Here is a 72,089-nt window from a genome sequence, read left to right as displayed (position 1 = left end):
CATTTAACCCAGCCATCCCATTACTGGGGATATACCCAAAGGATTATAAGTCATGCTGCTATAAAGACACATGCACATGTATGTTCATTGCGGCACTATTCAAATAGCAAAGACTTGGAATCAACCCAAATGTCCATCAGTGACAGACAGGATTAAGAAAATGTGGCATATATACACCGTGGAATACTATGCAGCCATAAAAAATGATGAGTTCATGTCCTTTGTGGGGGCATGGATGCAGCTGGAAACCATCATTTTCAGCAAACTATTGCAAGAATAGAAAACCAAACACCGCATGTTCTCATTCATAGGTGGGAATTGAACAATGAGGTCACTTGGACTCTGGAAGGGGAACATCACACACCAGGGCCTATTATCGGGAGGAGGGAGGGGGGAAGGATGGCACTGGGAGTTATACCTGATGTAAATGACGAGTTGATGGGTGTTGACGAGTTGATGGGTGCAGCACACCAACATGGCACAAGTATACATATGTAACAAATCTGCATGTTGTGCACATGTACCTTAGAACTTAAAGTATAATTTTAAAAAATAAATAAATAGAAAATAGAAAATAAAATAAGGAAAGAAAGAAAGAAAGAAAAACAAAAACAAAAAAAAAGTATCATTATGACATTAAAAAAAAAGAGAGAGAGAGAATCAAAATACTTACTGGTTCTTCAAAGAGCCTCAAGGTCAAGCAGAAGAGAGAGTGGGTAGTTCTTACTGTGACTCTAATTGAAATCCTAATGTAGGGTTCACTAGTTTTGTGTCATCTCTTGCATTTGTCACTTTGATCAACTAGTGGTCCTTTTCTAATTGTCTGGACTTCCCTACCTTCAATCACACCACTTGCTTCTATAGAGAAGTGAAAAAGAATCCTATGAGAACTCTGACCTTACCATGCCTCGGTTTTATCATTTGTAGAATGGGGCTCTCATCTTCACTGGGATATTGGAGCAATAAGATAAATTACATGGAAAGCAAATTGCCCAGTTCCTAGCACATAGCCAACACCCAAAACATTCAGCTGAATCCACAGTCATTTCTATGTCTTTCTCTGACTATATGATTTCCTTTAAACTATAAAAATTTGACTAGAAATCTAGCCAAAAGAGAAAAATCTACAATCATATTAAACACTTTATTTTCATTATATTTCTGCCTGGCCTCTTAAACATAAACTTATGCTTCTATAAATAACAAAGCTTAGCCCTGCATGAGTTTCTATCAAATATTTTTCATTATAAAGATAAATGAGCTTGGAAATCAGGATAATGTAGAAGTGATCAATTTTTTTCTCATTTAGATTTGAGTCTGTGAATTTTACAGGACTTGAGGAAATATTTTTCATTTTTCTCTAAATTGTCTATCAATATTCATTAAAACTCAACTGCTGATGATATGGAATACCTACCAGGAGAGGTGAGTTGAATTCCTTAGGGAAGGGAAGGCTTGATCCTTTATGAGACTATAAATCCAAATAAACATCATAAATAATGCTAAATGTAACATTCAAGAAGTAATGGCAATTACTTGAATTCAGGTCAGATAGACATGTCCAAGATTTAAAAAGTAAATTTACCCAACTTGGTATATTTGGTGACATTTTCACAAAAAGAACATTCTTACTCTCTTCTTTAAAAATAACAAAATACATAACATCAATCTCAATGTGAGTGATTCAAAGGAATTTGTGGGGTAAATAATCAAGATTTTCTTTTCTTAGAACATTTGAATTAGTATTAATCACATGTTGTTCAACCAGAAATTTATTCTTTCTCTTCAATTTGTTTTCAAGTTTAAAAAAGGCAATAAAATTCACAAAAGGAAAGGAACAAAGCAATTGCAAAATATAATATAATAATCATAAAATTATATTTGGGAAAATTGTACCTCATCAAAAGAAATCAAAGGCACATTCAAAAACGTATCAAAATATACAATTGCCTGGAGTCAAAACTAAAAACCCAAAACAATAAATCAAGCTTTAGTTTGTCCAAGTTCAAAACTCTTTCCTAATATTTCTCCCCATAACTCAATTTGAAAACCTAGAACAACTTAGTCTGTCAAGTAAAATATGACTGAGCAACATCACTGAATCTGCCCAACCATCCAATAGGAGGGGCAAAGCAAGAAGATTGTTCTTATTTATTAACTGTGATGTAACTGTAGACCACAGTCATAGTCAAGAATTTGTACCCACCACTTACCACCACACAACACATGCAAAGCAGGTGCCTTTCTATTCATTAAAATCAGATTGGGAGGGATCATTTTTATTTTATGTTATTATGTACCTAAGAAACCAGACACGATAGGAGAAAGATATGCCAAAAAGGAGAACAAACTGTAGGGTACCACAGAGTCAAATGTTTTGCAACCAGAGGGAACTATATAGTACCACATTTCCAAATGGATTTTTTTTTTTTAACATGGCTTTCTCCACATAAAGGCAAGTTTTTCTTACATTTTCTACAAACTCCAAGGAGGAGTTAAGCCCAGCACAGAAATAAAAATCCATAAATCCTGAGCTTTCTGCATTTCTGAGAGCTCAAAAACACATTTTATATGAAAGAAAAAATTTATTCTGACCCCATGGCACTGTTCTTGCACATGCCTCCGTAACTCTTTTACATGTTTCATAGGCAAGAGCCACCTGGCCAAAATCTTATCAATAATGAGCCCATCACATGGCTCAAGAATAAGTAATCACATGCAGTCTGCTTTTTTTGTAAGTTCTGCAATGTCAACCTGAGGTTGACTATTTCAAAATAATAAATAAAAACAAGGAGATTAAGAGAATTATTATCAACCAAAGCAAGTATAACCATCCTCAAAACATGTAAGTATAAGCTATCTACTGCTTTCAACCAATGAGAGCAGACATGAATGTGTGCCTTCGGTCTCGTGTCTAACAGTAATCATTCACTAACTTGCACTGGTCATGGGTTTGACATTTAGGAAAGCCAGTGGGAAAATGATTTAAGCAGCATTGACAAATGGCTAAATCCTACCAGACAAATGCAAAGTTTTACAAAAATTATGTAATATAAGTATGACCTGATATATGCCTTCCTTTATCTGAGGCAATATAGAAATGAGAGTGATGTTGCTAATCTTATTTGACAAATATATTTTTACCCTGTCCTCATTAAGTAAAATTCCTCTTCCAAGATCTTTCTCCTTCTCCTTTCCTTTCATCTTGTTTACCTTTCCTTCTCTTCTTAGTGTTGTGAGCCAAAAAAGATTGGAAGATGATGTGGAGGTCTTGGAGAAATGAGAGAAATGAATTGTGACTTCTTTTTCCATGCCTTGAATTTTACTGTTAGATATATTATCTATTAGTCAGCTTGGATGGTGTTCAAATAGTGTTTTAAAATGTGAAAAGAAAAGATTATTCTATTTTATCATGTAAAAATTAAAAACTACCTTTGAAAATTATTGCCTATCACAGTGGCTGTTTCTAATTTCAGAAAAGTATACAAATCTGATGGCCTGAAGATTATTATTGTTATTTGTATCTCTAGTAATTAGCACAGTGACTAAGCCATGGCAAACATCTACAATACATGAGTGAGTGAATGAATAAGTGAATAAAGAATGAATGAACATCCTAGAGACAGAATTATCAAAACAAATAAGACTTGTTAGAGTCCCTGGGTCCTTCTGGTTTAAAATGAATGCCATTGTGAATAGTGCCGCAATAAACATACGTGTGCATGTGTCTTTATAGCAGCATGATTTATAATCCTTTGCATATATACCCAGTAATGGGATGGCTGGGTCATATGGTACATCTAGTTCTAGATCCTTGAGGAATCACCATACTGTTTTCCATAATGGTCACAATAGCAAAGACTTGGAATCAACCCAAATGTCCATCAGTGACAGACTGGATTAAGAAAATGTGGCACATATACACCATGGAATACTATGCAGCCATAAAAAAGGACGAGTTTGTGTCCTTTGTAGGGACATGGATGCAGCTAGAAACCATCATTCTTAGCAAACTATCACAAGAACAGAAAACCAAACACCGCATGTTCTCACTCATAGGTGGGAACTGAACAATGAGATCACTTGGACTCGGGAAGGGGAACATCACACACTGGGGCCTATCATGGGGAGGGGGGAGGGGGGGGAGGGATTGCATTGGGAGTTATACCTGATGTAAATGACGAGTTGATGGGTGCTGACGAGTTGATGGGTGCAGCACACCAACATGGCACAAGTATACATATGTAACAAACCTGCACGTTATGCACATGTACCCTAGAACTCAAAGTATAATTAAAATATATATATATATATAAATAAAAATAAATAAAATGAATGCCAAACACCTGCATCCCACATATGGTTCTCTGTATGTTCTTACCACACCCATCCTCACCTTAATGACTTGATTTTCCTGAAAGGAATGGTTTTAGCTAAACACCAGGTGACATATAGTACCTAAATAAAGTTCTGGAAGTGATTTTTGTGGTGCTAGAAGTTTCTACACATTGAGGAACCTTCCACAACCAATTTTTAGGGGAAAAATTCAAACAAGGATTGGTAAAGTCTGCTTCCTGGAATGCCATGTAGTCACCCATCTTAATCTAGTGCTGGCTTAAGGAATTAGCTAGGTTGGCTTTATTTTTTTCCCCAGAAAAGGGGAAGAAAGAGGTGCATTGAGAACAGAACATCTCTTATGACCTGGATGAGGAAATAATGGAGCAGTCAGAAGGTAACCCCCTTTCCAGTGGGAATACACTGCAGTTACACAGTTGCAAATAATTACAGCATGTTGATAGTCTCTTAAGTCATACAAAATTTAAGAGAATAAAAATGATGAAAGAGAAAGATAAATTAATATATGACTTTGTAGAAACAATATTAGTCTTGTTCTGACATGTTGAAATCTATCTACATCAGAAAAAAAAATGGGCTTTAGACTTTTATAAATCACATTTTTTATTTGACATTCATCTATTCAAACACTGCATTTCCTAGGAATTGGTTAGCATGTAAAATTCTAATTAACTTCCTTAAAAACTTGCCATATTTGTCCAAGATGTGAAATCTGCTGTTTGGCAAAAGTGGAGTATAGAAATATTAGTAGTCTGTCTAATGTTTACTTTGGAAATTAACTCCTCAAAGCAATGACTTTCTTATAGTAAAGTGATTAATTTGAAATAATAGAGTGGTAAGGCATTGTTTGGTCAAATGGCTAACACAGAGTGTTGTGGTTAGTTGTTTAATCTGAAGGGCTTCTTTACCTATCCTTCAACCCTCCCTTTCTTCTTTGTCTACTGTAAGGAAGAGGGGAAAACAGAAAGAATTGCAATATTCTAGATAACTTTTTAACAATAAAAATAATAAAGTTTGAAGTAGATAGTAGTTCTACATTTTGAAAATTTCTCTATTATATGAGTTACTGAAAGAGATAAAGATCTACCTTATGTTACAGAAGTCAAAAGTATCAAATACTCCCTTCTGCCTATATGTCCCTTACCCCCAATTTGGCCTGGATTCAGTCAATTAAATATTTTCACTTAGGATTTGAATTTTGCTTTATGGTTTTGGGATTTTATTTACTTTTTTTCCAAATTGATTTATGTTTTGATTTGACTTGTATTTACTTATTGTGTACAGCATACACAATGTTTGGAAATACATATACAATATGTTTGGAAATACATATACAATATGTTTGGAAATACAAACATATGTAGCTTAACAACAAGGATACTTACTGAGACATGCCTCATTGATGCTTTCATCATGGTGCAAACATCATACAACGTACTTACACCAACCTAGACAGTATAGCCTACTAGACACCTAGGCTACAAGTCTCTATATCACATTACTGTACTGAATGCTGTAGACAATTATAACACAATGGTAATTATTTGTGTACTTAAACATCAAAGATGCACAATAAAAATATTGTATAAAAGACAAAACCGGTACACCTATATATGGCACTTACCATGAAAGGAGTCTTGCAGAACTGAAAACTGCTCTGCCTGAGTCAGTGAGTGGTACATGAATGGGAAAGCCCAGGATATCACTGTACACTGCTGTAGATTTTATGAAAACTGTACATTTAGGCTACACTAAATTTATTTTCAAAAATAAAGTAAGCATGCTATAATGTTATTACAGCTACAACGTGACTGGACATGAACATTTTTCAACTCCATTATAATCTTATGGGACCCACCATCGTATATGCTGTCTGTCATGGACTGAAATGTAGTTATGCAATACATGATCATGTATATACATTGTGGAATGGTTAAATATAGGCAATTAACATAGGCATTACCTCATATAGTTATCATTTTTATGGTGAAAACACTTAACATCCACTCTGTTAGCATTTTTCAAGAATACGATGTCATTAACTACAGTCAACATGAATCTCTTACACTTATTCCTCCTAACTGTAAATATGCACTCTTTGACTAATATCTCTCAAGCCCCCTGCCCCCTAGCCACCCCAGTCTCAGATACCCATCCTTCTACTCTCTACTTCTATGAGATTAACTTTTATAAATTCCATGAGTGAGTCCATGCAGTATTTGTCTTTCTATGCCTGGCTTATTTCATTTAATATAATGCCCTTCAGATTCATCCATGTTGTTATAAATGGCAGGATTTTCTTCTTTTTATGGCTGAAGTATATTCCATTGTGTAAATATAGCCAGTTTTTAAAAAAATGTATATGGATACATAATAGTTGTACATATTTATGAGGTACATGTGATATTTTGAAAGAAGTGTACAATGTATAATGATCAAATCTGGGTAACTGAAATGCCCACCACCTCAAAATTTATTATTTCTTCGTGTTGGAAACATTGTAAATCTCTTCTAGCAAAATATGACATATATACACCATGGAATATTACTCAGCCATAAAAAGGAACAAAATAATGGCATTTTCAGCAACCTGGATGGAGTTGGAGACCATTATTTTAAGTGAAGTAACACCAGGAATGGAAAATAAAATATCTTACGTTCTCACTTACACATGGGAGCTGAGGTACGAGGAAGTGAGGGCATAAGAATGATATACTGGAGTTTGGGGACTCAGGTGAAAGGCTGTGAGGTGGGTGAGGAATAAAAGACTACATATTGGGTACAGTGTACACTACTCAGGTGATGGGTGCACCAAGATCTTGGAAATCACCACTAAATAACTTATCCATGTAACCCAAAACCACCTGTTCTCCCAAAACTATTGAAATAAAACATAACAATAAAAATAAATAAGTATCTTCTAGCTATGTTAAAGTGTATAATAAATTATTGTTAACTAGAGTTGCCCTAATGTGCTATTGAACACTATATCCTATTCCTTATAACTAACTATATTTTTGTACCTATCAATTAACACCCTCCATCTACCTTTTCCACTACCCTTCCAAGTCTCTGGTAACCGCCATTCTATTCACCACCCCCTTGTGATCAATTTTCTTTAGCTATCACAAATGAGTGAAAACATGTAATATTTGTCCTTCTGTTACTGGCTTATATCTCTTAACATAATTTCTTTAGTTGCATCCATGTTGCTGCAAATGACAGAATTTCATTCTTTTCATGCTTGAATAATATTCCACTGTGTATCCAGACCACGTTTTCATTATCCAATTATCTGTTGATGAACACTTAGGTTTATTCCATATCTTGGCTATTATGAATATTGCTGCAATAAACAAGAGAGTGCATATATCACTTCGATACACTGTCTTCCTTTCTTTTGGATATATATCCAGCAGTGGGGTTGCTAGATTATATGGTAGTTCCATTTTTTGAGAAACCTCCATACTGTTTTTCACAGGGACTAATTTACATTTCTACCAACAGTGTATGAGGGTTCCCCTTTTTCTGGATCCTTGTCAGCATTTGTTATATTGTATCCTTTTGCTAATAGCCATCCTAACTGGGGTAAAATGACATCTCATTGTGGTTAGATTTGCATTTCTCCAATAATTACTGCTGTTAAGTATTTTTTCATATAACAGTTTGCCATTTGTATTCCTTCTTTTGAGAAATATCCCGTTTTTTTCTAATGTTTAATTGAATTATTTGGTTTACTTTGCTATTGAGTTGTTTGAAATCCTTATATATTCTGTTTACTAATAATATGGTCAGATGAATAGTCTACAAATATTCTCTAATGACCAAACCTGATTATTCTACCATCTCTTTGATTCTGTGAGTCACACAATATCTTTCAAGTGAATTCATTTTCTGCTTAGCCAGTGCTAGTTTCTCTGGTTTGCAACAAAGGACCCAGATGCTTTATATAATGGTGCTCAGAGTGTGGTAAAGATCAAATGGTAAATACCACTCTTGGCAAATTCTGAGCCAAAGCAAAGCAATGCCTCTAAGGTTTTGAAGAGAAGTCATGCCATATTCAGAATGTAATTATTTCAGCAAGTAAATATAATCTTGAGAACATCTTCTGGCTTACCATTGGGCCCTAACAGAATGAGGTGCTAGGTGCTCAGGAGGTTAGAGCTTCCAAGAATAAATTGGATATATACAATATAATACAGACCAAGCTGCTATAACAAAGAAACTCAAAATTTAGTAGCTTATTTTCTGTTACATTTAATTATTCAGACGTCCAGAGGCATCTAGAAAACCACATCTAAGAGATAGCTCTGTTCTAGGAAGTTCTCTCTGTCTTGTTTATCTACCATCTCCTAAAGTGTAATCCTCATCTTTATGACCAAAGGTGCCTCAGCTCCATGTCTATATGCCTACCAGTGAAAAGTGACAAGGAGTGAAAGTTTAGGACAATTTACTTTGAGGAAAGTGATATAAAATATTATTTCTACTCACATTCCATCAGCGAAAATTTAGACACATTGGCCATCTTAGGTACAAAGGAGTCTGAAAATATATTTTCTCAATGAAGTTGTCATATACTCCAAAAAATGCTATTAATATGGAAAAAGGAAAGAACGGAATTCCCATGACAACTAGAAGTCTGCCACAAAGTTCTCTGAAAAACCCAGCCCTGAATCAGGCAAGTGCTATAGCATTTCATTATCAAATCAACATACTACATCAGAGAGATGTACATTTTAGGGGCAGGGCATTCATACACTCCACGTGCTTACCGCCACAACACTGTCATCCACTATTCAATTCATATTCAGCCCTTATGAGGTGAACCATATGACTGAGTAGGACAGTCCTAAGCCTGATTTCTAGACATCTGTGACAGTAGCTAAAAGCGGCTTGCTATGGAGACATAGCACCAGAAAAAAAACTGACTCTGAAGAAGACAGAATTTAGAGTAGCACGATTTGAGGAACAGATCATGGATTCTGGTTGGTAGCTAAAGATTTTATTGAATAGCCAAGGATATGAAAGGAGCAATATTGGAGGACTATTGACAAAATGTCTCTGGATGTGATATACGGGTGGGTTCTTTTGAAATAAACATTAAAATGTTTTAATGCTAGGTGAATGTTTACCGAAAAGACCCCTGAAAAGCAAGTGCTTAATAATCAGGGGAACAAGATGACTACTTTAGAGATTTCAGTTTGCCTCCTTCCCAAATATCTATTCAATAAATAATATGCTCATAAAAATGTGTTGGCAAGGATAGAGGCTACACATGAGCTCAATGTGGATTTTCCTTGCAGAGATTCTTGCTATCTTCAAGTAGCCTATTTTCCAGTATCAACAACCAACACTAGACTCCCAACACAGTTCTATACAGTGAGTGGGAATTTGAGTACCTGCTGATAAATGAGTGGATCTTTTCCATCATGAAAAGGTTAACATTTTGACATCTCTAAAACATATACCAATATCAGATTTATAGTTTTTTAACTCTGTGTTTATGCCAGCCCTAGCATCCATAGACCTACTCTATACCTCATGTACTATTGTGAAATCCCTATAACATTGTTTCTACCAAAGAACTTAATATATATGAAGGTGAAGGGGCTACTGTCCGTGGACATCACTATGTTTTTTATAAACCCCATCTTACAGAAGTACTTCTCTTAATGATGCAATTTCCTGTTGAAGGGAGATTTGGTTATGGTTGCAGCTTGGAAATAAGGCCTTGCCTTGGGTGGATCACTTGAGGCCAGGAGTGAGAGCAACCTGACCAACATGGCGAAACCTTGTCTCTACAAAAAATATAAACCTTAGCTGGGCAGGGTGGCAGATGATTGTAATCGCAGCTACTTGAGAGGTTGAGGCATGAGAAGAACTTGAATCTAGGACACAGGGGTTGCAGTGAGCAGATATTGCACCACTGCACTTCAGCCTGGGCAACAGAGCAACGCTCTGTCTCAAAAAGAAAAGGCCTTGCAAGCCAGGAATATGGGCACAAAACATGAGATACATGTTCTATACCAATGACCAATATATTTCTCTTAAAACAAGTATCTTGGAGTCTGAAACAAAGGGATGGATATTAGAGTGATGTTTCTCAACTTCAAACGACGCATTTGAAATATTTTGGTTTTCCATCTTTGAGACTCTAGGGTTTACTAGTGAAAAAAATGTTAATATTAGAAGAACAATACTTTCAACAGGAAGCACTACAAATTTCCACTGAATTTGAAGCTGAGAGTATCCTCTAACCATCTCTGGTGCTTATTGCCCTGAAGGAACTGGCAAAAACTGAGATAGATTGTGGTTTGAGGAGACAGCCCCTGACTATCAAGAGGAAGTCATACAGCCTTTCTTGGGTACCACCTTTGCTAAGGCCACTCTAGACTACTCACAATTACCCAAACTGGATGTTTACCTTCATGCCTCTGAGGTTTTGGAATTGCTAACCTTTCTGCTTCTAGTGCACTCCACTATCTCTCATCGTTCAAAGCCCAGATGATAAAATCACCCTCAGTGTAAAGTCTTCTCTGATACTGTCATAAGACAGAGCTATTTACCATACCCTCTGTATATTATATAATCTCACAGAGTAGTCTTAGCCTTTTTCAAGTCACATTGTAACTATGTGTTTACATGTCTATTGCCACTAACTGCATAAGTACATTATTGTATGTCATTATACCACAAACCCCTGATAACGGACATTAATTTTAAGAACCAAAAACCTACAGACTTTAAAGAACTGCACATTTCTGACAAAGGAAGTTAATTTTAACAAGTTATATTTTGTGCCTCCTTTGGCCAAGAATTGTAACACCACTGTAACGCTTGGCATAGGGAAAGTTCTGAATATATCTTGCTTAAATTAATTACTAAGCTTTTGCAAAATATATACAGAAAATTAAAATGTGAGAAATTTTGAGCTCATGAGTGATGTCAGGGTTAAGATATGTATTGGGAATCAATAACAAAGAGATGATTTTCTTGACCATCTTGGTCAGGGTTTTTGGCTTACATAGTTTCCAATAGACTCCTTGTGTTGTGTCGAGACCACCTCTCTTTCCTAGGTATTTAGCATCTCGGGAATCAGTTTTTTGTTGGAAACAAAATGGACATTCATAAGTGTTTGCATAATTAATTACTTACATAGTAATTTATATTAATTATTTGCTTCAATTATATAACCATTTGTACTAATTCATTAATGAAGAAATGTGCAAAACTCTGGATCCTATCATAGCATAGTCTCTGTCCCTTTGGTATACATTTGATAGTGTTTATATAAGCGTATACTTCATACAAACTTGGATAATGGAATTCTGCCTAAAATAATAGAAATACTAAATTCCTTTAGCAGAATGCAATTAACATTCACTCCTTTTAACTTTTTATAATCAAAAATGACTATCTTTACAATAGAGTACACAAGCCTCATTAAAAGATTTAAACAATCATTGATTGCATTTAATTAACATTCTTAACAGACTATACAAAAATACATTCATGTTCAAACCTAACATTGTATACATTTACTTCATTGTACACACAAAAATATGAGTAGCTATTTTCCTATGCAAGATTTTTCAAGGTGTACCTCTTCCTTGTGTTTCTATCTTCATTATTTTGGATTTTTTCATACTGGGAAAGCTCTTTTTCTTTATCCAATAAATTACTTTCAATGTGGAAATCATTAGTGCACTAGAATATGGAATTTAGAAATGGGAAAACATAGTCATAAACTAAACAGACTGTTTGACATGAGATTAATAACCAAAGCCCAGAAACCACTTGATTTTGTTCTTTATGAAGTTTCATATACTAATGTGAGCAGTATTTCTCATTTCTCATGGCTATGTAATATTTTGGGGCTTATATGACTAGTCACTTTTCAGCCTTTTAGCAAGAGATTTTCAGAAGTTCTGGTAAGAAAGGAGTTAATGGAGTAAAATTTTATTAAAAGATTTATGCTGACCAGGTGTTTGAGTTGCTTGAAAAGTCAACCATTTAACATACAACCTTCCTGTTGTAAATACTGTACCACCAGAAGACAGATTAAATAGTTTCATATAAAACTATGGTTTAAAAAAAATAGGGATAATGAAAAAACATTGTCCAACATTTTTTTGGTAAGTTGCCAAAAATGTGACCCTCAGCACACCAGTGTCTTTATACTAGCAGTTCACTTAAACTGTCTCATGCAGAGACAAAGGCAGAATTGGGGCTTTTAAAACATAAATATAAATATCAAATATCCATATCAGAAACAGATTAATGACTACTCTGATTATATATGTGATTATATATGTCATATGCAAAAACTCATTCAAAAGACTCTGAGATTATCATAGCCTATAACATCATATTTAGAGGAGATGTTCTGTTTCTCTGAGTTATGAGGTTAACCTGTTAACCCTGCCACCTTCACATTATATCACTGGAAATCCTGCCTATTTGGGAAAATTGTGGTTTTCAGGCTCACAGTCTTGGGCTTGCCTTATACAAACTAACCACTAAAAATGGGGATGGGAGGAGGCTTTTCATGAAATGAGCATTACAGAAACTAACCCCAGGGTTAAATGCTACAATCATTCACAGGTGGGATTTCCTGGGGTTTTGTAACTTTCCATGAAGGGATTTACATATGCCCAAAAGAAGCCACTGTTGAAAAAGGGTTTTTATTCTTTATGGTGGGGGGTGGGGGGTGTAGTTTTAACTAAGCAGTAAAGTAACTCTATCTGGTCATAGTTACCAAGCTGTTGTACTTTTTGTTTAATAGGTCAATAGACTGTTGTCATCTTAATTTGTGTCTGGGCCTATCACGCAATGACCATTGCCTCACAGAAGGTTTTAATCAAAGCAGCCAAACCAACAAAATGGGACGTCCTCGTCAGAATTACTCTCTCAACCTCATTTTGAACTGTTGCTTTTTCAGAGGCTTGGCAAATTTCATAAGCCATTTACCAAAACATTCACATTTAATGAGAGACAATTTTTACATAAGGAAAAAATAATCTTCTGTCACCTAGTCCTCTAAAATGTCAAATATCCATAGGTAAGTGAACAATGGTACTTACTACATTTTCAACCACTCTACAAAGTGAGTTTCAACACAGACTCTAAAATTGTGCTGCTTTCTAAAAAGTCTCTCTACTCACATCCCTATAACCTGAACACCAATCTTTTTTTTAAAAAGAAATTTCTTATATTTTTTTAACTTCCCATAAACATAAGAACCATAAATACTCTTTGATATTAAACATCCAAATATCTGTATGTATCTTTTTGCTTTCTCTGTGTTGCCTGGATTCCACAGACCAAACAACTTGTAGGTTACTACTAGAGCCTGCTACTGTAAAAGGAAACAGAAAAATAACACACTGTCATCAAGCATTACTAGATTCCCATCTGGCTTTCCTATGAATCACAAAGTTAAAGGTACACAGCCAGAGTACAGAAATATCCAGAGTATTCACAACAGCCCGTCAGTCAAGACAGGCACATATCTTAGGATATTTTAACTGGAGACCATCTTTTCTGCATTCACACATTTATGGCATCATCTCTTTTTTTGCCAATAGTTTGTTGAGGTCACGGGTTTGTTCTTTAAAAACTAAATGCAAAGTTTCATTTTAGATTGTTATTAGATTTAAAAGCCCAATTTGCAGGCATATTCTAAGTCTTACCCAGAGAGAGTGTACGTATACATATGTGTTCAAGTAAGTAGAGCAGTACAATGTGTAAGCACATTGTGTCACAATTAGGGATCAGGCCTCCCAAAGCCATCTCAGGGCACAAGCACATGTGCCTAGGAACTTAGGCCCCTGTCATGGTTGTCAAACCGTAACTCAGGCATGGCCTCCTCCAATCACTCTACTACTTCAACCATGGTAGCTGCAATGATGCAGAGTCTGATAGGAGACCCTCATAAATTACTTCCTTCCCCCAGTCTGGAAACATGGGCAAAAAGATCAAAGTACAAAGCAGATTTGGTGGTGAATGGCTACATTTCTGAACAGCCTTCGAAAGGAGTGTTCCAATTAGGGCAATAATACAAGCATTTGAATAGGTCTATACACCCAAATAGATTCAGTGCAACCTGAAAGTGTGTGTGTGTGTGTGTGTTTCTGTGTATCCATGCATGCATGTGTACATTTGTGAAGCAGTTTCACCTTTTCTCTTTTTCTTCCTCATCGAAATTGGTATGCAAATAAATTCTACAATGCATTTAGTGTTTCACTGAACAGTTAGAGTTTATTTCTCTCTCTAAAAGATTAAACTCAGTCAAAGTTTTTGGCAATTATAATTAGTAGAAAGACTTTGTGGAGTAAGACAATTTTAACCATGCCATATAACAGCCCATTTTAAAAATCATTCTATGGTAGTTCATATTTTATAACAGATTCTCCATTCTTGTATCTCACTCATGGATTTTTAAAACATTAATTCATTTAGTTACTAAACAAATCCTTATTGAGCACTTAATAGGACTTTGTTAAGTCATAGAAATAGAGTAGAGAAGAAAACAGGTATCATCCTTGCCCTTGTATACTTAGTTTTTGGAAAGGGCAATAGGCCTTCCCAGAACAGAACATTTAAAAAGTTGTCCCTATTTAGAAAATGATATCTGATATAATGAATAAAAGCTACTCAGCAAAAGGCCTGTATTGCTATTAACAATATTCTAAAATTTCTTCTTTTGTGGATTGAAATGTGCTTACCAAAAATTCATAGGTTGAAGTACTACTCCCTGCTTCTCAAAATGTAACCTTAACTGGAAATAAGGTATCAAGTTAAAATAAGGTCATTAAAGTACTGCCTGATCCAATTTGACTGGTGTCATGTTCATCAATGCTTCTAAAAGTCAAGAAATACCAAACATTGCCAGTAAACCATCAGAAATTGGGAGAGATTATGGAACAGATTCTCTCTATCAGCCCTCAGAAGAAAACAACCCTCCCAATACCTTGATCTCATATTTGTAGCCTCCAGAACTAACAAATTTATGTGTTGAAGATGCCCAGTTTGTGGTATTTTGTTACAACAACCCTGGCAAATTAATGCCTTCTAAAACCAAAGATGTCTCTTTCTTATTTAAAATATAATAAATCAGACAAAGAAGAAAATAACATGATGGTGGAAAGAATTCCAATGGGGGAAATTTTTAATTAGTAAGTTTTAAAAATGTATTTAACAACATAAATAAAAACACCTTCCCTTCCTTCTCAATTTAACCTGAATTCAAAGAGGTTACAAAAATGAAGATGTATAACCCTCAAATTAAAGGGCTTTCTTTTTATTTTCAATGTAAAATAAATTCCTACATACTACTAGGACATATGAAAGTGCAGCTCAACAGCATTATTATAATACACAAGAAATTAAATATAGCAGAAATGCAGAAAAAAATAGTATCAATCCTTGTGAGGGGATTATCTTTAAACACACAATTGCAAGTGTGTATGTCCCAAATCAAATAAAGTAAGGAAAGATATTATTTTTAGTTAGTGTAAAAATTTAATATTATGACCATATTTTATTTCAGAAGATAAGTTAATTCTGATTTTGCCCCCAAAACGTGTTTACCTCTGCAACTTTATTAAGAGTGTTCAATAAAGTGAAAGACTAAAGTGAAAGACTTTAGTAATTTTCAAGTAGGCAGAAGACTTCAGTAATTTTCAAGTAGGCAGAAGAATCGCAATCTAAATACACAGTCAAATTTTGTTTCAATTGATTATCTTCTATAAAACCAAAGAGGAAAGATATATAAAAACAAATGGTAAATGTCAAGTTGAAAATTATTTTGGTGGTGGGCCAAGATGGTCAATTAGAAGCAGCTGTGGTCTGTGGCTGTCACAGAGAAGAACAACAGGGAGTAAATTCTACACCTTCAACTTTGGCATCCAGGTTCTTGCACTGGGACTGATTAGGCAATCAGCATGACCCATGGAGAGCAAGGAAAAGCAGGATGGGGCAATGGCCCACCTGGGAGAGACACAATGCCATTGGGGCTCCCACCCCCAGCCAAGAAATGTGGTGAGCAATTGTGCAACCCCTTCTGCGAAACCACGCTTTTGCCATGGATCTTTGCAACCCAAGGATCAGGAGATCCCCTCATAAGCCCATGCAACCAGGGCCATGAGTCCCAAGCACAGAGCTGTGCAGACTCTCAGCAGCCACTTGAGCACACAAGGAGGCCCAGGAGTTTTTGCATACTTTGGCCCCAGGAATTCTGGTGAGGCAGGAGACCCATCCATTTCCCTAGGAAGGGGGATGAAGCCAGGGAGCCAAGCAGTGTCATTCAGTGGGCCCCACTCTTATGGCACCTCACAAGATAGGACCCACAGGCTTGGAATTCCTACTGGCCAGCAACAGCAGGCTGGAGACTGCTTGAGATGACTAAATTGGTGGAGATGACTAAATTGTTGAGGGGAAGGGGTGGCCACCATTTCTGTGACTTAAGCCCACCTTTCTGGTTGCCAGCTTCAGGGAGTCTGGGAGGTCTGTAAGGAAATCCTTTACAGCACAGCACAACTACTGTGGCAGATCATGTCCAGACTGCTTCTTTAAGAGAGACCCCGATCCATCCCTCCTCACTGGGCAGGGCCTCCCTGTGGGAATTTCAACAACTCCAGCCAGGGTTTTATGGGCAGAACTCTGATCTCCCTAAGAGGGAACCCCTGGGGGAAAGGGCAGTCACAGTCTCTGTGGTTCAGCCAACTTAGTCTTTCCTCCCAGCTGGATCTGGAAAGTCCAGGTGGTCCGGACAAGAGGAGTTTCCCCACCTCAGTGCAGCACACCCACTCTGCCAAGGGGCAGCCAAAGTATTCTTTACTCAGTCCCTGATCCCGTTGCTCCTGACTGGGAGAGACCTCCAAACAGGGGTCTCCAGACACCTCCTACAGGAGTATTCAGGCCAGCATCAGGTTGGTGCCCCTCTGGGACAGAGCTCCCAGAGGAAGAAGCAGGCTGCCACCTTTGCTGCCTTGCAGCCTTCACTGGTGATAACTCCAGGTGTGGGAGGGACCCAGGTGATTACTGTCTGGAGTGAACCCCCAGCCTACCACAGGAGCACTATGGAAGAGGATTCTGACTGTTTAAACAAACAAACAAAGCAACAACAACAGCATCAACAAAAAAGACCACACAAAAACCCTATTCAAAGACGAGCAACCTCAAAAATCAAAGGTAGATAGGCCCACAAAGATGAGAAAGAATCAAAGCAAAAACACTAAGAACTCAAAAATTCAGAGTGCCTCTTCTCCTCCAAATGATTGTAACATATCTCCAGCAAGGACACATAACTGGGCAGAGACTCAGATAGCCAAATTGACAAAAGTGGGCTTCAGATGGTGGGTAATAACAAACTTTGTTGAGCTAAAGGAGCATGTCCTAACCCAATGCAAAGAAGCCAAGAATTATGATAAAACATTACAGGGGCTAATAACCAGAATAGCCAGTTTAGAGAGAAATGTACATGACCTGATGAAGCTGAAAAACACAAGATGAGAACTTCACAATGCAATCACAAGTATCAATAGCTAAACAGACTAAGTGGAGGAAAGAATCTCAGAGCTTGAAGGCTATCTTTCTAAAATAAGACAGGCAGACAAGAACAGAGAAAAAAGAATGAAAAGGAATAAAAAAAACTTCCAAGAAATATGAGATTTTTTAAACAGACCAAACCTACAACTGACTGGGGTACCTGAAGGAGACAGGAAGAGTGGAACCAAGTTGGAAAAGATACTTCAGGATATCATCCAGGAGAACTTCCTTAACCTAGGAAGACAGACCAGCATTGAAACTCAGGAAATGAAGAGACCCCAAGTAAGACACTCCTTGAGAAGATCAACCCCAAGACACATAATCATCAGATTCTCCAAGGTTGAAATGAAAGAAAAAATGTTAAGTTCAGCCAGTAAGAAAGGCCAGGTCACCTATAAAGGGAAGCCCATCAGGCTAACAGACGATGCCTCAACAAAAACCCTTCAAGCCAGAAGAGATTGGAGGCCAATATTCAACATTCTTAAAGATAAGAATTTCCAAGCTAGAATTTCATATCCTGCCAAACTAAACTTCATAAGTGAAGGAGAAATAATATCCTTTTCAGACAAGCAAATGCTGAGGCAATTCATCACCACCAGGCCTGCCTTGCAAGATCTGCTAAGGAAGCATTAAACACAAAAAGGAAAAACTGTTACCAGCCACTATGAAAATACACTAAGTACACAGGCCAGTGACACTGTGAAACAACCACATAGACAAGTCTGCAAAATAATCAACTAGCATCATAATGACAGAATCATATTCACACATAACATTAACCTTAAATGTCAATGGGCTAGATGCCCCAATTAAAAGACATAGAATGTCAAGCTGAATAAAGAGTCAAGACCCAGCAGTATGCTGTATTCAAGAGACACATCTCATGTGCAAAGACATACATAGACTTAAAATACAGGGATGGAGGCATATTTACCAAGCCAATGGAAAAGAGAAAAAAGCAGAGATTGCAATACTAGTTTCTGACAAAACAGACTTTACACCAACCAAGATCAAAAAGGACAAAGAAGTGCATTACATAATGGTAAAGGGTTGAATTCAACAAGAAGAGTGAACTATCTTCAATATGTATGCACCCAATACAGGAGTACCCAGATTTATAAAATAAGTTCTTAGAGACCTACAAAGATACTTAGACTCCCATACAATAATAGTAGGAGGCTTTAACACCTCACTGATTATATTAGACAGATCATTTAGACAGAAAATTAACAAAGATATTCAGAACCTAAACTCAGCTTTAATCAAGTAGACCTGTTAGATCTACAGAACTCTCCACCCAAAAACAAGAGAATACACATTATTGTCATTGTTACATACTTACTCTAAATTTGACCACAATTAGAAGTAAAACACTCCTCAACAAGTGCAAAAGAACTGAAATCATAACAGTCTCTCTCACCAGCCTGCAATCAAATTAGAACTCAAGATTTTAAAAGTCATTCAAAACCACACAACTACATGGAAATTGAACAACCTGCTCCTGAATGGCTACTGAGTGAATAATAAAAATAAAAAAGAAATCAAGAAGTTATTTGAAACTAATAAGAAAAAGAGACAACATACCAGAATCTCTGGGACAAAGCTAAAGCAGTGTTAAGAGAGAAATTTATAGCACTAAATGCCCGTATCAAAAAGCTAGAAAGATTTCAAATCAACTCCCTAACATCACAACTAAAAGAACTAGAGAACCAAGAGCAAACAAACCCCAAAGCTAGCAGAAAACAAGAAATAACCATGATCAGAGCAGACCTGAAGGAGATAGAGACACACACACAAAAAAAACCTTCAAAAATCCATGAATCCAGGAGCTGGCTTTTTAAAAAAATTAATAAAATAGATAGACCACTAGCTAGACTAATAAAGAAGAAAAGTGAGAAGAATCAAATAGACACAATCAGAAATGATAAGGGTGATATCACTACTGATCCCACAGAAATACAAACAACCATCAAAGAATAATACAAACACCTCTATGCACATAAACTAGAAAATCTAGAAGAAATGAATAAATTCTTGGATTCATACACTCTCCCAACACTGAACCAAAAAGAAATTGAATCCCCAAATAGACCAATAATGAGTTCTAAAATTGAGGCAGTAATAAAAACCTGCCAACCAAAAAGAGCCCAGAACCATATGGATTTACAGCTGAATTCTTCCAAAGATACAAAGAGGAGCTAGTACCATTTCTAGCAAGTGAAAAGGAGGCACTTCTCTGTAACTCATTTATGAGGCCAACATCATCCTGATACCAAAACCTGGCAAAGATACAACAAGAGCACAAAAGAAAACTTCAGGCCAATATTCCTGATGAACATCAATGCAAAAAAAAGTGCAATAAAGTATTGGCAACCCGAATCCAACAGCACATCAAAAAGGTTATCCATTATGATAAAGTTGGCTTCATCCCTGGGATGCAAGGTTCATTCAACATACACAAAACAATTAATGTGATTAATCACATAAATAGAACTAAAGACAAAAACCACATGATTATCTCAATAGACACAGAAAAGGCCTTCAATAAAATGCAACATCCCTTCATGTTAAAAATTCTCAATAAGCAATCTTTGACAAACCTGAGAAAAATAAGAAATGGGAAAATAATTCCATATTTAATAAATGATGCTGGGAGAACTGGCTAGCCATATGCAGAAAATTGAAACTGGACTCCTTTTTTACACCTCATACAAACATTAACTCAAGATGGATTAAGGATTTAAATATAAAACACAAAACTATAAAAACCATAGAACAAAATCTAGGTATCACAATTCAGGACATAGACATGGGCAAAGATTTCATGACGAAAATGCCAAAAACAATTGCAACAAAAGCAAAAATTGACAAATGGGATCTAATTAAACTAGAGAGCTTCTGCAAAGCAAAATAAACTATCATCACAGTAAAAGACAATCTACAGAATGGGATAATTTTTTTCCAATCTATCCATCTGACAAAGGTCTAATATCCAGTCTATAAAGAACTTAAGCAAATTTATAGGAAAAAAAAAACTATTAAAAAGTGAGCAAAGGACATGAACAGACACTTCTCAAAAGAAGACATTCACGTTGCCAACCAACATATGAAAAAAAGCTCAACATCACTAATCATTAGGAAATGTAAATCAAAACCACAATGAGTTACCATCTCATGGCAGTCAGAATGGTGATTATTAAAAAGTCAAGAAACAACAGATGTTGGCTAGGTTACAGAGAAAAAGGAATGCTTTTACGCTGCTGGTGGGAATGTAAATGAGTTTAACCATTTTGGAAGACACTGTAGCGATTCCTCAAAGAGCTGGGAACAGAAATACCATTTGACGCAGCAATTCCATTACTTGGTATATACCCATAGGAATATAAATCATTCTATTATAAAGATACATATAGATGTATATTCATTGCAGCATTATTCACAATAGCAAATACATGGAATCAACACAGATGCCCATCAACAATAGACTGGATAAAGAAAACATGGTACGCTATAGAATATTATGCAATCATAAAAAGGTGACATCATATCCTCTCCAGGGACATGGATGGAGCTGGAAGCCTTTATCCTCAGCAAACCAATGCAGGAACAGAAAACCAAACACCACATGTTGCCACTTACATGTGGGAGCTGAACAATGAGAACACATGAACACACTGGGGGAAACAACACACACTGGGGCCTATCGGAGGGGGTAGGGTGAGAGAGAACATCAGGAAGAATAGCTAAGGGATGCTGAGTTTAATACTTAGGTGATGGTTTGATCTGTGCAGCAAGCCACCATGGCACACATTTACCTATGTAACAAACCTGCACATCCTGCACATGTACCCTGGAATGCAAAATATAAGTTGAATAAAAAAGAAAAGAAAAGAAAGTTGTTTTGAGTCAATAAAATGTTCCAAGATTAATATCCCTGATCCATCATTCTTAAATGACTACTCTGTCCCCAAGACCTTGTCAATTCTTTGCATTTATAAATTTTCCCAAATTTTTAATATTGTATTTATTTATTATAATTTAATGCAACAGGAAAATTGTATAGACACAGGCTTTATGACTCAGTCTTGAGAGTAACCTATCATTTGAGATAGTTGTAGCTGATTTAGCATGTCTCCTGTTGGTTTTATTTTTCCAGCCTAAGTAAAGATGGGTTATCTTGCTGGACACAGCAGATGGGCATAATCTTCCTTCATCTATCTTCTTAATCAGACAAAAAAGGAAACCAGCACTTATTTACGCACAGATTCACTTAAATATTAGCAATTACATAGCATCAGGTAGTCTGGATGGTTTTTCAATACTCATCCACACAATTTCTAATGTAAATATAGACTTATATGTCCATTATCAAGGCAAAAAAAGATATTCATTAAATGTCATTATAAAATATTTATACCAATAACAGTACAATTTGTAATACAAATTCCTAACATATTTATTTTCTTTTCACATCAGAGCAGGGTCACCACAGGACATGATGCAAGAGGCAGGAGCCCAAGATGAGGTCATTACTGAATGCGACTCAGTTAGTGTTTAATACAAAAAGGTCTGACATCTAAAAAATCAAGTAGTAACCAGGAACTCAGCCATAGCCATTAGAAGTCAATAGATTTAAAAGGAGTGATAGTAGGAAATGGAAGTCAAAGCTGTCTGTGGTCAAAAGTCTAGAACACAAGTTCTATTCTAAGGCAACTGTTTTATACCTCTTACATCCAAATAGTATAGCCTCAAAAGCCAAAACTATAGATGTAAGAAAAGCCCTTGCAACTGGTTATAGAATGTTAGTAGAAAAAAAACTGATTAGAAATGGTAGAAAAATATATTCTGAAGCAAGAGATGATACAAAGAAAAATAAAAGGACTTAATATGGGCATGTTCCAGCTTCATCCATGATGGAATAGCTATTATTGGACTTAACTTCTTGCTATAAACAAGTATAAAATCTAGACAAAACATATATAAGAACTGTTTGCAGGCATTGGACCACAGCCAGTGCAGGGCTGTGGTCCTTGAGAAAAAAGAGGCAAACAAGATAAACGTCACATAAACCAAGGATTTCTCCCTGGGGACATTTTCCAAATTATAGCTCCAGAAAATAGAGCCTAAGTAAAGACAGGTAGTCTTGCTGGACAGCAGAAGCCCAAATCAGAGTTCAGGGCAGCCAAGAGAGCTAGGATTGGAGTGGCTGAGTTTCAGAGAGGAAAAAGCTACACAAAAGGTGCCTAAAAATTTGCATAACCTTTTCCCTTACATTTTTAGTCAACTTCTAAGTTGTCAACGTATTTGACAGCAGTCACTGAGATGCTAGAGAGCAGAAGAAAGATTTCCAAGGCCATGGAAATCCCTTAGGTCAGCCAAGGATTAGAGACCTAAAGCATTCATTTTTTCACCACAGAAATGTCTAAAATGTCACATCCTAGGATATGGATGTGACATTTCCCTAGGTGTAAGGGCTGTGCCCAGAAAGAAAGAGCAAAACTAAAATAGACTTGCTCTCACAAAACTTCAAGCTACCCTGGCAAAATAAAAGTGATCTACAAGTAATTTTAGTCTCTGACCAAACAAAATTTAGCACTATTTAGAAGATAACATAAATCAAAGTATCAACCACATATATACAATGTCAATTTTCCAATCAAAAATTACTAAATATGGCCAGGCACGGTGGCTCACGCCTGTAATCCCAGCACTTTGGGAGGCTGAGGTAGGTGAAACCCTGTCTCTACTAAAAATACAAAAGTTAGCTGGGCATGGTGGCAGGTACCTGTAATCTCAGCTACTTGGGAGACTGAGACAGGAGAACCACTGGCACCCAGGAGGCGGAGGTTGCAGTGAGCATTGCACTCCAGCCCAGGCAACAATAGCGAGACTCTATCTAAAAAGAAAGAAAGAAAGAAAGAAAGAAAGAAAGAAAGAAAGAAAGAAAGAAAGAAAGAAAGAAAGAAAGAAAGAAAGAAAGAAAGAAAGAAAGAAAGAAAGAAAGAAAGAGAGAAAAGAAAATATATGAAAAATATGCTAAGAATTGGTTTTAAAATATTCAATAATTGAGAAATAAAATAATAAATAGAATCAGAAACAGAAGTGATTCAAGTAATATAGCTAACAGACTAACAGATAAGGAATTCAAAATAACTAAGATGAATATATTTAAGAAAAGAGAAAAAAGATAGTCAAAGTGAATAAAAAACACAGAATTTCGATCACAGATTAAAATCTATAAAAAGAAACTGACATTCTAGAAAAAAATTATCTAAACTTAAGAATGCATTCTAAAGACATAAGTGCTCTATTAGGTCTGTTCTCACACTGCTGATAAAGACATACCTGAGACTGGGTAACTTATTAAAGAAAAAGGAGGATTAATGGACTTACAGTTCCACATAACTGAGGAGGCCTCACAACATGGTAAAAGTCAAAGGAGGAGCAAAGGCACATCTTACATGGCAGCAGGCAAGAGAGTCTGTGCAGGGCAACTGCCTTTTTATAAATCCATCAGATCTCATGAGACTTATTCACTATCACGAGAACAGCAAGGGAAAAACCTGCCCCCATGACCCAGTTACCTCCCACTCAGTACCTCCCACAACACATGGGGAGACACAGCCAAACCATATCAAGTGCAGACTCGATGGAACAGAACACTGGATTAGTGAATTTGAAGACAAGTCAACATAAAAATATCTTAATAAAAGTGCTGAAAAGAAAAGAAATTATGCAAAGAGCAATTTTGTGTAAGAATAGGGCCAAAGTAACCCTCAAATAAAGGCTTCTAGACATGCCCTACCAAATATAAAATGTCTTGAAAAGATCTTGAAAAATCAGTCTTGAAAAGATCAAAGCGATTCTGAGTAATTCAATGATATCCCACAACAAAATCCCAAAATATTTAGAGAAATACAAAGAAATCCATACCCAAAAACAAAAAATTTATAGGATACATATTGTTCTTAGCTTCTCAAGTTGTACATAAAGTGTTATATTATTTAAAGCTAAGCTATACTAAGTTAAAGTAATCTGCTATAAATCTTTGAGTAAGCACTCAAAGCACAGTAGCTAAAATGAATCTAAAATAAAATCATTAAGAAACAATAAAAAAGCAAGTAGTAAAATAACAAAAGTGCATGCACACACACATACACAAGAGACAGATGGAAAACAAATAACAAGACAGCACATTTATGCTATCATAACAGTGACAGCCAGGATTCTGAAATGACTCCCAAAAATCTATACCCTAATCTCTGGAATCTATGAATATGTTTAGATAGTAAACATGGTTTTGCAGGCCATATTGTCTCCATTGTGACTACTCAATTCTCCCATTGTAGCCAGAATAATCTAGATATGTAAATGAATGGGAGTGATTATGTCCAAAAAAACTTTACTTACAAAAACAGGGGGTAAGCTGGATTTGGCCCAGGACCATAGTTTGCTGACTCCTGACAAAGAACCTCCTAATAAAACTACAAAAAAAGATATCAAACCAATAAGTCAATTTAGCAAGGTCACAGGATAAAAGGTCATTGTACTAAAATCAGTTGCATTTCTGTATACTATCAATAAACAATTGAATTTTGAAATTAAAAATTATATAATTTCTAATATATACTTAAGGATAAATTTTTAACAAAGTATGTATAAGACTGGTACCTTAGAAACTACAAAACATTGCTGAGAGGGGGTGGAGCAAGATGGCCGAACAGGAATAGCTCCAGTCTCCACCTCCCAGCGCAAGCGACACAGAAGACCGGTGATTTCTGCATTTTCAACTGAGGTACTGGGTTTATCTCACTAGGGAGTGCCGGACAATTGGTGCTGGTCAGCTGCTGCAGCCTGACCAGCGAGAGCTGAAGCAGCATGAGGCATCGCCTCACCTGGGAAGTGCAAGGGGGAAGGGAATCCCTTTTCCTAGCCAGGGGAACTGAGACACACAACACCTGGAAAATCGGGTAACTCTCATGCCAATACTGTGCTTTAAGCAAATGGGCACACCAGGAGATTATATCCCACACCTGGGCGGGAGGGTCCCACGCCCATGGAACCTCCCTCATTACTAGCAAAGCAGTCTGCGATCTAACAACAAGGCAGCAGCGAGGCTGGGGGAGGGGCACTCGCCATTGCTGAGGCTTAAGTAGGTAAACAAAGCCCTGGGAAGATCGAACTGGGTGGAGCTCACAGCAGCTCAAGGAAACCTGCCTGTCTCTGTAGACTCCACCTCTGGGGACAGGGCACAGATAAACAACAACAAAAGCAGCAGAAACCTCTGCAGACGCAAACAACTCTGTCTGACAGCTTTGAAGAGAGCACTGGATCTCCCAACTTGGAGGTTGAGGTCTAAGAACGGACAGACGGTCTGCTGAAGTGGGTCCCTGACCCTTGAGTAGCCTAACTGGGAGACATCCCCCATTAGGGGCAGACCGACACCCCACACCTCACACGGTGGAGTACACCCCTGAGAGGAAGCTTCCAAAGTAAGAATCAGACAGGTACACTCGCTGTTCAGCAATATTCTATCTTCTGCTGCCTCTGCTGCTGATACCCAGGCAAACAGGGTCTGGAGTGGACCTCAAGCAATCTCCAACAGACCAACAGCTGAGGGTCCTGACTGTTAGAAGGAAAACTATCAAACAGGAAGGAAACCTACACCAAAACCCCATCAGTACGTCACCATCATCAAACACCAGAGGCAGATAAAACCACAAAGATGGGGAAAAAGCAGGGCAGAAAAGCTGGAAATTCAAAAAATAAGAGCGCATCTGCCCCGGCAAAGGAGCGCAGCTCATCGCCAGCAACGGATCAAAGCTGGACGGAGAATGACTTTGACGAGATGAGAGAAGAAGGCTTCAGTCCATCAAACTTCTCAGAGCTAAAGGAGGAATTACGTACCCAGTGCAAAGAAACTAAAAATTTTGAAAAAAAAGTGAAAGAATTGATAGCTAGAGTAATTAATGCAGAGAAGGTCAGAAACAAATGGACAGAGATGAAAACCATGACACGAGAAATACGTGACAAATGCACAAGCTGCAGTAACTGACTCGATCAACTGGAAGAAAGAGTATCAGTGATTGAGGAACAAATGAATGAAATGAAGCGAGAAGAGAAACAAAAGAAAAAAGAAGAAAAAGAAATGAACAAAGCCTGCAAGAAGTATGGGATTATGTAAAAAGACCAAATTTACGTCTGATTGGGGTGCTTGAAAGTGAGGGGGAAAATGGAACCAAGTTGGAAAACACTCTTCAGGATATCATCCAGGAGAACTTCCCCAACCGAATAGGGCAGGCCAACATTCAAATCCAGGAAATACAGAGAATGCCACAAAGATACTCCTCAAGAAGAGCAACTCCAAGACACATAACTGTCAGATTCACCAAAGTTGAAATGAAGGAAAAAATATTAAGGGCAGCCAGAGAGAACGGTCGGGTTACCCACAAAGGTAAGCCCATCAGACTAACAGCACATCTCTCGGCAGAAACTCTCCAAGCCAGAAGACAGTGGGGACCAACATTCAACATTCTTAAAGAAAAGAATTTTCAACCCAAAATTTCATATCCAGCCAAACTAAATTTCATCAGTGAAGGAGAAATAAAATCCTTTCCAGATAAGCAAATGCTTAGAGATTTTGTCACCACCAGGCTAGCCTTACAAGAGACCCTGAAGGAAGCAATAAACATGGAAAGGAACAACCGGTAACAGCCATTGCAAAAACATGCCAAAATGTAAAGACCATCGAGGCTAAGAAGGAACTGCATCAACTAATGAGCAAAATAACCAGTTAATATCATAATGGCAGGATCAAGTTCACACATAACAATATTAACCTTAAATGTAAATGGACTAAATGCTCCAATTAAAAGACACAGACTGGCAAACTGGATAAAGAGTCAAGACCCATCAGTTTCCTGTATTCAGGAGACCCATCTCACATGCAGAGACATATAGGCTCAAAATAAAGGGATGGAGGAAGATCTACCAAGCAAATGGAGAACAAAAAAAAGCAGGGGTTGCAATCCTAGTCTCTGATAAAACAGACTTTAAACCATCAAAGATCAAAAGAGACAAAGAAGGCCATTACATAATGGTAAAGGGATCAATTCAACAGGAAAAGCTAACTATCCTAAATATATATGCACCCAATACAGGAGCACCCAGATTCATAAAGCAAGTCCTTAGAGACTTACAAAGAGACTTGACTCCCATACAATAATAATGGGAGACTTCGACACTCCACTGTCAACATTAGACAGATCAATTAGACAGAAAGTTAACAAGGATATCCAGGAATTGAACTCATCTCTGCAGCAAGCAGACCTAATAGACATCTATAGAACTCTCCACCCCAAATCAACAGAATATACATTCTTCTCAGCACCACATCGCACTTATTCCAAAATTGACCACATAATAGGAGGTAAAGCACTCGTCAGCAAATGTACAAGAACAGAAATTATAACAAACTGTCTCTCAGACCACAGTGCAATCAAACTAGAACTCAGGACTAAGAAACTCAATCAAAACCGCTCAACTACATGGAAACTGAACAACATGTTCCTGAATGACTACTGGGTACATAAAGAAATGAAACGAGAAACAAAGATGTTCTTTGAAACCAATGAGAACAAAGATACAACATACCAGAATCTCTGGGACACATTTAAAGCAGTGTGTAGAGGGAAATTTATAGCACTAAATGCCCACAAGAGAAAGCTGGAAAGATCTAAAATTGACACTCTAACATCACAATTAAAAGAAGTAGAGAAGCAAGAGCAAACACATTCGAAAGCTAGCAGAAGGCAAGAAATAACTAAGATCAGAGCAGAACTGCAGGAGATAGAGACACAAAAAACCCTCCAAAAAATCAATGAATCCAGGAGTTGGTTTTTTGAAAAGATCAACAAAATTGGCAGACTGCTAGCAAGATTAATAAAGAAGAAAAGAGAGAAGAATCAAATAGACGCAATAAAAAATGATAAAGGGGATATCACTACCGACCCCACAGAAATACAAACTACCATCAGAGAATACTATAAACATCTCTACGGAAATAAATTAGGAAATCAAGAAGAAATGGATAATTTCCTGGACACTTACACTCTTCCAAAACTAAACCAGGAAGAATTTGAATCCCTGAATAGACCAATAGCAGGCTCTGAAATTGAGGCAATAGTTAATAGCCTACCAATCAAAAAAAGTCCAGGACCAGATGGATTCACAGATGAATTCTACCAGAGGTACAAGGAGGAGCTGGTACCATTACTTCTGAAACTATTCCAATCAATAGAAAAAGAGGGAATCCTCTCTCATTCATTTAATGAGGCCAACATCATCCTGATACCAAAGCCTGGCAGAGACACAACAAAAAAAGAGAATTTTAGACCAATATCCCTGATGAACATCGATGCAAAAATCCTCAATAAAATACTGGCAAACTGGATTCAGCAACACATCAAAAAGCTTATCCACCATGATCAAGTGGGCTTCATCCCTGGGATGCAAGGCTGGTTCAACAAACGCAAATCAATAAACATAATCCAGCATAGAAACAGAACCAAAGACAAGAAACACATGAATATCTCAATAGATGCAGAAAAGGCCTTTGACAAAATTCAACAGCCCTTCATGCTAAAAATGCTCAATAAATTTGGTATTGATGCAACGTACCTCAAAATAATAAGAGCTATTTATGACAAACCCACAGCCAGTGTCATACTGAATGGGCAAAAACTGGAAAAATTCCCTTTGAAAACTGGCACAAGACAGGGATGCCCTCTCTCACCACTCCTATTCAACATAGTGTTGGAAGTTCTGGCTAGGGCAATCAGGCAAGAGAAAGAAATCAAGGGTATTCAGTTAGGAAAAGAAGAAGTCAAAGTGTCCCTGTTTGCAGATGACATGATTGTATATTTAGAAAACCCCATTGTCTCAGCCCAAAATCTCCTTAAGCTGATAAGCAACTTCAGCAAAGTCTCAGGATACAAAATTAATGTGCAGAAATCACAAGCATTCTTATACACCAGTAACAAACAGAGAGCCAAATCATGAAAGAACTTCCATTCACAATTGCTTCAAAGAGAACAAAATACCTAGGAATCCAACTTACAAGGGATGTGAAGGACCTCTTCAAGGAGAACTACAAACCACTGCTCAGTGAAATAAAAGAGGACACAAACAAATGGAAGAACATACCATGCTCATGGATAGGAAGAATCAATATGGTGAAAATGGCCATACTGCCCAAGGTAATTTATAGATTCAATGCCATCCCTGTCAAGCTAGCAATGAGTTTCTTCACAGAATTGGAAAAAAATGCTTTAAAGTTCATATGGAACCAAAAAAGAGCCCGCATCTCCAAGATAATCCTTAGTCAAAAGAACAAAGCTGGAGGCATCATGCTACCTGACTTCAAACTATACTACAAGGCTACAGTAACCAAAACAGCATGGTACTGGCACCAAAACAGAGATATAGACCAATGGAACAGAACAGAGTCCTCAGAAATAATATCACACATCTACAGCCATCTGATCTTTGACAAACCTGAGAGAAACAGGAAACGGGGAAAGGATTCCCTATTTAATAAATGGTGCTGGGAAAATTGACTAGCCATAAGTAGAAAGCTGAAACTGGATCCTTTCCTTACTCCTTATATGAAAATTAATTCAAGATGGATTAGAGACTTCAATGTTAGACCTAATACCATAAAAACCCTAGAGGAAAACCTAGGTAGTACCATTCAGGACATAGGCATGGGCAAAGACTTCATGTCTAAAACACCAAAAGCAATGGCAGCAAAAGCCAAAATTGACAAATGGGATCTAATTAAACTAAAGAGCTTCTGCACAGCAAAAGAAACTACCATCAGAGTGAACAGGCAACCTACAGAATGGGAAAACATTTTCGCAATCTACTCATCTGAAAAAGGGCTAATATCCAGAACCTACAAAGAACTCAAACAAATTTACAAGAAAAAAAAAAAACAAACAACCCCATCAAAAAGTGGGCAAAGGATATGAACAGAGAGTTCTCAAAAGAAGACATTCATACAACCAACAGACACATGAAAAAATGCTCATCATCACTGGCCATCAGAGAATTGCATACAAAACCACAATGAGATACCATCTCACACCAGTTAGAATGGCGATCATTAAAAAGTCAGGAAACAACAGGTGCTGTAGAGGATGTGGAGAAATAGGAACACTTTTACGCTGTTGGTGGGATTGTAAACTAGTTCAACCATTATGGAAAACAGTATGGCGATTCCTCAAGGATCTAGAACTAGATGTACCATATGACCCAGCCATCCCATTACTGGGTATATACCCAAAGGATTATAAATCATGCTGCTATAAAGACACATGCACAGGTATGTTTATTGTGGCACTATTCACAATAGCAAAGACTTGGAATCAACCCAAATGTCCATCAGTGACAGACTGGATTAAGAAAATGTGGCACATATACACCATGGAATACTATGCAGCCATCAAAAAGGATGAATTTGTGTCCTTTGTAGGGACGTGGATGCAGCTGGAAACCATCATTTTCAGCAAACTATCGCAAGAACAGAAAACCAAACACCACATGTTCTCATTCATAGGTGGGAACTGAACCATGAGATCACTTGGACTCGAGAAGGGGAACATCACACACTGGGGCCTATCATGGGGAGGGGGGAGGGGTGAGGGATTGCACTGGGAGTTATACCTGATGTAAATGACGAGTTGATGGGTGCTGACGAGTTGGTGGGTGCAGCACACCAACATGGCACAAGTATACATATGTAACAAACCTGCACGTTATGCACATGTACCCTAAAACTTAAAGTATAATAATAATAATTAATTAATTAATTAATTAAAAAAAAAAACCTTGCTGAGATAAAGATGGCCCAAAGAAGCAGAAAGATATACTATGTTCATTGCTTGGAAAACTAAATATCTCTAAGATTTCAGTTCTCTCCCATTTGAGCAACGACTTAAAGATAATCTCTAAGTAAATATCAACAGCCATTTTTGGAGAAATTTTCATGCAGAATCAAATATTATTTTAATACATATTAAAAGAACCATGAGAATTCTGAAAAATAATAAATTAAAAGACTTACACTACCTGATTTACAGACTTACTGTAAAGCTCCAGTAATCAAAGAAGTGTGATATTTACGTGAAAACTGATATGCAGCTTAATAAAACAGAATACAAAGATAAGAAATAGACTGACACAAATATGAGCAGTTTACTTTTGACAAAGTTGTCAAGACAATCCAATTAATTAAAATAATAATTTCAAAAAATGTGGCTGGTAGAAATGAATAAACATGAGAAATAAAGAAGGAAGGGAGAGAGGAATGGAGGAAAGGGAGTCAGGGAGGAAAGAGAGTTGGAAGGTAGGAAGGAAGGAACTTATTTCACAGCATATTAAAAAATCAACTCAAAAGTGTTTATATATCTGAAAGTAAGAATTAAAAATCTAAAATTTCTAGATGAAAATGTAGGACAAAATCCTAGTGACCTTGAGTTAGGCAAAGATTACTTAAATAGGACACAACACAAACTGTAAAAGAAAGTTGATAAATTGAATTTTAATTAAAATCTTTATGCTCTTCAAAGACACTGTCAAAAATGAAAAGAATGCCACTGACTAGAGGAAAGTATTTGAAAAATATATATCTGAAAATAGACTTCTATCCGAATATTTAAAGAAATCTTTCCACTGAAGAAGAATGATAAACTAATAAAAAGGCAAAAAATAATTTTAAAGTAATTTCATTAGAAATACATACTGATGACAACACATGAAAAAAGCTTAAAATCATCAGTCATCGGGGATATGAAAATCAAAACAACAATGAGACACTATACACTAACTGGAAAAGTAAAAATGAATAAAACTGATAATACCCAATGCTCTTGAAGAGAGTGAAAGCAACTGAAAGAAACTCTGGTACATTGTTTAAAATAATGCAAAATAGTATAACCACTTTGGAAAATAGTTTGGCAGTTTCTCATGGTAAGCACACATTTGTCATATAACTGAACAGGTTCATTTGTAGATATTATACTTACCCAAGATAAATAAAAACCTATGTCCACACAACAGTTTTTATGGGACTGTACATAGCAGCTTTATTTATAATAACCAAATACTGGAAAGAATCAATCCAATGTTTCTCAAAAGGTGAAGAAATAACCAAATTGTGGGATATCCACTACTGGTACATGCAACAAAATGGGTAATTTTTGAACACGTGATGCTATATGAAAGAAGCTAAACATGAAAGGCTGCTTAAGTTAAAGTCTACATGAAATTCTAGAAAAGGCAAAAACTAGTGATAGAAATCAGATCAGTAGTTTTAAGGGTCAAGGACGGGAAATGAGATTGACTGCAAGAGGGCAAAAGGGAACTTATTGGTGTGATGGAAAATGTTCTATAGCTATATCATAGATATAGATAGATATAGATATAGATATAGATATAGATAGGATATAGATATATCAACATTGTGGTGGTAGTTGTGAGGTGACTGTATACATTTCTCAAATGTATTCAAAATGTATACTTGAAATTTACACATTTCATTGTATATAAATTATGCTTAATAAAGCTGACCACAAAAACAATATCATTACGGATTGAGCTGAGTGATTGTTACAACAATGAGTTCAGTTTTTGAGAAAATTCATCAGACTCTTCATTTATGATATTCTGTATGTATATTATAGTTAAATTAAAGTTTTTAAAATGTTTAAATATAAAAAGAAACTATGTAGGACAAAATGAATTTATTTGTACACATAAATGGATGAGTTTTATTGAATGCAAATCATACTTCAATAAAGTGATTTTTTAAAACATTTATGGCAATAAGAAAAACAGACTCAGTATGAATTATGCATATATATATATACACATATATATATATATACACACACACGCACATACACTGTACAGATCTAAAGCTACAGAAGTTGGTTGCCAACAAAAAATCAGGCAAAGAGCATTAAAATTAATCAATTTGTTCTGGGGTTGACTTTCCCTTTGCTTTGGCTATAGTTCAATCGGTGCTTGCCAAACTCTACTTGCAAAAACAGGTTCCTATAGTGTGACAACAGCACAACAGCTTTTGAAAGAGGTCCTCTCCTAACTTAATTACTGGGAGTTGTTAATGTTTCCCCATATGGCAAAGAAATGTTGTAGTTGTGATTAAGTTAAGAACATTGAAATAGGAAATTATTTTTGATTGTCTGGGTGATCTCAATCTAATCACAAGGCTCCTGGAAAGCAGATAACTTTTTCTAGGCAGTGGTCAGACAGAAATGTGACTACAGAAGAATGGTCTGAAAGAAGCAGCATCGCTGGTTTTGAAGATGAAGGAAGGGGGCCATGAGCCAAGGAATTTGGGTGGCCTCTAGAAGTTAAAAAAGAGAAAGGAAATGAATTCTTTCCTAGAGACTCCAGAAAGGAAAGCAGATGTGCTGACACCTTGATTTTAGCCCAATAAGACCTATATTAGACTTTTGAAGTAATAATTGTATGTTGTTTATGTTGTCTAAGCACTAACTTGATGGTAATTTGCTACAGCAGAAATACAGAATCAATACACATAGTATCAATCTATTCACATGGAGATTTAATGTGGCTCTACTGGTTAAAAAAGAAAAAAAAAGAAAAAGAAAAAAAAACCTCAAGTTTCCAGGCAACTTATCCCTCTGAGCCTCAGTTTCTTTTTCTGAAAAATGTGGTGTTTATATTAACCACATCACAAGGACACTGTAAGAATTCAATAAAACAATTGCTTGCAAGACAATTGGCTTAATCATGGCACATGGTAAGCATTTAAGAATTCAATAAATCATAGTTATATTATTTCTACTGGGGCAGATTCTAGAAAACTTCTCAAGTGCAGGGAGATTCTGATTCAAATTATTTTATTTTAATGTTGAAATTAATGTTACAGTGTTTAAGTCAAAAGGATCTCATTTATTTTGATCTAATGGGAACTCAGTTATTTTTAAATAGCAAGGATAAACAAGCAATTCCATGGAGTTTCACCTGGAATGAAGTTCTCACTAATCTTTCCAAGAATATGGATAAAGTAGTCCAGGATGAGGTTTTACACATAATCAAGAATGTTTTGATTTCATCACTGAGCCCATGGGGAAAAAAAGTTTTGGTTTTCGTTTGTTTGTTTGTTTACTCAAATGGAATTAGGCAGATTGTAAAGAAACAGATGTATATTAGATATCTGAGAATACTGAAAAAGTAAGGGTTTTAAAATGAATAACACAGCCACAGAATACATATTTTAATTCCAAGAAATAAATCATTTTAACTATACTACCACGCTCACACTAAAAACAATGAAATTCAAGAATTTCCTTTCTCACATTCTATAGATTATTTTATAACTTTAGGTCAAAAGCTAAGTTCAATATTAGGGAAATATTAGGAAATATTACTCAAACTAGCTGAGTAAATTTTTTAGAACTGATAAAACATGGACTTTAGGAGACATTTTAAATAATAGAAAATCCGGAGAAAAATAGAGGACCTCATTTGTACCTAAAATCTGCAGCCTGACCAGTCTATAGAACAACAACAAAAAAAATCCTCATGCATGTAATAAATACTTTAAAATAAGGAAAATTTAAAAGGCCCACCACCGTGGGCCAGAAAGGAACCCACCAACCAGAAGACAGAGACCTAGACTCAGCAGCATTCACCATGTGCTGACTAAAGAGCGCTTTAGTCTTCAATAAACTTCAGTGGTAGCCAGGCAGCAGTGACCATAGGCCTGCAGTGGTAGGGGCCACAAGGAGAGACCCCTTTTGCCTGAAGAAAAGAGGAAACAAAGTAAAAAGTATTTTGTCTTGCAACCTGGGAAAGGGTTCAGTCACAGTAAAATGAAGCACCAAGTAGATTCCTAAGGTTCCTGATTCCAGGCCCTAGCTCTCAGACAGCATTCCTGGAGCCACCCAGAGCCAGAAGGGCACCTGCTTCCTTGAAGGGAAAGATGTAGGTAGGATTTACCACCTGATGACTAAAGAGCCATTAAGCCTTAAATAAACATCAGTGGTAGCCAGGCAATATTCACCACAGGCTTTGGGTGAGACCCATTATTATGCTGGCATCAGGTGTGACCCAGCATGGTCCCCATGATGGTGGCCACAGCAGTGCTTGTGTTAATCCTTCTCCAACTCTGGGAAGTTCAGCATGGAGAGAAAGATTCCATTTGTTTGGGGTAAAGTAAAAGAAGAGAACTAGAGACTCTGCCTGGTAATCTAGGAAATTCTCCCAGATGTTACACAAAAGCACCAAGGTAATATTTCTACAAGCCTGTAAAAGTCACTGCATTACTGGACTTGAGGTACTCCCTAATGCAGATATGTCTGCAGTAACCAAAAACATAGATCACAATACTCAATTCCCTTTGAATACTTGGAAAACCTTTTCAAGAAAGATAGGAGCAAACAAATCATGACTATGAAAATTAGGATAGACACCTAACTCTTCAATGAGCAGACATCAACGAGCATCCACAAACATCAAGACTATCCAGAAAAATACTACCTCACCAAACAAACTATCGTTAAAGAAGGCACCATAGACCAATCCCAGTATGACAGAAATAGGTAACCTTATGGATAAGTCAAAATAGCTGTGTTGAAGAAGCACAATGAAATTTAAGATAATACAGGGAAGGAATTTTGAATCCTATCAGATAAATTTAACAGAGATCAAATAATTTTTAAAACTCAATCAGAAATTCTGGAGCTGCAAACTGCAATAGGCATACTGAAGAATGCATCAGAGTCCTTCAATAGCAGAATTGATCAAGCAGAAGAAATAATTAGTGAACTTGAAGACAGGCTATTTGAAAATACACAGAGAAGACAAAAGAATGGGGTATCCATTCCCTCAAACATTTATCCCTTGCATTACAAACAATCCAATTACATTTGTTATTTTTAAATATTTTGTTACATTATTACTGACTACAGTTACCATATTGTGCTATCAAATAGTAGGTCTTATTCATCTTTCTAATTTTTCTGTACAAATTAAAGATCCCATCTTCCCCCACCCCCATATCCGTACTGCCTTTCCCAGTCTCTGGTAACCATCATTTTACTATTTATGTCAATTGTTCAATTGTTTTGATTTTTAGATCCCACAAATAAGTGAGAACATGCAATGATTGTCTTTCTATGTCTGGTCCATTTCACTTAATATAATCATCTACCATTCTATCAATGTTGTTGCAAATGACAGGATCTCCTTCTTTTTATGGCTGAATAGTACTCCATTTTGTATATGTACCACATTTCTTTATCCATTCATGGACACTTAGACTGCTGGACACTTAGGTTGATGGACACTTAGGTTGTTGGACACAGGCTGCTTCCAAATCTTAGCTACTGTAAACAGTGCTACAACAAACATATGAATGCAGATACCTCTTTGATATACTTATTTTCTTTCTTTCAGATATATACTCAGCAGTGGGATTGCTGAATTCTATGATAGCTCAATTTTAGTTCTGTAAGGAACTTCTAAATTGTTCTCCACAGTACTAATTTACATTCCCACCAACAGTGAACAAGTTTTTCCTTTTCTCTACATCTTTGTCACCATTTGTTATAACCTGTCTTTTGGACTAAGCCATTTTAATTGGAGATCACATCTCATTGTGGTTTTGATTTGCATTTATCTGATGATTAATGATGTTGAGCACCTTATTATATGTCTGTTTGCCTTCTGTATGTCTTCTTCTGAGAAGTATCTATTCAGATCTTTCCCCCATTTTGTGATCAGATTATTAGCTTTTTTTCCAATAGTGTTGAGTTTTTAATATATTCTGGTTATTAATTCCTTGTCAGATGGGTAGTGTACAACCTTTTTATCTCATCCTGTGGGTTGTGTATTCACTTGAATAACGGCAGCCTTTGCTGTGCAGAAACTTTTTAACTTGATGTGATCTCATTTGTTCATTGAGGTTTTGGTTGCCTCTGTTTGGGAAGTATTGCTCAGGAAATCTTTGTCTGGACAAATGTCCTGGATATTTTCCCCAATGTTTTCTTGTAGTAGTTTCATATTTTGAGATCTTAGATTGAAACTTTTAATTCATTTTGATTTGATTTTTGTGTATGATGAGAGATACAGGTCTAGTTTCATTCTTCTGCATATGGATATCCAGTTTTCCCAGCACCATTTATTGAAGAGACTGTCTTTTCCTCAGTCTATGTTCTTGGCACCTTGTAGAAAATGAGCTCACTGTAGATGTATGGATTTGTCTCTGGGTTCACAATTCTGTTCCATTGATTGATGTGTCTGTTTTTATGCAGGTATTATGCTGTTTTGATTACCATCACTCTAAGAATTATTTGAAGTCAGGTAATGTGATTCCTCCAGTTTTCTTCCTTTTGCTTGGGATAGCTTTGGCTATTCTGGGGCTTTTATTTTTCCATATAAATTTTAGAATTGTATTTTCTATTTATGTGAAGAATGGATTGCATTGAATCTGTAGAGTGCTTTAGCTAGTATGAACATTTTAACAATATTCATGCTTCCAATCCATGAACATGGAATATCTTTCCATTTCTTGATGTTCTGTTTAATTTCTTTTATCAGTGTTTTATAGTTTTCATGGTAGAGATCTTTCACTTCTTTTTGGTTAACTCCTAGATATTTAGTTTTATCTGTGGCTATTGCAAATGTTATTACATTTTCATTTCTTTTTCACATGTTCACTGTTGGCATATAGAAATGCTACTGATTTTTGCCTGTTGTTTTTGTATCCTGCAACTTTACTGAGTTTGTGTGTCAATCCTAATAGCTTTCTTGTGGAGTGTTTGGTATTTTCCAAATATAAGATTATATATCATCTAAAAACAAGGATAATTTGACTCCTTCCTTTCTAATTTGGATGCCCTGCACATCTTTCTCTTGTCCGATTTTTCTAGCTAGGACTTCCCATACTATGTTGAATAACAGTGGTAAAGTGGGCATACTTCTCATGTTCCAGATCATAGAGAAAAGGTTTTCAGTTTCTCCCCATTCAGTATGATACTAGCTGTGGGTCTGCTGTACTTGGCTTTTATTATGTTGAAGTATTTTTCCTTCTATCCCCAGATTTTGAGGGCTTTTATCATGATTGTATGTTGAATTTTATCAAATGGTTTTACAGCATTAATTGAATTGGTTATAAAGTTCTTATTCTTTATTCTGCTGATATGATGTTTCACATTGATTGATTTGCATATGTTGAACCATCCTTGCATCCCAGGGATGAATCTCACTTGGTCATGTCATTTTAATGTATTGTTGAATTAGGTCTGTTAGTATTTTGTTGAGGATGTTTGTATCAATATTCATCAGAGATATTGGCCTGTAGTTTTCTTTTTTGGACATGTCTTTGTCTATTTTTGCTATCAGGGTAACTGTGGTCTCGAAGAATGAGGTTGGAAGGATTCCATTCTCCTCTGTTTTTTGAAAGTTTGAGTAGGATTGGTATTAATTCTTCTTTAAATGTTTGGTAGAATTCAACAAGGAAGCCATCAAGCCCCAAGCTATTCTTTACTGAGAGACTTTTTATAATGGGTTCAATATCATTACTTTTTTTTTTTCTGTGTCAATTCAAGTTTTAGATTCCTTCCCTGTTCAATTTGGGTAAGTTTTATGTGTCTAGGAATTTTTCCATTTCTTTGAGATTTTCCAATTTCTTGGCATATAGTTGCTCACATTGGCCACTAAAGATCTTTTGAATTTCTGCAGTATCAGGGATAATGTCTCCTTTGTTATCTCTGATTTTATTTGTATCTGCTGTCTTTTTCTCTTAAGGAGTATGTCTAAAGGTGTGTCGATTTTGTTTAACTTTTCAAAAAACCAACTTTGTGTTTCAATAATCTTTTATTTTTATTTCAATTTCTTTTATTTCTGCTCTGATATTTATTATTTCTTTTCTTCAACTAATTTTTGATTGCTTTGCTCTTGCTTTTCTAGTTATTTAAGATATATTGTGAGACTGTTCATTTGGAGGTTTTCCTTTTTTTTTGATATAGGCACTTATAACTATAAACTTGCCTTTTAGTACTGCTTTTGCTATATTGCATAGGTTTTGGTATGTTGTGTTTCCATTATCATTTGTTTCAAAATTTTTTTCAATTTCCTTCTTATTTCTTCATGAACCCACTGGTTACTAAGGAGCATATTGTTTAATTTTCACATATTTGTATAGTTTCCAAAATTCCTCTTGTTGTTAACTTCTAGTTTTATTCCATTGTGATCAGAGAAGATGCTTGACAGCATTTCAATTTTTTGGAATATTTTGACACGTGTTTTCTTACCTAACATATAGTCTGTCTTTGAGAATGATCCATGGACTGAAGAAAAGAATGGGCATTCTGCAGCTCTTCAGTGCAATGTTTTGTAAATATCTATTAGATCTATTACAGTACAGGTTAAGTCTGATGTTTCTTTGTTGATTTCCTGTCTGGAAGATCTGTCCAATGCTAAAAGTGAGGTGTTAACATCTCTAGCTATTATTGTATTGGGGCCCATTTCTCTCTTTAGGTCTAATAATGTTTACTTTATATATCTGGGTGATCCATTGTTAAGTCCATGTATATTTAAAATTGTTATATCCTCTTGCAGAATTGACTCCTTTATCATTATATAGTGATCTTTGTCTCTTCTTATAGTTTTTCTCTTGAAATCTATTTTGTGTGATGTAAGTATAGTGACTCCTGCTCTTTTTTGATTTCCATTGGGATGGAATGTCTTCCTTCATCCTTTTATTTTCAGTGTATGTGTATCGTTATAAGTGAATTGCGTTTCTTTTAAGCAACAGATCAATAGGTCTTGTTTTTTCTTCCATTCAGCCTGTCTCTGTATTTTGATTAGAAAGTTTAGTCCATTTGCATTCAATGTTATTATTGATAAGTAAGGACTTACTTCTGCAATTTTGACATTTTCTGGTTCTTTTCTTTTTGTCTTCCTTTAGTGAAGGTGATTTTCTTAGTTTTTTGCTTTTTAGTTTTTTATTTTTTGTATTTCTTGTATGATTTTAGTTTAAGGTTACCACGAGGCTTGCAAATACTATCTTGTAACCCATTATTTTAACCAGATAACAAAACTGCATAAACAAATGAAAAAACGAGCAAAAATATTGAAAACTCTACACCTTAACTTTCTCCCCTGGCTTTTAATCGTTTAGTTGTTTCTATTTATATCTTCCTGTACTTTCTATGTCTTGAATACTTGTTGTTGTAATTATTATTTTTGTTTCATACATTGCTTAATCTTTCTTCTTAGGATAAGAGTACTTTACACACCACAGTTACAGTTTCATAATATTCTGAGGTTTTCTGTTTACTTGCTATTACCAGTGGGCTTTGTACCTTCAGGTTGTTACTTATTGCTTATTAATGTCCTTCTGTTTCTGATTGATGTACACCCTTTAGCATTTCTTGTATGACAGGTCTGGTGTTGATGAAATCCCTCAGCTTTTGTTTGTCTGGGAAAATCTTTATTTCTCCATGTTTGAGGTATATTTTTGCCAGATATACTAGTCTACAGTGAAAGTTTTTTTTTTTTTTTTTTCCTTCAGCACTTTAAATATGTCATGCCACTCTCTTCTAGCCTGTAAGGTTTCCATTGAAAATTCTACTGCCAGGCATATTGCAGCTCCATTGTAAGTTATTTGTTTTGTTTCCCTTGCTGCTTTTAAAATACTTTCTTTAACTTTGACTTTTGGGAGTTTCATCATTAAATGCCTTGAGGTAGTCTTCTTTGGGTTAAATCTCATTGATGTTCTATAGCCTTGTATTTGGATGTTCATTCCTTTTTCCAGGTTTAAGAAGTTCTCTATTGTTATCCTATTAAATAATCTTTATACCCCTCTCTCTTTCTCTATCTTCTCCTTAAGGAGAATAACTCAGATTTGCCCACTTTGAGGCTATTTTCTGGATCCTGTAGGCATGCTTCACTGTTTTCTATTCTTTTTTTCTTTTGTCTCCTCTGACTGTATTTTCATTTAGCCTGTCTTCAGGCTAATTCTTTCTTCTGCCTGATGAATTCTGCTATTGAAGGACTCTAATGCATTCTTCAGTATGCCTATTGCATTTTTCAGTTCCAGAATTTCTGCTTGATTCTTTTGAATTATTTCGATATCTTTGTTTAATTTGTATGATAGAATTCTGAACTCATTCTCTGTGTTATCTCAAATACTTTGAGTTTCCTCAACGCAGCTATTTTGAATTCTCTGTCTGAAAGTTCACATATCTCTGTTTTTCCAGGATTGGTCTCTGGTGCCTTATTTAGTTCATTTGGTGATATCATATTTTCCTGGGGATGTTGATGGTAGTAGACATTGTCAGTGTCTGGCCATTGAAGAGTTAGGTATTTATTGTAGTCTTCACTGTCTGAGCTTATTTGTAGCTTTTCTTCTTGGGAAGGATTTCCAAATATTTGAAAGAAGTTGGGTGTTGTGATCTAAGCTGTATCTGCTTTAGGGAGCACCCCAAGCCCAGTAACACTGTAGTTGTCACAGATTCTTAGAGACACCACCTTGATGGTCTTGGACAAAATATGGGAGAATTCTCTGGATTATCAAGCAGAGACTCTTGTTGTATTCTCTCACTTTCTCCTAAACGAACAGGGTCTCTCTCTTTGTTCTAATACTGAGGGTGAAGAAGCTGGGGGTAAAGAGACATAAGTACCCCTATGGCCATCACCACTCTAACAGCACTGGGTCTCACCCAAGGCCTACTGTAACAACTCCCTGTGTACTGCCTATGTTCAACCAAAGCCCCAGGGCTCCACAATCAGCCAGTGGCAAAGCCAGCCAAGCCTGTGTCCTTGCCTTCAGGATGGAAAGGTCTTCCATTCCCAGGTGGGTCCAGAGGTATCATCCAGTAATCAGAGACTAGAATCAGAAACCTTAAAAGTCTACCTGTTGTTCTACTGTAGTGTGGCTGAGCTGGCATTCAAACCACAAGTTCCCATCCTTTTTTTCACCTTTCTAAAGGCAGAGGAATCTCACTCCATAGCTACACCCATTCCAGGCCACAAGAAGTAATAACAAACTACCACCAATGTCCCCTAAAGGCCAAGGTCTCTTAAGTCAGCTTGTAGTGAATGCTGCCTTGCCTGGGACTCACTCTTCATGACAGTGAGCTCTCCCCTGGCTCAGGGTAGATGCAATAATGCCATCCAAAAGTAAAGTAAAATCAAGTCCTAAAGTCAGGGACCCCAAGAGACCACTTGGTGCCCTACCCCTCTGCGACCGTGCTGGTACCTAATGTGTAAGACAAAGTCCTTTACTTTTCCCTCTGATTTTCTCAAGCAGAAAAACTTTTGCCCTTTAGCCACCACAACTGGCAATGTGCTCAGTCTCACCTGAAGCCAGCAAGTCTCAGAGGCTCACTCATGGCTCCTGACATAGTACCTGGGTGTTGCTGCTGGTAATTCAGGGCTCTCCAGATAGCAGGTGATTAATGTTTCCAGGACTGGGTCTTTTCCTTCAAGACAGTGGGTTCCCTTCTGGTCCAGGGTGTGTCCATAAATGTTGTCCAGGTGCTAGATCCTGGAATGAGGGTCTCATGACTCTAACTGATGCCTTATCCTGCTGTGGCTAAACTGGTATTGAAGATGCAAGACAAAGTCTTACCCACCCTTCCCCCTCCTCTCCTTAAGTGATAGAAGGAGTCTCTTTTGGAGCCATGAGGTATGCAGCCTGGGTTTAGGGGAGGGCTAATGTCACCAACTCCCTTAGCAATGCTGACTGGTGTCTCAATAGGTCATGTGACCCTGGATTCCACTGTCTCTGGACCTAGTTCAGCGCTTGAACTTGCCTAAAAGTTGCTATCCTTATGGCCTAGACTGCCTTTCAACTTCATTTAGAGACACAGAGCACTGTATTCCATGGAGGCAAGGTTTGCTAGAAGTCAAGTTTGGCACACTGGGATTAGCAATTACGCTCTCACTAGGGCTGGTTTAAATGTTCCCACTGTGGGAGGACATTAGCTGAGTTTGGTCCAGCTTTCCTTTATGCTCTAAAAGGACAGCACTGAGCTCAGTCCCTCACAATTGTTGTGTTCTCCTTCCCCCAGTGCCTAGAGATGCTCTCTGCACCACATACTCCTACCAGGGGCTGGGGAGGGATGGTATTGGTGATTCAGGATGTTTTTTCTGTCACTTCAGTGCTTCTTCCAGCTATATGAAGATAAAACTGGGTACTATGAGGGCTCACCTGATTTTAGGTTCTTATGAAGGTGTTTGTCCTATATAGATAGTCTTTAAATTAGTGTCCTTCCCAGGGGGACAAGGAGTGGAGCCTTCTATTGTACCATCTTGCTCCACTTCTGATATGATTTGGCTATTTCCTCAACCAAATCTCATCTTGAATACCCACATGTTGTGGGAGAAACCTAATGGAGGTAACTGAATCATGGGGAAAGGTCTTTCCCATGCTGCTTTTGTGATAATAAGTCTCACAAGACCTGAAGGTTTTAAAAAGGTGAGTTTCCCTGCACAAGCTCTTTTATCTTGATTGCTGCCATGTGAGACAGGCCTTTCACCCTCTGCCATGATTATGAGGCCTCCCCTTCTTCCATGTGAGGCCACATAGAACTGTAAGTCCATTAAACCTCTTTCTTTTGTAAACTGCCCAGTCTTGGGTATGTTTTCATCAGCAGCGTGAAAATGGACTAATACAACCTGTCTCCCAAAATTATGATATATTTATGCAGTAGAATAATAAGCAGCCATAAGAGATAATGAGTTATTATATAGAAGGATCTCTAATATCTTCTAAGGTTAAAAAAGTATAGAATCCTGTGAATACAAATAATAATTAAAAAAGTCAGTGTTTATATAGGTATGTAATACAAAGATTTCTGAAAGAAAATATATTGGTTACCTGTGAGAAGAGGAGTGGATGAGGTTCAGGAATAGGAGAGATGCTTCTCTGAATTCTCTATTCTATGAATTGTGAACCATCTAAATACATTACATATTAGAAAAATTTAGTAAAATAATTGGGTTAGAGAGAAAAAAATATTAAAAAAAACAGTAAAAGGCCACTTGAAATTCTAAACTCTAATCTAGTCAGTATAATCTAGAGGTATTTGGCAGAGCACTCTAAAGAAGAATAACCACAATTTGAAAACTTCAATATTTTTTAAAATTTCTCATTTCAAATTATTACCCAACAACACGTATTGCGTATTTTAGTAAAAATAAAAGTATCCATAGACAAAAGCTTTCTAGTGAATTAAGTTGAACCTTAAATTAAAAGTCTATTGTGTTTCTGTCCAACGGCAATTTCTCAAATCAAATTTCTAGCTGTGCAAAACAGTTTGACAGTTTTACCTAGTACTGATTTAACTTACTAAAAATCAGCAAATACAGTTTTTAGCCATGTTTTTCTACATAGTTAGAAAAATGTCGGGGGTGGAGCAGGATGGCCGAATAGGAACAGCTCCAGTCTCCACCTCCCAGCGCGAGCAACACAGAAGACAGGTGATTTCTGCATTTTCAACTGAGGTACTGGGTTCATCTCACTAGGGAGTGCAGGACAATCAGTGCTGGTCAGCTGCTGCAGCCCGACCAGCGAGAGCTGAAGCAGGGTGAGGCATCACCTCACCTGGGAAGTGCAAGGGGGAAGGGAATCCCTTTTCCTAGCCAGGGAAACTGAGACACACAACACTGGGAAAATTGGGTACCTCCCACCCCAATACTGAACTTTACAAAGGACCTTAGCAAATGGGCACACCAGGAGATTATATCCCACACCTGGCCAGGAGGGTCCCATGCCCACGGAGCCTCCCTCATTACTAGCACAGCAGTCTGCGATCTCGTGGCAAGGCAGCAGCGAGGCTGGGGGAGGGGTGCTCCCCATTGCTGAGGCTTAAGTAGGTAAACAAAGCGGCTGGGAAGCTTGAACTGGGTGGAACTCACAGCAGCTCAAGGAGTCTTGCCTGTATCTGTAGACTCCACCTCTGGGGACAGGGCACAACTAAACAACAACAACAAAAACAACAAAAAGCAGGTGACACCTCTGCAGACGCAAACGACTCTGTCTGACAGCTTGAAGAGAGCAGTGGATCTCCCAACATGGAGGTTGAGATCTGAGAAGGGACAGACTGCCTGCTCAAGTGGGTCCCTAACCCTTGAGTAGCCTAACTGGGAGACATCCCCCATTAGGGGCAGACCGACACCCCACATCTCACACGGTGGAGTACACCCCTGAGAGGAAGCTTCCAAAGTAAGAATCAGACAGGTACACTCGCTGTTCAACAATATTCTATCTTCTGCTGCCTCTGCTGCTGATACCCAGGAAAACAGGGTCTGGAGTAGACCTCAAGCAATCTCCAACAGACCTACAGCTAAAGGTCCTGACTGTTAAAAGGAAAACTAACAAACAGGAAGGACACCCACACCAAAACCCCATCGGTACGTCACCATCATCAAAGACCACAGGCAGATAAAACCACAAAGATGGGGAAAAAGCAGGGCAGAAAAGCTGGAAATTCAAAAAATAAGAGCTCATCAACTCCTGCAAAGGAATGCAGCTCATCGCCAGCAATGGATCAAAGCTGGATGGAGAATGACTTTGACGAGATGAGAGAAGAAGGCTCCAGTCCATCAAACTTCTCAGACCTAAAGGAGGAATTACATACCCCGCACAAAGAAACTAAAAATCTTTAAAAAAGAGTGGAAGAATTGATAACCAGAATAATTAATGCAGAGAATGCCATAAACGAACTGACAGAGATGAAAACCCTGACACGAGAAATACGTGACAAATGTACAAGCTTCAGTAACTGACACGATCAACTGGAAGAAAGAGTATCAGCAATTGAGGATCAAATGAATGAAATGAAGCAAGAAGAGAAATCTAAAGAAAAAAAGAGGAAAAAGAAATGAACAAAGCCTGCAAGAAGTATGAGATTATGTAAAAACACCAAATCTACGTCTGATTGGGGTGCCTGAAAGGGAGGGGGAAAATGGAACCAAGTTGGAAAACACTCTTCAGGATATTATTCAGGAGAACTTCCCCAACATAGTAAGGCAGGCCAACATTCAAATTCAGGAAATACAGAGAACGCCACAAAGACACTCCTCGAGAAGAGCAACTCCAAGACACATAATTGTCAGATTCACCAAAGTTGAAATGAAGGAAAAAATCTTAAGGGCAGCCAGAGAGAAAGGTCGGGTTACCCACAAAGGGAAGCCCATCAGACTAACAGCACATCTCTCGGCAGAAACTCTACAAGCCAGAAGACAGTGGGGGCCAATATTCACCATTCTTATGGAAAAGAATTTTCAACCCAGAATTTCATATCCAGCCAAACTAAGTTTCATCAGTGAAGGAGAAATAAAATCCTTTCCAGATAAGCAAATGCTTAGAGATTTTGTCACCACCAGGCCAGCCTTACAAGAGACCCTGAAGGAAGCACTAAACATGGAAAGGAACAGCCAGTACCAGCCATTGCAAAAACATGCCAAAACGTAAAGACCATCGAGGCAAGGAAGGAACTGCATCAACAAACGAGCAAAATAACCAGTTAATATCATAATGGCAGGATCAAGTTCACACATAACAATATTAACCTTAAATGTAAATGGACTAAATGCTCCAATTAAAAGACACAGACTGGCAAACTGGATAAAGAGTCAAGACCCATCATGCTGCTGTATTCAGGACACCCATCTCACATGCAGAGACATATAGGCTCAAAATAAAGGGATGGAGGAAGATCTACCAAGCAAATGGAGAACAAAAAAAAGCAGGGGTTGCAATACTAGTCTCTGATAAAACAGACTTTAAACCATCAAAGATCAAAAGAGACAAAGAAGGCCATTACATAATGGTAAAGGGATCAATTCAAGAGGAAGAGCTAACTATCCTAAATATATATGCACCCAATACAGGAGCACCCAGATTCATAAAGCAAATCCTTAGAGACTTACAAAGAGACTTAGACTCCCATACAATAATAATGGGAGACTTCAACACCCCACTGTCAACATTAGACAGATCAACGAGACAGAAAGCTAATAAGGATATCCAGGAATTGAACTCATCTGTGCAGCAAGCAGACCTAATAGACATCTACAGAACTCTCCACCCCAAATCAACAGAATATACATTCTCCTCAGCACCACATCACCACACTTATTCCAAAATTGACCACATAATTGGAAGTAAAGCACTCCTCAGCAAATGTAAAAGAACAGAAATTATAACAAACGGTCTCTCAGACCACAGTGCAATCAAACTGGAACTCAGGACTAAGAAACTCAATCAAAACTACTCAGCTACATGGACACTGAATAACCTGCTCCTGAATGACTACTGGGTACATAACAAAATGAAGGCAGAAATAAAGATGTTCTTTGAAATCAATGAGAACAAAGATACAACATACTTGAATCTCTGGGAAACATTTAAAGCAGTGTATAGAGGGGAATTTATGGCACTAAGTGCCCACAAGAGAAAGCTGGAAAGATCTAAAATTGACACTCTAACATCATATTTAAAGAACTAGAGAAGCAAGAGCAAACACATTCAAAAGCTAGCAGAAGGCATGAAATATTTAAGATCAGAGCAGAACTGAAGGAGATAGAGACCCAAAAAACCCTGCAAAAAATCAATGAGTTCAGGAGCTGGATTTTTGAAAAGATCAAAAAAATTGATAGACCGCTGGCAAGACTAATAAAGAAGAAAAGAGAAGAGAATCAAATAGACGCAATAAAAAATGAGAAAGGTGATATCACCACTGACCTCACAGAAATACAAACTACTATCGGAGAATACTATAAACACCTCTATGCAAATAAACTAGAAAACCTAGAAGAAATGGAAAATTTCCTGGACACTTACACTCTCCCAAGACTAAACCAGGAAGAAGTTGAATCCTTGAATAGACCAATAGCAGGCTCTGAAATTGAGGCAATAATTAATAGCCTACCAACCAAGAAAAGTCCAGGACCAGATGGATTCACAGCTGAATTCTACCAGAGGTACCAGGAGGGGCTGGTACCATTCCTTCTGAAAATATTCCAATCAATAGAAAAAGAGAGAATCCTCCCAAACTCATTTTATGAGGCCAATATCATCCTGATACCAAAGCCTGGCAGAGACACAACAACAAAAAAAGAGAATTTTAGACCAATATCCCTGATGAACATCGATGCAAAAATCCTCAATCAAATACTGGCAAAGCGAATCCAGCAGCACATCAAAAAGCTTATCCACCATGATCAAGTGGGCTTCATCCCTGGGATGCAAGGCTGGTTCAACATACACAAGTCAATAAACATAATCCAGCATATAAACAGAACCAAAGACAAAAAACTCATGATTATCTCAATAGATGCATAAAAGGCCTTTGACAAAATTCAACAGCGCTTCATGCTTAAAACGCTCAATAAATTTGATATTGATGGAACGTATCTCAAAAAAATAAGAGCTATTTATAACAAACCCACAGGCAATATCATACTGAATGGGCAAAAACTGGAAAAATTCCCTTAGAAAACTGGCACAAGACAGGGATGCCCTCTCTCACCACTCCTATTCAACATAGTGTTGAAGTTGGCCAGGGAAATCAGGCAAGAGAAAGGAATAAAGGGTATGCAATTAGGAGAAGAGGAATTCAAATTGTCCCTGTTTGCAGATGACATGATTGTATATTTAGAAAACCCCATCATCTCAGCCAAAAATCTCCTTAAGCTGATAATCAACTTCAGCAAAGTCTCAGGATACAAAATCAATTTGCAAAAATCATGAGCATTCTTATACACCAATAACAGACAAACAGAGAGCCAAATCATGAATGAGCTTCCATTCACAATTGCTTCAAAGAGAATGAAATACCTAGGAATCCAACTTACAAGGGATGTAAAGGACCTCTTCAAGGAGAACTACAAATGACTGCTCTGTGAAATAAAAGAGGACACAAACAAATGGAAGAACATACCATGCTCATGGATAGCAAGAATCAATATCGTGAAAATGGCCATACTGCCCAAGGTAATTTATAGATTCAACACCATCCCCTTCAAGCTACCACTGAGTTTCTTCACAGAATTGGAAAAAAACTGCTTTGAAGTTCATATGGAACCAAAAAAGAGCCTGCATTGCCAAGACAATCCTAAGTCAAAAGAACAAAGCTGGAGGCATCACGCTACCTGACTTTAAACTATAATACAAGGCTACAGTAACTAAAAGAGCATGGTACTGGTACCAAAACAGAGATATAGACCAATGGAACAGAACAGAGTCCTCAGAAATAATACCACACATCTACAGCCATCTGATCTTTTACAAACATGACAAAAGCAAGAAATGCGGAAAGGATTCCCTATTCAATAAATGATGCTGGGAAAATTGGCTAGCCATAAGTAGAAAGCTGAAACTGGATCCTTTCCTTACTCCTTAAACGAAAATTAATTCAAGATGGATTACAGACTTAAATGTTAGAACTAAAACCATAAAAACCCTAGAAGAAAATCTAGGTAATAACATTCAGGACATAGGCATGGGCAAGAACTTCATGTCTAAAACACCAAAAGCAACGACAACAAAAGCCAAAATTGACAAATGGGATCTAATTAAACTAAAGAGCTTCTGCACAGCAAAAGAAACTACCATCAGATTGAACAGGCAACTTACAGAATGGGAGAACATTTTTGCAATCTACTCATCTGACAAAGGGCTAATACCCAGAACCTACAAAGAACTCAAAGAAATTTACAAGAAAAAAACAAACAACCCCATTAAAAAGTGGGCAAAGGATATGAATAGACAGTTCTCAAAAGAAGACATTCATACAGCCAACAGACACATGAAAAAATGCTCATCATCACTGGCCATCAGAGAAATGCAAATCAAAACCACAATGAGATACCATCTCACACCAGTTAGAATGGCAATCATTAAAAAGTCAGGAAACAACAGGTGCTGGTGAGGATGTGGAGAAATAGGAACACTTTTACACTGTAGGTGGGATTGTAAACTAGTTCAACCATTGTGGAAAACAGTGTGGCGATTCCTCAAGGATCTAGAACTAGAAGTACCATATGACCCAGCCATCTCATTACTGGGTATATACCCAAAGGAATATAAATCATGCTGCTATAAAGACACATGCACAGGTATGTTTATTGCGGCACTATTCACAATAGCAAAGACTTGGAATCAACCCAAATGTCCATCAGTGACAGACTGGATTAAGAAAATGTGGCACATATACACCATGGAATACTATGCAGCCATAAAAAAGAATGAGTTTGTGTCCTTTGTAGGGACATGGATGCAGCTGGAAACCATCATTCTCAGCAAACTATCGCAAGAACAGAAAACCAAACACCGCATGTTCTCACTCACAGGTGGGAACTGAACAATGAGATCACTTGGACTTGGGAAGGGGAACGTCACACACCGGGGCCTATTATGAGGAGGGGGGGAGGAGGGAGAGATTGCATTGGGAGTTATACCTGATGTAAATGACGAGTTGATGGGTGCTGACGAGTTGATGGCTGCAGCACACCAACATGGCACAAGTATACATACGTAACAAACCGGCACGTTATGCACATGTACCCTAGAACTTAAAGTATAATAATAATAATAATAATAATGTCTTCTATAATCTCAACCATATCACCACTACGCTATTACACCATCTCTGAATCATTTTCATCTCTTCCCTGATGCCCTCCACAAGTCATTTTAAAGAGTAATTAGGCATTGTGAGCTCATTGGCATTGAGCAGAGAAATGGTTTTTTACAAGTCTGCTTCCAAATAGAATATAACAGAAGAATTTGTTTCTAAACTTGCTTACCATTTTATGTTTCATCGTGCTCCCATGAATTTTGTTGGTATGAATTTAATTATTTTTAAAATGTAAAAAGCAATATTTATTGGTTAAGGAAATCATGAATGTCTTAGTTCTGGTCTAACCCTCTTAATTACCTTTCTAGCAAATGTGCATTTGTCTTCCATTTATCTCCAGAATTTAATGTAATGGTCTAAAACTGGAAAGACTCAATGACCACAGGTAGAAACTTGGGATTAGGTAAATTAAGTCATTCAGACTGAGCATCTTCCCAAATGATAATAATTTAAGTGGACAAAAAACAATCTGACAAACCTGTATCTTTAAGCAGATTTTACTTACTAGTGCAGAAAATAAGAAATAAAGTAGGACCAGGGGGCAGGAAGGGAGAAGACCTCACTGAAATAATGGTATGAAAAGAGAGATGTTGCAATCATCCTAAAATAACTATAATCTATACATTTACAAGGTTCTCTTTAAAGGTAGGGAAATTCAAACAAGCAAATAATTTTTCCAGGAAGGAAGCAATAGCAATGTGATGGCTCTCCATACAATATTTCTTTAAAAAGAAACAAACAAACAAAAACATTCTTATAAATAAAACGATGTATCACTTCAAATTCAAATATCTTATGGCTTCAGACAGAAAACACTAAAAAAAAATCATTATTCTCAAATTAACTGTACTTTTCTTAATGAAAAGTACTTACGTTGAAGCAGTTTCAACTCTTAGTTTTTTGATCATTTTATTTGGATTAATATAATTAATTCTGGAATAACAATCTCAATGAATGTTATCTAAACAATTATTTAACAAAATAGACAAGGGGACAATAAATTTCAATGTGCCTATGATTTTGACAGTACAGATGAACACTCATGCTGCTAAGTTGTGGGGACATTGCTCTTGCATAAAAAAGTACTGTGAAGAATTCACCAACTAAAAGCAAAAAAAATGAAATTAAGCTAAAATGGTCACTAAGGAAATCTTACTTATGTATACCCACATTTTGCACAGTCTGTGTGTCTCAGGCCTTACCAACTAATAACTAATTTATAAAATACTGTGTCATTTTTCTAACCACTTGTCATAGCAGGACCTCCTGACAGACTTGTTGCTTTAAATTATTGGCCCCCTTATTGTCCTATAGAACTCTTCTGAAAGTTATCCAGGGGCATCTATCTACACTTTGCTTTCCCCCAAGGAAATAGGTATATAATATATAATGCTCTATATATATATATATATTTCTTTTTTTTATTATTATTATACTTTAAGTTCTAGGGTACATGTGCATAACGTGCAGGTTTGTTACATATATATACTTGTGCCATGTTGGTGTGCTGCAGCCATCAACTCGTCAGCACCCATCAACTCGTCATTTACATCAGGTATAACTCCCAATGCAATCCCTCCCCCCTCCCCCCTCCCCATGATAGGCCCCGGTGTGTGATGTTCCCCTTCCCGAGTCCAAGTGATCTCATTGTTCAGTTCCCACCTATGAGTGAGAACATGCGGTGTTTGGTTTTCTGTTCTTGTGATAGTTTGCTAAGAATGATGGTTAATTTATATTATTATAATATATAATTATATAATTTATACTATAATAATATATTATTATATAAATCTTATATTATATTATAAATATAATTATATAATTTATACTATAATAATATATTATTATATAAATCTTATATTATAAATATAATATATTATTATATAAGAGACAATAACATATATATTATATTATTATATAAGATATGTTATAATATAATATATAGTGAAAGCTTAAAATGTTATGCCTTATAGTCAAATACCTCCTGGGTCAGTTTTAGACATTAGTGAACTCTTTTTTTTTTTTTTTTTGAGACGGAGTCTTGCTCTGTCGCCCAGGCTGGACTCTTTTATCCTACAATTATGTTCCCTAAAATCAAACTTTAAGGAGAAAAAATAAATGTTATCTTTGTAACATAAGCTTTTTTTTCCTTTTTTGCCTCCTCTACTACCCCTTCATTTGGATTATGCTGTAAATTCATCTGCAGGATCAGGCCTAACTGTAGGAGTTAGTATACAAGTGAGGCTGGAATAAAATCATGTTTCACAGACTTGAACTGCTGGGTCATCCAAATTCTCTTTATACCTATCAACCAGATTCAGGAAGTACCATGGCCAAGTCTCACCTCAGCATACGTATAGGCCCAGAACCAGTACTCCTTCCATGTATGCTGGCTGGTTAGACTGGCTTTCATTTCCCTTCTGTGGTGATTTCAGCTAGCATGCCTCTCACCCCAACTTCCCTTATAAAACTGAACCCTTTGCACTTTGTTTAAATTTTCTTTTCTAGGGCTAGACCACCGCAGCAGATTTCCTTCTACCTTAGTGACATCTCAAATTGACCATCTCCTATCGTACTTCTGAATATTTCCCTGTTCCACCATCTCTACCCCAACTAAGTGTAGTTCTGTGCTGCTTAGCCTCATAATCATGCACTTCCTAGTCCTCCTTATTACTAGTATTGATGGACTTGCTCAGTGAGCCTCTTGGCCTACTTGATTCCTTGGCCTACTTTATTCCTCTAGATAAAACCTATCTCTGTAGGAAGATTATGAATCTTCCTGTCAAGTCTCCCAGCTTTTGTTTCCTTGCCTTGAGGCATAATGTTCAAGAAAAAATAAAAACAATCACTTCAGAGAAAAAAACTGAGGGAAAATGGGAGGAAGGGATTGTATTAGAATGACTACTTAACTGTTTTTCCTGTATTTTTCCTTAAAGTGAATAATTTTTAATATAAAGTTATCCTCTCTTCTCTAGTGCCTAGCTTATCTCAGAGTATTAAAGGGGTGAAGTGCTGATCAATATGTTTTCCAAAACCAAATAATACAGGGATTGCACCAGATATAGCACACCAGTAGGAAAATAGTTACCTGCCATGGGTAACTAAATAAAGAGAGAGAAAAAATGCAACCTCACTACAGAAAACCTCATGTATTTTGAGTTGTGAATACAATTTGTCTCTAGTAGGATAGGATTTATGCATACTTGAATATTTCCCTGTTCATTCATCTTTAGGTTTTTATTCAAGGGAAGTAAAAAGCATAAAAATAAATAAAGACACCTGTATTCTTCCTAATGCTACATCATCTGCAACACCTATGGACACAAATATTTAGTAATATTTTTCTAATAAGTCTTCAAATCTAAGTTTGGATAGCCATACAGAGACAAATTCAGCTTAGAAGAGCTAATTAAAAAAAGAAAACAACTAAGGCCATTTTTTATAGATCTTGCTTACTTAGAACTGATTTTTTCTACCTAATACAGATCTGGCAAGAGCAGAATTCAACAGGGCAGGGGGACAAAACTGGGAAAGTTCTAGGGAGTAATGCTCAACTAGAAATGAAAACAATCACTTCAGAGAAAAAAAAACTGAGGGAAAAAGGGAGGAAGGGAGTATATGGGAATGACTACTTAACTGCTTTTCCTGTATTTTTTCTTAAAAAGTGATTAATTTTTCATAGAAAGTTATTCTCTCTTCTCTAATGCCTACCTTATCTTAGAGTACTAAAGGAGTGAAGTGCTGATGGATATCTTTTCTAAAGCCAAATAATGCAGGGATTACAGTAGATATAGCACACCATTAGGAAAAACAGTACTACTTTCTCCAACACTGATAAACAAGGGATGTTTGGCATGTGTCCATATCCCAGCTTTGGGGCCCCAGAGAATAAATCTGATTGTGGTATCTTGAAACTCAACAGTCCCCTTTGAAAGGCGGGAAAGAGATACCTGAATCAAGAGGGCAGCATGAGACCACTAGCTGGGTGTTAATGAGAAGACAGAAATTAGAATCACAAAGTCTATAAAGCCCCATCAAGATTATTTGTGGAGCTAGAGGTACCATCATTCCTTGACATTAAGCCACAGCAACCTTGTAGACAAGCCAAAAAGCAATCACAACTCACAAAGGAGAGAAAAATGATATTGCCAAGCAAAACCCTCTAAGGATAAAACTGGCCCTCCCTATGTACCTCGCAAATACCAGAGGAGTAGGGGAGGGAATGGGGGTGGGAATGCATTTTGTAAAAAGAAGCACATGCTCTCCAGGCCACTAGTCTAGCCTTGGGTGGAAGGGGTGCATGTGGAGGACAGTGAGAGAAGGAAGCTTTCAGGCCAATAAGATAGCAAGAAGAGACTCCACAATTCTGCAGGCCCTGAAAGTAAGAAAGACATTATGAATCAAACTGGATGTCATTAAAAGGGCTCACTGCATAACAGAAAATGCATGGAGATTTCAGAGACTACAGAGGTAGTGCAAAAAAACACATAGTCCACATCTGTATCCCAGTGGATCAAAACTGCTAAAAATTGTTACAGTGGTATTTTTTATATACATTATTATCAATAGATAAAAATATGACAAACCTCTAAAAGAACACTTCTAGCCTCTACCCTTATATACTCTCAAAAGAGTTTGAGAAAGGTGAGTGTCCCATCTATTCTAAAATGTCATTTAAAGGTAATCTTCTTCCTAAAGCTACTCTAATGTTTAATAACTCTATTTGCAGGTCACTTTCTTCACAAAGTTGAAGATCTTTTATAAACATTAAAAGCACACCAGTTAGAATGGCTATTATCAAAAAGTCAAAAAATGGCAGATACTAGTGAGGTTGTGAAGAAAAAGGAACACTCATACACTATTGGTGGGAGTATAAATTAGTTCGGCCATTGTGGAAGACAGTGTGGCAATTCCTCAAAGACCTAAATACAGAAATACCACTCAACCCAGCAATTCCATTACTGGGTATATGCCCAAAGGATTATAAATCATTGTATTATAAAGACACATGCACATGTATGTTCATTGCAGCACTCTTCACAATAGAAAAAAACATGGAATCAACTTAAATTCACCAGTGATAGATGGATAAAGAAAATGTGGTACATATATACTATAGAATCTATACAGCCATAAAAAAGACTGAGATTATGTCCTTTGCAAAGACATGGATAGAGCTGGAGGCCATTATCCTTAGCAAGCTAATGCAGGAACAGAAAAGTAAACACCACATGCTCTCACTTATAAGTGGAAGATAAGTGATAAGAACACATGGACACATAGAGGGGAACAAAACACACTAGGGCCTATAGGAGGGTGGTGGGTGGGAGGAGGGAGAAGTCAGAAAATAACTAATGGGTACTAGGCTTAGTACCTGGGTGATGAAACTTGTGTACAACAAACCCCGATGACACAAGTTTACCTATATAACAAACCTGCACTTGTACCCCTGAGCTTAAAATGAAAGTTAAAAATAAAAATAAAAATAACATGCCTGTATACTACTCCTAAGACAACATAAAAATATTTGCTTTCCCATTCTAAAAGTGTAGGTGTTATTCCAGTCAACAATATGACTTTGGTTTCCAGTCTTTCATTCTAATCTACATAAGTGCAATGTAAAAATCAAAACATTTCATGTGGTCTTTCTTTTTGAGTAAATCCATTTACCTTTAACATGCACTTTGTGTCTACACCTTCAAAAGGCAAAAATAATGAAACAGGTCAATAAAAATTCAAGTAATTTCTAAACTTGGTGCAATACAAAGCTAACACATCAGTTCAGCAGAAATAGTATTCCATAGTGCATATGTGCCACATTTTCTTAATCCAGTCTATCATTGACGGACATTTGAGTTGATTCAAAGTCTTTGCTATTGTGAATAGTACCTCAAATATTTGATTAAACTGATTTTTCAAAAAGGTAACAGCATATTATAGCATCATGTATAAAAAGACACTGGGGATATCAATTAAGACAGAATTAGGAGCATGGAAGGTTGATAGGGTAAGTGGATTGTAGTTAAGAATTTGTCTGTCTTCTAACATTCATGGAATAAACCTATCTTACAAGAGGTTGATATTTAACCCTCTCAGGAACCATAGTGATTTATAGTATGATAATGGAACAAAGTTAAAAGCATATGGGAAATTTGAAAGATAGTACCAAAGAAAACTGCCATAGGAGACTAAATTTACAGCCTGGAAAATGATTTGCCATCACAACTGTCACTGCTTACGTAAAATTGTTTTTGTCAATGGTTGGTCAACATAAAGATGTGCTGTCATCATTGCATGAAAATAAACATAGAGATCAGACCAATACCCAGAATTACACTGGAAAAAGAAAGAGGGAAGCCCTTGCCCGAGAAGAAGAAAAAAAAAATGTCGCAATTTTCAATAGTGTCCTAAGCCAAATATTCATAAAAAGATCTCTCGCCAAGGAAAAAATACATTCCTAATTTGTTTCTTTTGTTGTGTTTTGCTTTGAATCTGAAAAGCTCTTTTTTGTTTTGTTTAAAGGGCAAATTCATAAATATTTACAGAGAGATCTTACTAAGCAGAAAAAGAGATTAGAAAATGTTTTTCAATGAATGCGACATGTTTCATGTAAATTGAATTATACAATCAATTTTATATTAAGGACAAATAATAAATCACAAAATATAATCCATTTTGTGAGACAATATTTTAAATGATATGAGAAGTGAAGACAATCCAGTGTTTTGTTTTTGTTATGGTTCAAATTAAATTTAAGAAACATATTGGCACCTAACACAGTAAGTAATAGTGTGTGTATTAAACGTTACCAAGTAAAAACAGTATCTAATAGTTAATGTCTTCATTTCAAATTTTTAATTTAAACATATATTACACATACTGATCACTATATACAATTCTTTATCATATAGTCTTATAAAATCTTTGATTTTCTATTTTCTTGTATATCTGAGACTACGGTAAAAGTTTTTCAATTACAACCTCACAAACACAAAGATGAATTACATGTTTGCTTTATTCAGATAGTGATACTATGGAATTAAATTAAAAATGTAATTCAGTAAAGGCAAATATTTGTTTTATTGAAAAGCAATATGGTTTCTTAAGAAAAATACATTCATTATAGTTAGTAAAGACCTCCTGGTACCAGCATCATCACAGAGACATTTCAATTTATGGTTTCTAGTAGTCTTTTTCAGTATTAAATACTAAATATGAGAGATGGGCTTTTAGAAAATTATTTGTAGATAGTTTACACTTAGATAGGCTTCATTCTTAAATTATAGAACTATTTAAACAAATACAGATAAAAGATTACATGTTCCATTCTCTTAAACACTGTTTTCATTTCTCCTAGAAACTTCATAGTCCTGGATATAAGTACTCTACATGAAATTAACAAGGCCTTGATGCATCAAGAGTGAAAAGCTATGAATCATGTGATCCATCAAAGTACAGGTATAAATTGGGCATCAGATTTACTCTCTCATTCACATAAAATTTTAGACATAATATCTTCTAAGAAGGTGTGCATATTTTTGATCTTTGGCTTAATAGGTAAAATGACATCTCATGAAATGCTTCACAAATCCAGTTAAGGAAAACAAAATAGTAAAAATACTAAAGAAAAGAAGTCTCCTTTACCTCGCCTAAAGTTCTAAATTTACTTTCTGTAAAATAAAAAAATTTTCACATCATCTTATCCCTATAGGTAAAAGGTATTTGAAAAAATAGTTATCTATATTTTGTTTTTAAATTCTGAAAAAAAGTATGTGGGAGAGAAAAACTGGCTACCAGTAATTGATTCATTCATTAAGTACTAGTTGAGGCCTCTTTAGAAAATAAAAGTTATCATAGTATGTTATCTGTGTGTAAAGGGAGATGTAATAATAAAAACTGCTTACTCAGTGTATTTGATATCCAAGGAGATTATGTGTTTCCCAAAAAGCTGTAAAAACAATATCCATAGTTGTTTTAAGAAATTCAGCATTAAGGTAATTGTTACAATACTATGATGGGCATAATAGTTTTCCCTGATAATTAGAAATCTCTGATAGCAATAAAAGCGATGAATTCCTCAAAATATCTCATAGTTTTTCTCCTTTCTCTAAAGTCCAGTAGGTAGTTAGAATTCCTTTCATCTATCTACTAGATCACTCTCTTTAATTGTGGGAAAGGTAAGACATGTTTTATGTGTCTAAATGTCACTATTTATGGGAGAGAATAAGCAACTAAAATACATTTGCAATAACATCATATTAAGGATTATTTATGATTAGAGTTAAGGTAATATGATTAGAATTCATATACTTTTATTTGTAATTTTTATACAAATCCCAAACAACATCTTTTAACAAAAGTTAAATATGTGTTTTTCTAGTTAGCCATCACTAGATAATAACTTCCATCTTGTGCTTAAAATTGTATTGAGTAATTGAAAAGCATATCTGTAATAGAACAAAGAGTTTTTTTAAATTAATGAAAATATAATGAGAGTTCTAAAAGACAGCATGATAATTTGAAAAAAATAGAAACCTGGTGTCTTGGTCCATTTTGTGCTGCAATAACCAAATATCTGAGACTGAGAAATATTTTTTTAAAGAAATATTTATTCCTCATAATTCTGGAGTCTCAGAAGTTCAAGATCAAGGCGCTGGCACCTGGTGAGGGCCTTCTTGACGCATTATAACATGGTGGAAGACATCGACATCATATGGGAAGATAGTGAGGGAAGAAACCCAGATTTATCCTTTCATAAAAAACTCATTCCTTCAATAATGAACTTGCTCTGACAATAAGGACATTAGAGCTAATCACTTCTTAATGGTGCCACCTCTCAAAGCTATTGCACGGGGGATTAAGTTTCCAACACATAAATTTGGGGGACACATTCAAACCATAGCATTTCACCCCAACCCCAAAATTCATGCCCTTCTCTCATGCAAAATACATTCATTCCATCTCAATGACCCCAAAAGTTTTAACTTGTTCCAGCATTAACTCAAAAGTCCAAAGTCCAGCGTTTCATCTGAATCAGATATGGGTGAGACTCAAGATATGATTCATCCTGAGGTAGATTCTTCTCCAACTGTGAGCCTGTGAACTTAAACAAGTTATATGCTTCCAAAATACAATGGTGGAACAAGCATAGGATAGACATTCCCATTCCAGGCCCCAAGTAAATTTAAAACCTAACAGGGAAAACATTAAACCTTAAAGGTTCAGAATAATCTTTCACTCCATGTGAAAGATAATCATTCACCTCTCTGACACACTCAGGCAGGGGTTAGGCAGCCCCACCCCTATCTACCTCTATCCACCCCTATGGCTTTGCTGAGCTCAGCTCACTCAACAACTCTTTTTTTTTTTTTTCTTTTTGAGACGGAGTCTGGCTCTGTTGCCCAGGCTGGAGTGCAGTGGCCGGATCTCAGCTCACTGCAAGCTCCACCTCCCAGGTTCACGCCATTCTCCTGCCTCAGCCTCCCCAGTCCCTGGGACTACAGGCGCCCGCCACATCACCCGGCTAATTTTTTGTATTTTTAGTAGAGACGGGGTTTCACCGTGTTTGCCAGGATGGTCTCGATCTGCTGACCTCGTGGTCCGCCCACCTCGGCCTCCCAAAGTGCTGGGATTACAGGCGTGAGCCACCGCTTCTGGCCCACTCAGCAACTCTTATGGTTGCCACCTTATGCCTGCAGCTCTCCCATGTGGAAGTTTCATGCTGGTAGCTTTATAGTTCTTGGGTTTCAGGGGTGGCCCCACTCCCATGGCTCAACTAGTCATTATCCTACTGGGGATCCTCTCCACAGTGGCTCCACCTCTGCAACAGACTTCTGCTTGGGCTCTCAGGCGGTCCAGTACTTTTTTTTTTTTTTTTTTTTTGATCCCTACTTAGAGGCTGTCATGGCCCTACAGCTTGGACAGTCTGTACATATGCAGAGCCAGCACCACATGGGCATCACCAAAGCTTACGGCTTGCACTAGCAACACCTGGGTCCACTTGAGCTGTGGATGGGCCAGCTGAGGAACACTGCACTGGAATGTGGGGAGTGAAGTGCCAAGGCAGCTCTGGTAGTAAGCCCATGGAAGATGCCCTGATCTCATCCTCTAAAATCAGTCTGCCCTTCTAGAGCTCTGGACCTGTGATGGGCATGGCAGCCTTGAAGAACTCTAAAATGTCTTTAAGGTCATTCTCCCATTGTTTGATGAATAGCACCTGGCTCCCTTCTATCTATACTAATATCTTTACCAAACAGCTGCTTAGCCCTACCCTTGGTTTGCTCTCTTAAAAATGCCTTTTTCACTCTTTACATGACCAGGTTATTAATTTTCCAAATATTTTTGCTCTGCTTAACTCTTAATTATCAATTCTATCTTTAAATCATTTCTCTCCTTTCATGTCTTTAAAAGACATGCCATTACTTTCAATGGCAAAAACCACAATTATTTTTGCACCAACCTAACATGAGTGGTTAAAAGCACTTATGCAGCTCCTTCAATATTTTGCTTAGGAATTTCCTCCACCAAATATTCTAGTTCATCACTATTATATTCTGCTTTCTGTAAAGCCCTTGGGCATGGACACGATGCAGCTAAGTTATTTACAACTTTTTAACAAAGATGACTTTACTCCAGTTTCCAATCAGAGAGTCCTCATTTCCCTCTGAGACCTCATCAGAATGACCTTTCCTGTCCATATTTCTACCAAGATTCTGATCACAACCACTTAAACAATGTCTAAGAAGATTCAGAGTTTCCCTACAGCTATACTCTTCTGAGTCCTCTCCAGAATTGTCCTTAAAGCTTCATTCATAGCCATTCAGGATTTTTCTAGCCTACTCCTCCAAATTTTTCTAGCCTCTGCCCATTACCCAAGTCCAAAACTGTTTTCTGCTTCCACACTTTTAAGTATTTATTATAGCAACACCTCACTCATAACCAGTTTTCACACTCAAACCATGGCACTTGGGAATTATTATTATTAACTCTAATTCTCTTACAAATTACTTGGTACAGTATTTTAATTTTTTTCTTAGATGTAAGGCAAAGATATATAAATATGTATGTGTAGTTGTATGTACTTGATTAGTATGTACTTGATTAGTATGATTGTGTGAAAAATAATGAATTTTGTTCCCAATTTTTTTTAAAAGCAATTTAAAAGTGAGATAATTGCTTTGACATGGATGATATTGATTGAAAACAAACATAATGATAGAGAAGTTTCCATGTCCTAATACAATCCTATAACATATACCCTCTAATGAGAAGTTCTAAAATACAAGTTTAAAGGCAGAAGTTGACAACGTACACACATACACAGGCACACACACTGAATTTCTCTATCTACTTCCAGTAATATTTTCAATTGCTATTTCAAAGTTCCTATCCATGTTAATGATTTGCATCTTGGTATCAAATTCTGCCCCTGGCTATAAAGTCATCATTTTTATTGTCTTGGAAAGCATCCATGTGCAATGAGAAAAACAAAATGTTATAATTGGTATTTATTTCCATTCTTCTTTCTAACTACTGCTTAAATTCAGTATTGTTCTCTATTTCCTTTTGCAGTCTTTTTCTTTTCTGGTCACAAGGATACCATTAATTCAAAGAAATCCAAGAATCAAAATGCTAATTAAATTTCCTTTCAGTGCTTTTTATTTCCAGAAAAAAAATGTCATACTTGCTTTGAAAGTAACTTCAAGTCATATTAAAGAAATTATATATTAAATATAAATGAGCATTAAATAAGTTCCTTATTAAAAAGGTGGAAAGGTGGCAAGGCAAAATGTTCAGGAATATCTGCTAAAAGAATTAATACTCAGGAGGAAATTCTGCTACAGGCTTCTAATTGGAGTGGAAAGAAATTCCCATCTTCCTACCCTCTCCTAGAGAGGGTCCCCAATGAGACACCATGAAATATTATAAAACCCCCACAAATAATTACCTAGCAATAGTACTGTCTCTCTACAAAGTCAGAGAAAAGAGAAAAAGAGAAAGTACTCTATAAAAAGTAGAGAATTACTCCAGTACATAAGTGGGGAAAAGAAAGCTGAATAAAAACTGCCACTGTTAAAACACATCCACTTGAAAAAATCTTTAAAAGTAGTGAATAAACCTAGGGATCGTGATTCTTTTTTTTTTTTTTTTTTTGAGACAGAGTTTCACTCTTGTTGTCCAGCTGGAGTGCAATGGTGGGAGCTCGGCTCACTGCAATCTCTACCTCCTGGGTTCAAGGGATTGCAATCAACATAAATGACAAAGTTAAAATGAATGGGAGGACAAATAGGTAGAGAGAGGGAGACAGATACAGAGATGCAGATATTTATTTTTCAACACAATGTTGAAAAAAGTCAATATTCACATTCAGTTCCATACAATGGAATATTACTCAACAAAGGAGGAAGGAACTACTGATACATACTACAACATAGATAAGCATTGAAAGCATTTGGCTAAGTAAAAATATTCATATGCAAAAAAACTAAAACTAATAAAAGAAAATCAACTCTCGCCTCACACCATAAACAAAAGCTAACTCCAAATGGATCATACACTAAATGTAAAAGCAAAGTTATAAAAGTTCTAGAAGAAAATTGTTCTGCCCTTCAGCTTGACAAATACGTCATAGGACACAAGTATGAACCATAAAATAACAAATTGATAAATTGTTCTTCATCAAAATTAAGATCTTTTGCTCCTCAAAATTTACCAAGAAAATGAAACATCAATCCCAATAGGCTTGGATAAGATATTTTTTAAATGTACCTGATTTTAAAAACACCTATCCAGAATGTATTTAAAAATTTTTACAGTTCAATAATAACAGAAACTATCTTATAAAAATATGGGCCAATTCAGTAGCCACTTCACCAAAGAAGATATACAAATGGCTTGGAAGCACTTGGAAAGATTCTCAGCTTCCCTAGTTGATAGAGAAATCCAAATTAAAATGGCAATGAGATACCACTGCACATCCACAGAACAGTTAAATTTTAAAAACTAACTATATACTAACTGTTAGAAAACATGTCGAGCAACTGGCATTTTCATACTTCACTGGTATATTCAGTCACTTGGAAAAGAAGTTGGGTCATTTCTTACAAAGTTAGGCATATACTTGCTACACAAACCAGGAATTCTATTTCTAAGTATTTTCCCAGGAGTAGTAAAAGTGTAACTTTACACAAAGACTTTACTTGAAAACTTACATCATCTTTATTGATAATTCAAATTGTGGGCTATCTATTCAATGGAATATTATTCAACAAAAGGAGAAGGAACTACTGATACATGCTACAACATAGATAAGCATTAAAAGCATTATGGTAAATAAAAAGAAAGTAGGCCGCCAAAGACTATGTACTGTCTAATTCCATTTATATAAAAATTTTCAAGGCAAAACTGTAGTAATAGAATGCAAAACAGTGGTTAATAGAAACTGGTGATGGGGGTAAATAATTACTGTAAAGGACCATGAGAGAATTTGGGGATGTTAGAAGTGTTTCAAAATGATGATTGTGTAAAAGCAACATGACTATACCGTCAAAAGTCATCAAAATTTTTTTTTAATTATACTTTATTCTAGGGTACATGGGCACAACGTGCAGATTTGTTACATAGGTATACATGTGACATGTTGGTGTGCTGCACCCGTTAACACGTCATTTACGTTAGGAATATCTCCTAATGCTATCCCTCTCCCCATCCCCACCCCATGACAGGCCCCAGTGTGTGATGTTCCCCTTCCTGTGTCCAGGTGCTCTCATCGCTCAATTCCCACCTATGAGTTAGAATATGTGGTGTTTGGTTTTCTGTCCTTGCAACAATTTGCTGAGAATGATGGTTTCCAGCTTCATCCATGTCCCTACAAAGGACATGAACTCATCCTTTTTATGTCTGCTTAGTATTCCATGGCATATATGTGCCACATTTTCTTAATCCAGTCTACCATTGATGGACATTTGGGTTGATTCCAAGTATTTGCTATTGTGAATAGTGCCATAATAAACATATGTGTGCATGTGTCTTTATAGCAGCATGATTTATAATCCTCTGGGTATATCCCCAGTAATGGGATGGCTGGGTGACAAGGTATTTCTAGTTCTAGATCCTTGAGGAATTGCCACAATGTCTTCCACAATGGTTGAACTAGTTTACAGTCCCACCTACAGTGTAAAAGTGTTTCTATTTCTCCACACCCTCTCAAGCACCTGTTGTTTCCTGACTTTTTAATGATCACCATTCTAACTGGTGTGAGATGGTATCTCATTGTGGTTTTGATTTGCATTTCTCTGGTGACCAGTGATAATGAGCATTTCTTGATGTGTCTGTTGGCTGAATAAATGTCTTCTTTTGAGAAATGTCTGTTCATATCCTTTGCCCACTTTTTGATGTTTTCTGTTTTTTTTTTTTTCTTGTGAATTTGTTTGAGTTCTATGTAGATTCTGTATATTAGCCCTTTGTCAGATGAATAGAGTGCAAAAACTTTCTCCAATTTTATAGGTTGCCTGTTCACTCTGATGGTAGTTTATTTTGCTGTGCAGAAGTTGTTTAGTTTATTTAGATCCTATTTGTCAATTTTGGCTTTTGTTGCCATTGTTTTTGGTGTTTTAGACATGAATTCCTTGTGCATGCCTATGTCCTGAATGGTATTGCCTAGGTTTTCTTCTAAGGCTTTTATGGTTTTAGGTCTAACATTTAAGTCTTTGATTCATCTTCAATTAATTTTTGTATAAGGTGTAAGGAAGGGATGCAGTTTCAGTTTTCTACATATGGCTAGCCAGTTTTCCCCAGCACCATTTATTAAATAGGGAAACCTTTCCCCATTTCTTGTTTATGTCAGGTGTGTCAAAGATCAGATGGTTGAAGATGTGTGGTTTTATTTCTGAGGCCTCTTTTCTGTTCCATTTGTCTAGATCTCTGTTTTGGTACCCATACCATGCTGTTTTGGTTACTGTAGCTTTGTAGTATAGTTTGAAGTCAGGTAGCATGATGCCTCCAGCTTTGTTCTTTTGGCTTAGGATTGTCTTGGCAATGCGGGCTGTTTTTTGGTTACATATGAACTTTAGACTCATTTTTTCCAGTTCTCTGAAAAAGGCATTGGTAGCTTGATGGGGATGGCATTGAATCTATAAATTACTTTGGGCAGTATGGCCATTTTCACAACATTGATTCTTCCTATCCATGAACATGGAATGTTCTTCCATTTGTTTGTGTCCTCTTTTATTTCCTTGAGCAGTGGTTTGTAGTTCTCCATGAAGAGGTCCTTCACATCCCTTGTAAGTTGGATTCCCAGGTATTTTGTTCTCCTTGAATCAATTGTGAATGGGAGTTCACTCATGATTTGACTCTCTGTTTGTCTGTTATTGGTGTATAAGAATGCTCATGATTTTTGCACATTGATTTTGTATCCTGAGACTTTGCTGAAATTGATTATCAGCTTAAGGAGATTTTTGGCTGAGACGATGGGGTTTTCTAAATATACAATCATGTCATCTGCAAACAGGGACAATTTGAATTCCTCTTCTCCTAATTGCATACCCTTTATTTCTTTCTCCTGCGTGATTGCCCTGGCCAACTGAAACACTATGTTGAATAGGAGTGGTGAGAGAGGGCATCCCTGTCTTGTACCAGTTTTCAAAGGGAATGCTTCCAGTTTTTGCTCTTTCAGTATGATATTGGCTGTAGGTTTGTCATAAATAGCTCTTATTATTTTCAGCTATGTCCCATCAATACCGAATTTATTGAGAATTTTTAGTATGAAGGGCTGTTGAATTTTGTCAAAGGCCTTTCCTGCATCTATTGAGATAATCATGTGGTTTTTGTCTTTGGTTCTGTTTATATGCTGGATTACATTTATTGATTTGCATATGTTGAACCAGCCTTGACTACTGAATCTCAGGGATGAAGCCCACTTGATCTTGGTGGATAAGCTTTTTGATGTGCTGCTGGATTCAGTTTGCCAGTATTTTATTGAGGATATTTGCATCGATGTTCATCAGGGATATTGGTCTAAATTTCTCTTTTTTTGTTGTGTCTCTGTCAGGCTTTGGTATCAGGATGATGTTGGCCTCATAAAATGAGTTAGGGTGGATTCCCTCTTTTTCTATTGATTTGAATAGTTTCAGAAGGAATAGTATCAACTCCTTCTTGTACCTCTGGTAGAATTCGTCTGTGAATCCGTCTGGTCCTGGACTTTTTTTGGTTAGGAGGCTATTAATTATTGCCTCAATTTCAGAGCCTGTTATTGGTCTATTCAGGGATTCAACTTCTTCCTGGTTTAGTCTTAGGAAGGCGTATGTGTCCAGGAATTTATCCATTTCTTCTAGATTTTCTAGTTTATTTGTGTAGAGGCATTTATAGTATTCTCTGATCGTAGTTTGTATTTCTGTGGGATCAGTGTTGAAATCCCCTTTATGATTTTTTATTCTGTCTATTTTATTCTTCTCTCTTTTCTTCTCTCTTTTCCTTGAAGGTTTTTTTGTGTCTCTATCTCCTTCAGTTCTGCTCTGATCTTAGTTATTTCTTGCCTTCTGCTAGCTTTTGAATGTGTTTGCTCTTGCTTCTCTAGTTCTTTTAATTGTGATGTTAGGGTGTCAATTTTAGATCTTTCCTGCTTTCTCTTGTGGGCAGTTAGTGCTATAAATTTCCCTCTACACACTGATTTAAATGTGTCCCGGAGATTCTTGTATGTTGTGTCTTAGTTCTCACTGGTTTCAAAGAACATCTTTATTTCTGACTTCATTTCGTTTGATACCCAGTAGTCCTTCAGGAGCCAGTTGTTCAGTTTCCATGTAGTTGAGCAGTTTTGATTGAGTTTCTTAATCCTAAGTTCTAGTTTGTTTGCACAGTGGTCTGAGAGACAGTTTGTTTTAATTTCTGTTCTTTTACATTTACTGAGGAGTGCTTTACTTCCAACTATGTGGTCAATTTTGGAATAAGTGTAATGTGGTACTGAGAAGAATGTATATTCTGTTGATTTGAGGTGGAGAGTTCTGTAGATGTCTTTTAGGTCCACTTAGTGCAGACTTGAGTTCAATTACTGGATATCCTTGTGAATTTCCTGTCTCGTTGATCTGTCTAATGTTGACAGTGGGGTGTTAAAGTCTCCCATTATTATTTTGTGGGAGTCTAAGTCTTTTGTAAGTCTCTAAGGACTTGTTTTTTGAATCTGAGTGCTCCTGTATTAGGTGCATATATATTTAGGATAGTTAGGTCTTCTTCTTGAATTGATCCCTTTACCATTATGTAATGGTCTTCTTTGTCTCTTTTGATCTTTGTTGGTTTAAAGTCTGTTTTATCAGAGACTAGGATTGCAGTCCCTGCCTTTTCTTGTTTTCCATTTGCTTGGTAGTTCTTCCTCCATCCCTTCATTTTGAGCCTGTGTGTGTCTCTGCATGTGAGATGGCTCTCCTGAATATAGCATATTGATGGGTATTGACACTTTATCCAATTTACCAGTCTGTGTCTTTTAGTTGGAGCATTTATCCCATTTAGACTTAAGGTTAATATTGTTATGTGTGAATTTGATGCTGTCATTATGATGTTAGCTGGTTATTTTGCTCACTGGTTGATGCAATTTCTTCCTTCCATCAACGGTCTTTACATTTGGGCATGTTTTTGCAGTGGCTGATACTGATTGTTCCTTTCCATGTTTAGTGCATCCTTCAGGAGCTCTTGTAGGGAAGGCCTAGTGGTGACAAAATCTCTAAGCACTTGCTTGTCTATAAAGGATTTTATTTCTCCTTCGCTTATGAAGCTTAGTTTGACTGGATATGAAATTCTTGGTTGAAAGTTCTTTTCTATAAGAATGTTGAATATTGGCCCCCACTCTCTTCTGGCTTGTAGAGTTTCTGCTGAGAGATCCATTGTTAATCTGATGGGATTCCCTTTGTGGATAACCTGACCTTTCTTTCTGGCTGCCTTAACATTTTTTCCTTCATTTCAACTTTGGTGAATCTGACAATTACGTGTCTTGGAGTTGCTCTTCTCAAGGACTCTCTTTGTTGCATTCTCTGTATTTCCTGCATTTGAATATTGGCCTGCCTTTCTAGGTTGGGGAAGTTCTCCTAGATAATATCCTGCAGAGTGTTTTCCAACTTGGTTCCATTCTTCCCATCACTTTCTGGTACACCAATCAGACATAGATTGGTCTTTTCAGATCGTCCCATATTTCTTGGAGGCTTTGTTCATTTATTTTTACTCTTTTTTCTCTAAACTTCTCACTTCATCTTATTCATTTGATCTTCAATCACTGATACCCTTTCTTTCAGTTGATCAAGTCGGTTACTGAAGCTTGTGTATTCATCACGTAGTTTTCATGCCATGTTTTTCAGCTCCATCAGGTCATTTAAGGACTTCTCTACACTCGCTATTCTAGTTAGCTATTCGTCTAATCTTTTTTCAAGGTTTTTAGCTTCTTTGTGATGGATTTGAACTTCCTTCTCTAGCTCAGAGAAGTCTGATTGTCTGAAGACTTCTTCTCTCAATTTGTCAAAGTCATTGTCCATACAGCTTTGTTCCGTTGCTGGTGAGGAGCTGCGTTCCTTTGGAGGGGTAGAGGCACTCTGACTTTTAGAATTTTTAGCTTTTCTGCTCTGCTTTTTCCCCATCTTTGTGGTTATATCTACCTTTGGTCTTTGATGATGGTGACGTACAGATGAGGTTTCAGTGTAGATGTCCTTTCTGTTTGTTAGTTTTCCTTCTAACAGTCAGGACTCTCACTGCAGGTCTGTTGGAATTTGCTGGAGGTCCACTCCAGACCCCGTTTGCCTAGGTATCAGCAGTGGAGGCTGCCAAACAACAAATATTGCTGAACAGCAAGTGTTGCTGTCTGATAGTTCCTCTGGAAGCTTTATCTCAGAGGGGTTCCCAACCATGTGAGTTGTCAGTCTGCCCCTACTGGGGGTTGCCTCCCAATTAGGCTACTTGGGGGCAGGGACCCACTTGAGGAGGCAGTCTGTCTGTTCTCACATCTCAAACTCTGTGTTGGGAGAACCACTACTCTCTTCAAAGCTGTCAGACAGGGACATTTAAATCTGCAGAGGCTTCTCCGGCATTTTGTTTGGCTATGCCCTGCCCCCAGAGGTGGAGTCTACAGAGGCAGACAGACCTCCTTGAGCTGCAGTGGGTTCCACCCAGTTTTGTTTTCCACTTTGTTTACCTGCTCAAGCCTCGGCAATGGCGGGCACCCCTTCCCTAGCCTGGCTGCCACCTTGCAGTTCAATCTCAGACTGCTGTGCTAGCAATGAGGGAGGCTCCGTGGGCATGGGACCCTCCAAGCCAGGTGTGGGATATAATCTCCTGTTGTGCCCTTTGCTAAGACCCTTGGAAAAGTACAGTATTAGGGTGGGAGTGACCCGATTTTCCAGGTGCTGTCTGTCACGGCTTCCCTTAGATAGGAAAGGGAATTCCCCGACCCCTTGTGCTTCCTAGGTGAGGCAATGCCTCGCCCTGCTTCGGCTGTCAGTGGGCTGCACCCACTGTCCTGCACCCACTGTCTGACACACCCCAGTGAGATGAACCCGGTACCTCAGTTGGAAATGCAGAAATCACTCATCTTCTGTGTCGCTCATGCTGGGAGCTGTAGACAGGAGCTGTTCCTATTCACCCATCTTGAACAAAACTCATCAAAATTTAGCACTTAAAATATAATTTTAATTTACATCAATTCTGCCACAAGAAAACTGATTTTGAAAGAAGTTTATATGTCCTTTGCCCATTTTTAATGGGGTTGTTTTTTGCTTGTTGAATTGTTTAAGCTCCTTATAGATTCTGGACATTGGATATTTGTTGAATGCTTAGCTTCTGAGTACTTTCTCTAATTCTATAGGTTATCCATTTATTGATAGTTTCTGTTGCTGTGAAGAAGCATGTTCTCACTGATAATCAGGAGCTAAGCATTGGGTAAACATGGAAATAAAGATGGCAAAAATACACACTAGGGACTACTCAGGGGAAGTAGGGGAGAGGGGTGTGGGTTGAAAAACTACCTATTTGGTACTATGCTCACTACCTGGGTGATGGGATCATTCATACACCAACCTCAGAAACATGCAATTTATCCCTGTAACAAACTGGTACATTTTCCCCCTCAACCTAAAATAAAAGTCAAGGAATAAATACAAATAAGCATATAAGAATGAACAAACAGTAATCAGACAGCTATTTTCCCATTAAAATGTCATGATCTGGCCAGGTTCAGTGGCACATGCCTGTAATCCCAGCATCTTGGAAGGCAAAGGTGTGATCAATTGAGCCTGGGAGTTTGAGACCAGCCTGGGCAACATGGTGAAACACCATCTCTACAAAATATACAAAAATTAGCCAGGTATGGTGGCATATACCTGTAGTCCTAGCTACTTGAGAGGCTGAGATGGGAGGATGGTTTGACTCCAGGAGGCAGAGATTGCAGTAAGCCAAAATCATGCCATTACACTCCAGCCTGAGTGAGTGAGACCCTGTCTCAATCAA

The sequence above is a fragment of the Macaca thibetana genome, chromosome 6 (assembly GCF_024542745.1).
Source record: "Macaca thibetana thibetana isolate TM-01 chromosome 6, ASM2454274v1, whole genome shotgun sequence".
Taxonomy (NCBI): domain Eukaryota; kingdom Metazoa; phylum Chordata; class Mammalia; order Primates; family Cercopithecidae; genus Macaca; species Macaca thibetana.
This window is presented reverse-complemented; position numbering follows the sequence as displayed.